At 34.1% G+C, this 60,948-nt stretch overlaps 1 protein-coding gene across 2 annotated transcripts; it reads left to right on the forward strand.

Moving 5' to 3' along the window:
- The first annotated feature begins 3,708 nt into the window (after positions 1 to 3,708).
- LOC146750382 (diacylglycerol kinase eta-like) lies at positions 3,709 to 60,717 on the forward strand. 2 transcript variants are annotated; one of them, XM_085499472.1, is made up of 4 exons: positions 3,709 to 3,885; positions 57,375 to 57,422; positions 58,638 to 58,655; positions 60,435 to 60,717. In XM_085499472.1, exons 1-4 carry the CDS (start codon positions 3,712 to 3,714, stop codon positions 60,552 to 60,554), a joined length of 360 nt encoding a protein of 119 aa, XP_085355598.1. In that variant the 5' UTR covers positions 3,709 to 3,711; the 3' UTR covers positions 60,555 to 60,717. The 2 variants fall into 2 exon arrangements, with proteins under 2 accessions (XP_085355598.1, XP_085355604.1); XM_085499478.1 differs by lacking the exon at positions 58,638 to 58,655.
- The last annotated feature ends 231 nt before the right edge of the window (positions 60,718 to 60,948 follow it).

Below are 60,948 nucleotides of genomic sequence, written 5' to 3' on the forward strand. Positions count from 1 at the left end.
GTGGATACCACGTATTTTATTATTTGATCGTGTATTAAATATATACAAGTTAAAATTGTTATCGCAAGGAGCATGAAGCACGTCTTCACTGACTGAACCATGCAGCACCTCTACCTTATCGATTAAATATTGAACCCGGGCATGAATAAAGTAAAGTTTTTTTTTCTTCTGATATACAAGTTATCTTGTAAGGATACTCAGATAGTTATACGGAAACAGTTATCTGAGGAATACGTAACCTCAGGTATGACATCTTGAACGTTCAAGGAATAATGTTGCAGTTGTTTGCGGAGAGAGGGGTGAACAGATACGAAACCACGCGAGTGGTGCATGCGACGATGTAGTTTTGATACTTCAGGTTGAGCTCCCTGGTTGGATGAACGGAACGGTGTTTTATGGCCCCAAGCATCAACGTTGCTGACTAGTTCTGATAAACACACGTTTGATTCAGGCAATCCCTACGATTGACTATTTGAAAATCCTAAAAAAAAAAACGAACTAGAAAACCTAGTTTTTGCTTGACTCAAATTGCATACTAGTATATTTTGAACAGCTAGGGTCACAAACAGTTGTATAGGGGGGGGGGGTGAGGATTTTGATGGGAGTGTAAAAAATACGGTTCTTGATGGGGTAACTGAAAGTTATTGAGTGTTACAGAGAAGGGGGTATGCTAATTTGTATGACCTGCGTACAGATGGTAAAAACTATAAACAAAAACAGTTATGTATGTTATGAGTTCTGGCTATTTGGTTAAGATATTGAAAGTCGTTGAAAATGTTGGTGGAAAACCCCCTTGTGTATTAGACTCGGATCTGGATTCCTGCCACTTCAAATGAACGTGAAAGTTTACCTATACTTCATTGTAAATAAATGACAGTTTTAATATACAATACTTGGCATTCTCTCAATTTGAGAAAGAATTAGCTAAATAAATAAATAAACAAATAAACAAAAAATAAACAATAAACAAACAAAGAAACAAACAAACAAATAAATAAATAAATAAATAAATAAATGAATGAATAAACAAACAAACAAATAAATAAATAAATAAATAAATAAATAAATAAATAAATAAATAAATAAATAAATAAATAAATAAATAAATAAATAAATAAATAAATAAATAAATAAATAAATAAATAAATAAATAAATAAATAAATAAATAAATAAATAAATAAATAACGTTAAAACAAACGGCTTAGAAAAACCGACTACATCCACGTAAACAAAAGATTCGGTGTACACTGTTTGTTAATGTAATAGACAACAATAAAACATATTTTAAAATATATATTAAAAATAAACAATTCAAATGCATAATGCTATGGCTGTTCCATGTTTGCACATTCTGATGTACTTTAATATTAATATGGAATGAGGTAGAATTGAGTACTAATATATTGTTAAACTGGATTTAATTATTGTTTAATCACACATACATATACTGTATCAGTACCGTTTTCAGAAACGTAACAAATTAAAGTAACTTTCAAATCAACTAACTGTCACTGTAAGTTGTCATTGACATTCGTGTTTGTGGCCTGTTTTGTCAGCGTGTTTGTCGTGTTGATAGTTCTAATATAACAGTTTGTAATAGTGAGCTGATACCAGTATTGCAACTTTGTTAGTGAAACAATGAGCTACTATTATATCGCATTTCTGCAGTTTGGGTGGATTTTTCGTTCACAGTAACTCTGCCAATGGCGTACATATTCATGTCACCAGTGTTGTCACTGTCATCCATGCCATCCATGTACATATCATTAATCTTTTCATTGCCATACATGTGTCACACTTGTCACAAACTTATTCACAAGTATATTTTCATCACTGGACTTACTTAGAATAATGACACAAAATTGCTAAAATCTGATTAGCATAGTGAATCTGAAAGTGAATGAGCTGAACAAATATACGTACAAATATGGTGTTCCTGCAAAAAGCAAAAGTAGAAACAATTACTAGTATGTAGTGACATTATTACCAAGACATGGAGCGATGACAGTGAAATATCTAGTGATGAAAGTGGCTGTGCGGACAGTGCTTCAGATTCACTGGATCATCTGCAATAGAGGATGAAGTAAGTCGATGATTCACTCAGGCTGGTGACTATCTGTGACACGATCTGGACGGACAACTACGACGTTGAAAACTCACATGTTTTATGATTTAATCCGACTTTTTAATTAAAACTTGTTTCTTGTTGCATTTAAAAAAATCAAATAAATATCAGATAGAAATTCAAAAACATTAAACTAGAAAAATTCTATAAAACGCATTGTTGCATTTTTATATGGCACTCGTATGATGTCATATTGTATTAGGACAGTGGTGGGCTGGGGTGTGTCTAAATATAGGTCCACGGTTACTAAAAAAGATAGATCAAACTCCCCTTCCCACAGATGTTTATGCTCGCAACCTACCGCAGTGGGAAGATCACAAATGAGTTGTTTACAAGAACAATTTCGGGTACCCCTAATTTATGTTTGACATTACATTGACTTATATCGCATTACATTACATTACATTACATTACATTACATTACATTACATTACATTACATTACATTACATCTGTTCAGTGGAATTGGTCTTATACACATTTAAATCCTAATCACACTCTAACACCCTGCTAACTCCATGCTCCAATAAATACTGAATATATTTCAACTGTTTTGGATACGTATAGATACATATATAAGTTACTTCTTACCGATAGACACCCGCTGCGTTATAACTCGGTGTACTGCTTAGTTAACAACTATTTGCTCACATGACCCATGCGGTAATCGGCGTCGGTGACCTAGGGTTAATTCCCGTTAATTATTTCCTACTAAGACATTTGTAATATGCACCGAATAAAGAACTCTCAGAACGATATAAATACATAGTTACTTAGGACAACGATTGCCAAATATTACTTACTACTGTAAAACATGTTTATTATAAATAGCTACATGCTATTTTAGCAAATTTTACTCCATGCATGAATTAACTGAATCTTAATTTAGCTAAAGTGTCAACAATCTCCTTGTGAGAATATACTTTATTTTGAATTAGTGACATCCTGAATTAGCGTAATTACAGATTAGCTAAATTAGCTAAAATAACACGCTGAATACGGGATATGTATATAGTTTTATTTTATGGACGATTTATTTGACATATACCTAAACGCTTTTCCATTGTCGTTATTTTTTACGTGACGGGTGATATCGCCCAGTCTGAGAATTATTTGTTGTCTAAGATTACGTGAACTACTCCCCTCGTTTTGTCCCATCTGACATGAGCCACGAGTCGTCGAATGCACCCGACACTGTGTCGAGCAGTATACAATGTTTCTTGTCATATACAATTGTGTTTTTGCATAAGTTTGACTTTTATTGTTTTTTGTCAAATCGCATTTGCAGCGGAGGGCCCGGGTGGGCTTGGTAGGGTTAATTTTATAATTTAATGCCTTGTTCATTTCACGATATTAATATACCTCAAGGATATATAAATCCTTGTTTACATATAATCATGGAGCTCTGTGATATAATTTATACCTAATGTCGTGTACAAGTTCGTTGTTTCACAAGACTATTCACCGAACATCTACGAGAAATTGTGAGCGGGCCGTCGCACATGTTTGTGCATTTAACCCCGGCATTTTACAAACTTCCCGATCTTCCCTGTGAACTCTTAAACTTGGTACATTCCATAATCAAGATGGCGGCCTCACGGAAAGTACGTATGCAAGGTCTTCCCGGTACACCGACACACATGGACAAACTCACTACACAAGGTGCATCTATGGAGGACTCGTCGGACAGCGAGGGCGAGGTGGAGCCTTCTAAGCAGTTTACGAGGCGAGTGTCCACATCGAAGCAATTACAAAATAAGGTAAGACCACGGAGTTGTAGCCGCCAGCAGCGACTGAGTACTGAGCGTTTGTTTTGAAACACACAATTGAGTCGCAGCGTACGTACGTTTGTACTCGAAGCTACAGTCTCACAAGAGTTTTTTAACGGGTGAAATATACTGCCTTGTTCAATTAAAACATTGAACCTATTCATTTATTTAAATCCGTGATCTGTATATTTTTTCATGGTTTGATGAAATCACTCTTCCTCGTTGCTTCGTCGTATCAGCCGCTGAAACTAGCATCGAGTGATCTATTAACTTCTCTATCGGACGCACATCCTTGTTTCAGGTGGACTTGCGTTCAACAACTGTCATCCTTTGTACACAAATGTTTATAGATAAATAAAATAATAAAAAAAAATGGAACGAACATGATCATCAGCTGTAGAAAATATCAAGTGTATTCTCTTGGTCGATGGGTTTGCCGGGAGGGAATATAAATAGCCGCTTAGTGAGTGAAGATCGTCTTTCAACGTACGTATCGAATTTACCGCCGAATGATATTAGCTTTTCAGTGCTACGAATTTACACAGTGAAAGCACGCTGTGAATGATATAATATCTAATTATTCTTATATAACACAACTCTCTCTCTGATGACTTTAATTTAGAATTGTGGGAATAAATAACAGTTTACACTGGAACAGTGATGCCTATATATAGACTTAATATTTACCGACCTGATATTGGTGGCCGATAGTCTGTGATCCTGAATGAGCGAGTTTGTTTATTTACTCTGAGCTTCATCACATTGATCACCGTCCCTCACGGTGTTGAGGGACGGTGCATTGATCTATGACGTTGGTGTTGACAGACAGTGGGGGGACTGTAGAATTATAAAGGGACTGTGATTACACCAATATAGTATACTGTAAAACACTTTATTTTTGCTATTTTCGCTGAAGGAGTGATTCAGTGAAAATAACATCAAGTGAATATTCTTCTTTTTCTGTATTTTACATTTAACTCGTCAAAAAATCAGTGAAAATAAAATCCATACAAAACACCCAAAAAGTCTTTTCAGCGAAAATTGATTCCAGCTAAAATAAAGTATTTTACAGTAATAGACTAGAATAGGATAGAATATTCAACTCAAAAAAATGCAATGATAATGTAGCGTCTAGGGTGAAAAAAACAATACAACTCACATGGATTAATTAATTGTCTATTGTAATGAAGCTAGAAAAAAAAAATATAATGTATAGAAATATAACATTATAGTTTGTTGGATTATAAAATTGTATCCATAAACTTTACCAGACTAACAATGAATCCAGTATTATTTTATCAAACATTTCCTGTTTCACTACTTGTGAAATTTTTGTTTACGTCTAAGCACTTACATTTAAATTGCATTAATTTCATTGCCTGCAAGTGTGGTCAGTATAAGAAGTACATAATTCTGTGATCTGGAGATATTCTTTGATAGCGTAACCTTAAAATTAGTGGTGTATTGGCAGAAATTCTGAATTTGGTGATTTGGTGGTTTTATGAGTGGTATTTACATGTGTATCATCAGATTCAAATATGGTTCATTTTTGTATGTTGCTTTAAATTTAATATACATATATATATTTAATTTATTGTTTTTCTTTTTCTTTTTGAAGGGTTGGACGATAGATATTATTAGTGGATATTTTAAGTTTTGAAATTTACTGCATCAAATACAGTAATATAGTAAGCTAAGTTTTTTCGGATTAAATACTTTTTTTCAAATCTCTGCTTAAATTTGATCATCTTCGCAAAATTTCAATAATACATGTAATTGGGTGACTTCCTAGTTAGGTTTTCTTGCAATTGTTTCACCTGTTAATTATGATTATGAAATACTTTGTTTATGGACATTTTTTTAAATCTCACCACATTGATTTGTGCAACTTGAAAGTACTAGCATCTTGTACGTTGCAATTGGCAAAACTGTACTCCAACATGGTTAATTACTATCCCCTTTTGTAACAAATTGCTGAGTCAGCATTGAGTGGTGCGATCTTAGTATCAACATTTTTAGGAGTGATGCAAGTTTATTTAACTTGCACCTCCACTTGCAACTGATATATCTGCATTATATGAGTTCAATCTTTGTAAGGTCTGTGTTTAGATGGGAATAATAGTTTATTTTTTAGGAGGTCCAAAAGTTCACAAAGTTCTTCAGATTTGTATGGACAGGATCAGCAGTAAACAGAATTCAAATAACACAAATAATTTTCTATATGAATGAATGCAAAGAGCAATCCACTGTCACAAGATGTCTAATTTCCACTCTGATTCACTGATGTTCTAAATATAGCAATCCACTGTCACTATATGTCTAATTTCCACTCAGATTTACTGATGTCTAAATGTAGCAATCCACTGTCACAAGATGTCTAATTTCCACTCTGATTCACTGATGTTCTAAATATAGCAATCCACTGTCACTATATGTCTAATTTCCACTCAGATTTACTGATGTCTAAATGTAGCACTCCACTGTCACTATATGTCTAATTTCTACTCAGATTCACTGATGTTCTAAATATAGCAATCCACTGTCACTAAATGTTTAATTTCTACTCAGATTCACTGATGTCTAAATGTAGCACTCCACTGTCACTAGATGTCCAATTTCTACTCATCACTGATGTTCTAAATATAACAATCCACTGTCATTAGATGTCCAATTTCTACTCAGATTCACTGATGTTCTAAATATAGCAATCCACTGTCACTAGATGTTCAATTTCTACTCAGATTCACTGATGTTCTAAATATAGCAATCCACTGTCACTAGATGTCTAATTTCTACTCGGATTCACTGATGTTCTAAATATAGCAATCCACTGCCACTAAACGTCTAATTTCTACTCAGATTCACTGATGTCTAAATATAGCAATCCACTGTCACTAGATGTCCAATTTCTACTCAGATTCACTGATGTTCTAAATATAGCAATCCACTGTCACTAGATGTCTAATTTCCATTCAGATTCACTGATGTTCTAAATATAGCAATCCACTGTCACTAGATGTCTAATTTCTACTCAGATTCACTGATGTTCTAAATATAGCAATCCACTGTCACTAAATGTCTAATTTCTACTCAGATTCACTGATGTTCTAAATATAGCAATCCACTGTCAGTAGATGTCTAATTTCTACTCAGATTCACTGATATTCTAAATATAGCAATCCACTGTCACTAAATGTCTAATTTCTACTCAGATTCACTGATGTTCTAAATATAGCAATCCACTGTCACTAGATGTCTAATTTCTACTCAGATTCACTGATGTTCTAAATATACATGTACCAATCCACTGTCACTAGATGTCTAATTTCTACTCAGATTCACTGATGTTCTAAATATAGCAATCCACTGTCACTAGATGTCTAATTTCTACTCAGATTCACTGATGTTCTAAATATAGCAATCCACTGTCACTAGATGTCTAATTTCTACTCAGATTCACTGATGTTCTAAATATACATGTACCAATCCACTGTCACTAGATGTCTAATTTCCACTCAGATTTACTGATGTTCTAAATATACCAATCCACTGTCACTAGATGTCTAATTTCTACTCAGATTCACTGATGTTCTAAATATACATGTACCAATCCACTGTCACTAGATGTCTAATTTCTACTCAGATTCACTGATGTTCTAAATATACCAATCCACTGTCACTAGATGTCTAATTTCTACTCAGATTCACTGATGTTCTAAATATAGCAATCCACTGTCACGAGATGTCCAATTTCTACTCAGATTCACTGATGTTCTAAATATAGCAATCCACTGTCACTAGATGTCTAATTTCTACTCAGATTCACTGATGTTCTAATGTGAAGAGTAGGAAGATGCCCACAGATTGAAGTATATATGGTTTGCATACATAATGGGACCATCATTTTAATTAAAGGTGTGGGGTTATTGAATAATTGTACACATAATGCCTGTTCTATGCTTGGCTGCTTGAATAATTATGGAGATTGATAATTAGGCTGATGTGGATGTTGAGACAATTCAAATGCCTTTTTTACTATCCACATCTTAGAAACGTCATTCATTTTTACACATCAAAAAAAAAACTTTCATGAATGTACATTCAAGCTCAACAAAATGAAAATTTGCTTCTTTGTAACTTTTTATGCCCTGCTCTAAGTATATATCTAACTTCCTCCACTTGAAACTTGTACATACAAGTACAGTTTCATCATATAACCAGGGGTGTTGATGGTGATGAATATTGGATGGAATTGAGCTGTTATGGGTTTCGGCATCACCTCTTACTTTAACGGAATTGATTCCTTTATGGTTACATTTGTTTACTGACTGAGTCTAAATGATACACCGCACAAGAATGGTTAAATGTTCTCTTCTCTTTTTCAACAATTCTGCTCTCTTCTCTGCATTACCTAAACTATTTCGGTAAGCTATTTCAAAATGGTTTTACGGTTATGGGGTTAAAGGCCCAGGTATACTATAAATACGCTTCTAAACAATAGGAATTATTTCCTTGCTTGTCACGCTGTAGTAAACAGCTCCAGCCAAGCTCCGGTAAAGACATGTTTTCAAACTTACTGGTCGATTATGTTGTGCCAAAGTGGATGCATGTGACTATGAATACCACAGCAGTGACTGTGTGTAGTATTTATGACAATAAATAGTGTACGAGCTAAGATTTTGGCGAATAAAAGTCAAAAACATGAACCGTGATGCAAGTGATTAACAACACTCATTAGCATAGCCATACCTCCAATTCACACTTGCCCAAGGCAAGTGAATTGGGCCTTTAAGAGAGAATGATAGACAGTAGTTAGATTAAAATCAGATCTTATTTGGCTTTCCTAAATACTTTTTAGGAATACTATTTTTTTTTCTATTTATATGTACATGTATTTTTAAAATGACTGGGCTTTTTCTATAAAAACATGAAAAAAAAAAATAATAATAATACTACCGGTAAAGTACTTTATCAGTGGAAATAAAATCCAGTGAAAATGCTTGTTTTCCTTTGTTTTCCATTCAACTCACCAAAATTCAGTGTAAATAAATGGCATTCAAAACTGCCTAAATGTCATTTTAGCAAAAATGAATTCAAGCTAATATAAATTATTTTACACTACTTAAATAATAACAGAATAATAATAATAATAATAATAATAATAATAATAATAATAATAATAATAATAATAATAATAATAATAATAATAATAAAAAAAAAGAAAATCCCCAAAAGATCTGATTCCAATCAAATTGGATGGAGAAGAAATAAGATATATATTGTTCATAGAAATGAAATCAGCTCTTTGTGAGAGTAAGAATTCTGGGTAATATACTCGTATATTTCACTGATATCTCAAAAATCTTGCATCACATTGGGGACACCATAGAGTGTGTTTATTTTATTTTTATTGGGTATTGTACACTGTAAAAATAGGTCAACAGCAAAAACATGCTCCCATTTACCTATTTATTCCAGCTAGATATGGCTGGTTTTTAAAAATTGACTTTTTGCTCTAAATTGCAGTTTATATTCTGTTTTTTTCTGGTTTTTACTGGAAAAAAGGGAACACTAGAAATAAACACACACTTCTGCATTGATTTTGCTCCCGGCTATCAATCTTGTTTGCGTTGCCAGTACGGTCCAACAGCTGTGAACAATACCTTGTCTGGTAGTAGTAATCAGCAGGTTTTATAGTTTATTAGTTCATTGAAAAAACCTGTACATGCGTCTTAGAAATTCTACCATATCACTCATTGGGATCTATCCCGTCTGAATCGTAATGAAACCGAAATCTTGTATCTTGTAAGTGCAAGTGCGATTATGATAAGTCACGCTCCAGGCTCCATTTTCCAAAAAAAGGAATGAATACTGAAAACTGCGTTAATTTTGAGCGAGACATATTTAAACAAATTGTGAAATTTCTTGCAGTGAAGATTTCTCTATGGTAATAAGATTGTCTGCAACTTTCACAAAATTTTGTCTTCCTAAATCATATGTAAATGCCATAAAATTAACAAATTCCTACATGCGACAGTTAGGGAATTTTACAGTATTACATTGCCTAATATTAGAAATAGTTTTAATTACTGTAAAAGTATTAATTATTCGCTGGGTTTTAATTTTGCTTATTTCACTGACTGGAAAATGCGCTAAATTAAAATCCAGTGAATATGTAAAATTTAGCATAGAACACATTATCTAAATGATAAAACTGTGAATTTAAAACCCACTGAATATGCCTGAAATGGTAAATCAGCTAAATTTAAGCCCAGTGAAAATTAGTCATTTTACAGTATGTGAAAAATATGCCCTATTTCACTCATAATATTTAAAAAGAAAAATTCAGCTATTTCATATATATTCATAAATTGCAAAATAATTAATAATTAATGACTGATAGCTGTTGCCGATTTCATGTATATCCTTACATATTAAACAACGCTACATAATTAATAACATATTTATTTAATCCTAACTACACAGAATGCTGTCTACGCAGAGAAAATTTTGAATCCATATTATGTCAATTAAACTTGTTGGCAGTATTGTGATATATATCAGTGACAGTCCCTTGGATGGATGACGGACGTGTTGTCCCTCTATGTGTTTGCACAGTTTACTAACTACTGTTGCTTTTACAGCTTTGGCTCACTACTAACATTCTCAGGTCATCCAGGGTATTGTGACCCAAATATCCAGGGTATTTTGACCCAAATGATATGATGTCATACCTACCCTGTATCTCGGCATTATAATTGGCTGCTCAATTTTAGTGCAGAATTTAGGAAAGTGGGGGGGGGGGGTGTTGTTCGGGGATAAGGTATCTAAGTTCAATACTGATGATGTGATTACCCGAGTGTAGTTGGTGGGGAACTTTGGAGATGAAAATAGTTTTTCAGAAGTCAGTTTAATAGTACTCAACTGTTACTATATGTTTGGTGCCCCCTCTCTCATGCTTTCGTGAGATGATTCTTGGTTGCCATTGAATTTATAATATTAAACATAGAAATTACAGATAATTATTGAAAAAGTAAAAAAAAAAATGGTGCTTTCAATGAAAAGTCTACAAAAATTTGAAATAAATTGACGAAAGAATAGTGAAGTGAGTGTAGTTAATGTACACTGCAATGATGAGTGATTGTACATTTATTGCAGTTATCCTTGGGAATATTTGTAACTTGAAATGATTAATTATCTCAAAGATGACTGTCTGTCTCGCAGTTTTTAGCCTTGTTGTCATTAAAGATGACAGAACATAACTCATCACCAAATGATTATATTGTATTATGGTTATTAGGTTCCAGTGCCCCACTTCTCATTCATGCCTGTGTCCCACTTCGCATCGATATCTGTGTTCCACATCTCATCTGTCCCTGTGTCCCACATGTCATGTATTGTTATACTAGCCAAATTGTATTCACCTTCAGGAAATTATTTTGTTCGTTTGGGTTGATAGTTTTATTCCTCAAATTTAGTGAATATTTTTGGTATTGCAGTTTAAAAAGTCTAATTAATTTGATATTATAAATGTCATTGACCTCTACTAACTGTGCACTAGTTAGGGAGCTTGTGTGTGCATCATGTGACCTTATTAATATGCATAAATATGATTGTAAACTATGTGAGTTCATTCTGCCTTGGGTACATTTTTTTTGCATTGTGATATCATGTGTCTACAATTCTATTTTTAGTCTTAATATTTATTTAAACATTAATATTTTTGTCTTTTTACAGTGCACGACTTAAAGTCGCGTGGATGTTTTTTAATTATAACACTTTCACAATTATAACAAATTCAAAATTAGAACTCTAATTGACTCATCTGGCTTCTTTGCTATGACATCATATAGCGAGTTTGTTTTACGTCAGCCAATCAGAAAACATTTTACTGCGGTAATATTATTGGGGCAGCAAGTTTGCAAACTAGCTTGTGAATTGGCTTGTAGCCTGGGATTCAAATATAAACAGTTGGCTTATTTTAGACTTGATGGCGCCAGTTGGTTGCCATGCACACCATGCCTGAGATTCACCATATCAAGTGTGGTTTGAATGTAAGACCATTCAGCAGTGGATCAATTGGCCAAGATATTTTTATTATTTTATTGTGTACATAGAAAAATGTATAGATTTCACAGATTTCCGTAATACAGATACAGACATCGAGTCCCTATTCTTTTGTGGAATGTTGTCCAAATTTAGCTAATTACTTGCTTAAACCAGTAAACAAAAAGTTTCCTAATTATGAAAAAATTCCAGTAATTTGTACTCATTGACAACTAACCTAATCATTTCAAAAAAAATTCCCTTTAAATTTGGGTGGTACTTTAATGTGGATCAGTATTACTTATTTCATGTATATATCTTGCATAATTTGATGGTCGAATTATTATATAGTAACGCAGTAAATATATATGTACCCGGTATGTGTAAACCAATGAACAACTTTAATTATCATCATGCAATCTTGAACTCCAAAGATGTTGGGGAGAATGAATTTGATTACATCTAATTACTTTACTGCGGTAGGTACTTTCCCTTCCATCATTCCCACCAAATATGCCTTTTCATATTACCGCGATTTGACAATAGACTAGAAATTGCGGCAGGGATGTGAAGTGAAGGTTAATGGGAAGATTCATCGGTGATGTATGGTTCATCAATCCATAACTAATAACTGCTTATTTGAGGACAAAGGTCTTGTTGTATTGCTTGTTGTATGCTGGTATGGAGTCACTGTGTCTCTGTTCAACACAATTTACAACATGTACAAGACTGAAACAGAAAACATGCTGTTACTGCGAGCTCACAAAGGAATCTGACATATGGTGTTTCACAACAGAGGCGATTTTTCACAATTTCATGCGCTTTCGTGACAAATGAGGCTTATTATGTATCCTGTTTTAATATTTCGAAAACGATATGATGAAATTAAATTTCATGCCTGGGTGAGTTCTATTCAAAGATACACATGCCCGAATAGTTCTCAGTGCCGTTATGTTTAACACTGTGCCAGTGCAATGGTGATTGTTATTATACGTATGTATTAGAAAATAAAGAACCGTGGAAGACGGATTGTTTGGCGACTGGGGGAGAATTCTTCAGTGAGAGTGATATTTGTCTGTGATATACCGGCATATTAATTAGATTCATCCGGCCAAAAATTAGGTGTTAGATTTTGCACGTTTTTGTGTGTTTTTTTTCTATAATTTCGTTCTTAATTTTGGATCAAATTTCCTATTGCCTTCAGGTCATGATCAAAATTTTGAAGAAAAAATTTGAAAATATTCATGCAGACTGGTTTGTGAAAAGGCTAAATGACAAACATTAAATTTGTGCTCAAAAAGTTATAGTTGATACTTTTAGATTTATTTGTAAGGTATGAGGTAAATTCATATTGAACAAAAATGAATTATGGGTAAATCTTGAATTCATGGGTTACATGATAATAATCATGAGTAATGTAAATTGAATTTGAACACCATGGTAAACTTATCCTGGTATATTGCTTGAGTTTGCACTCAAGCAGTCAAACACAAATACTTATACCCCGGTAGTTGTGGCTTTCTAATCCAATAAGATTTATAGAAACAAGAGTTTAATACAATGTGGTGCTTTTTTCACTCTTGTTTCTGTGTTTGGTGCATGCAAAAGAAAACAGACTTTGCTAATGCCAGAATTTTAATAGTCCAGAGTAACAGGTGAGTTGACCTTACGATATATATCTGTGGTCAGTGGAAAGGAATATTGAACAATATTTAAAGGGAAAACACATTTCGCGTAATTCTCTCTCTCTCTCTCTCTCTCCCTCTAAACGAGAACTCGACGGTCATTTGCATAATACATGTGTAAGTTGACAAACAAGACAATATAAGTTTCAGATTGAATTCATGTGCATTTAAAATAAAAACTGTAAAAATCCCGGACAATCTTAATGATAATCTTCATGCATTTGAAAAGATTATTAGATACACTCAAATACCCTTTTAATTGGCAACGTGTTTGTTCAGTACACGGTCTGTTTCTAAATCACTTGCTTCTAGTAAAAAAAAAAATTGGGGAAATTCCGGTTGAAACTCCAAAGTCATAAATTCATGTATTTCTTTCATCATCATGCATTTACAGTGTAAAGTGGGGTTAAAATCACTTTGAAAAAGGAAAAACTGGGGGAAATGCCAAATGGAGCTTGACAGTCTTCATCGAATGATAATCATTATGTATTTGAAAAGATTAACTAAAATGCTCTTTTTATTGGCAAATTGTTTGTTTAATGTTAAGTCTTTAATGAATCACCAAACAGTTAAGTAGAGTAAAATCTGTGTAAACCATCCTGATATAAAGTTAACTGGAAGTCTGTCTAAACCAAATCCTGTGTGAATTGAAAACCTGTTTAAACTGGACACCGTTTCCCATTTCTATCTCCGTAGATTTGCTCATGCGTTAAGTGTGTTAGCCAGACCCTTTGTAGAGTATGGAATTGTGTTGGTCAGTTTTGCTACTGTCCCCAAATACTAGTGCAGAAAAAAAAGTCATTCTCATTTAAACAGTGTTGGATGAATAAATTAAAACAGAAGACCAAAATAGTCTACTTACCCGGTAATTCTTTGCGCAATTGCTGGGAATGCAGATGCAAATATCATTGAAAAACTGTTGGGAAATTGTCCAAAATAAAGAATCAAAGATGTTTAATAAAAGTCTAATTATACACAATTTCTGGCATTAAATCTTTCACGTTACCAATCATTGTACTATAGATGATGTATTTGTTTGTATAAATGTGTGTGTGTGTATGAATAAATGGCTGTGTTTTAATTGTGTGTATTTATGTATAATTTTAAATGCCAAGAGAATGCTAAGAAGGTGAAATTTCTATAAACGTGAATTTGACAAGTTTCTTTTCAAATGTGAATTAGGCAGTTTTTTCTAGGAGTGATGGGTGAGAAGTTTACGATGATAATGAGCAAAATACAAAATGCCGTAAATCAATCTCTGTATGCAGAGCAAAGCAATGTAAAACAAAGTTAGCTTGACCCTAGCGATGTCTGTCAATACCAGGTAATTGAGTATCGTACAGCTGCAGGTCTGTATACTGATGAGTATCCTGAGTTTATAATGACCTGGTTTTAACTTGTGATTATCATACAGGTTATAGTTGTGGTGTAATGCATGGTTCCTTTGATTCTACAGTAAAGTACCCGGTACTACCCCAAATTTGAAGACTCATCAAATATAGAAAATATTTTTAACTGTGTGGCCTGAACTATTATGTTAAAAATCAACCATGGTGTGTTACAATATTGTTCTTACAACTTGGCGTTGTCTGGTTAACAGTCCACACTCGACTAAGAACAAGTAATTAAACAGAAAACAGGACAGTCTGAGAAAATTAAATACGGTAGCACAAACTACTGTGTCATATTTGGAACATTATGTTATAATATACAGTTATTTAGTTTGAGACCAAATTAACTTTGCAAAATTATTACATCATTAGCAATCATGATCAACAAAACTGCATGGCTAGTTTCAAATTGAGCGTATACAATATCGCAGTTACCCCATCAACTGTTTCAAGCAAGAGCTCGCGTGTCTGTCATTCACAGTAACTTTTCAGTGCATGCATAAAGCGGGGCACCGCTCGAAAACTGCATTTGTCCCATAGCACATATAATTTGTGAAATTAACCCCCTCCCCCGTATCACATGACAACCCTATAATGTCGCTCTGATCTACTCGCGATCTTGGTATCTTGACTTGCCGTTTCCCCATCTTGGATATATATATATATGTATTACAATTGAATCGTTGTGAAATCACCTCTAATTATTTCAGTGAAAGTAATTTTTGATCAAGTTGATACTGTTGAATATATCAATAAATCCCTAGCTATTGTTGCCCGTAGTCGATGTGTCTAATTTTAGCGGTTATTTATGAGGGTATTATGTTTGTATATTTCTTGCTAAACATAAAGCCAAGATTGATGAGTCGCATCAATCACTATTATTAGTTTATTTTTATGGGTTTTTTTAAAATAGGTTTTCTTGAAATTCATCCTGAGTACTTCTTTCTACATAATGTATATGTATCTCTCTGTAATTATTAAATAATATATGAAATAATCCTTGAGGGAAGGGTCATGAAAATCAATTTTCCTGCTGATTAACGACGAGTTGCATTTCAGATTTATTTTTCTTCTTATCATCTGCCGATCAGTCGCCAATTAGAATTCTTTCTGGTACTCATCATCACTTTATGAATATTTGAATATTACAGGTGTAGTATATTTATATATACTGAACAGGCTGTTATATTTGTAATAAGCTAATTTGCATATTAATCATCTCATTTCAGCTTGTGTTTGTAAAATCTCAAAAAAATTAACCAAAAAAGCGGATTTTGATCCAATTTGGAGTTTCTTGGAATATTGTACAAACATAAATAGTTTTGGGGTCATATCCCATGCATATTAAGTAGCTAATCTGCATATATCTCATTTCAGCGTGTGTTTGCAAAATATCAAAAACTTTAACATGGATTTTGATCAAATTTGGTACTAAATCTCTTAACTTCTAATGCCCTTGTTCCTTCACTGACTGTTTGGAATTTTTGTTTCCGAGATATTCTTTATAAGACAACAATGATTGCGTATATGTATTCACACAGGAGCTTTGCAAAGTTTATCTTTGATTTGTTTTGTTTGTCATTTACTGTATATAGTGCTTTGACAGTGCTTTTTACTACCTTATACTAAAATATGTTTGGATATTTAGAGTAGTAACAAATCCCCACTTTCTGTCTGGTCGGACTTAAAATACACCACGAATATTACCTTTTGAGGTATTGTTCAACACAATATATTGATACATATATGCTTCAAATAATCAATGTACATTTATGGAACTTGTTCTGCGTGAATGCCTTCTGTTTTCAAGACAGTTTTAGAAAGAATGATAAAAAAATTGACCAGAATCTTAACTGGGCCTTACAGTGTATCTGGGGGGGGGGATATGTATGACTGTTATGCCTACTTTGAAACTTACACATCTTTGTGGATAATACAATGAAGCATATAAACCTCTCCAGGATTACCTACTTATTTTTTGCATGTGATGTTGAACATGGAGTGAAATAACTCTGCTTGACTCTGATATATAGTACTAGTAGTGGTATGGTTTGATGCCTACCATATGATAACTTCACAACAAATTGCATTCATTTGATGAGTAAGGTCAACCATTAAAATTCTTCAAGACCAATACAGCTGGCCACATTATTCATGTTAAATAACCTGACAGGGGGCGATTCAGTTACTGCTCCACAGGCGCATCCACAAAATGTGTCCCAGCTGTTTTCAGTTATACTGACTATAGTTTATTTATTCCCTTTTAACTGTGTTGGTGATTTTAAGTGTTCATTACCATTGAAGGAATATAGATTACTTTTGATCTGAACATAAATCATAAGAAGGTGCAAGTCATCAGCTCTCCAAACTCATCTGAAAGTAGATTTCTCGATATCACAAGTCATCGGAAGGTATTACAAGGTTCTCAAAGCCATTTGAAGGTATCAGAAGGTTCCTATATAAAATGACCAGAAGGTTCCCAAAGCCACCAGAAGTTATTGCAAGGTTTCTAAAATGATCATAGGTTCTTAAAGTCATCAGATGGTTCCTTAAACCATCAGAAGTTATCACAAGGATCCGAAGTGATCAGAAAGTTTTCAAACCATCAAAATATTCCTAAAGCCATCAGAAGTTATTGCAGGTTTTCTAAAGTGATCATAGGCTCTCAAAGTCATCAGACGGTTCCTTAAACCATCAGAAGTTATCACAAGGTTTCTAAAGTGATCAGAAGGTTTTCAAACCATCAAAATATTCCTAAAGCCATCAGAAGTTATTGCAGGTTTTCTAAAGTGATCATAGGCTCTCAAAGTCATCAGACGGTTCCTTAAACCATCAGAAGTTATCACAAGGTTTCTAAAGTGATCAGAAGGTTTTCAAACCATCAAAATGTTCCTAAAGGTATCAAAAGTTATTGCTAGTTTTCTAAAGTGATCATAGGTTCTCAAGGTCATCAGACGGTTACTTAAACCATCAGAAGTTATCACAAGGATCCAAAGTGATCAGGTTTTCAAACCATCAAAATATTCCTAAAACCATCAGAAGTTATTGCAGGTTTTCTAAAGTGATCATAGGTTCTCAAGGTCATCAGATGGTTCCTAAATCCATCAGAAGTTATCACAAGGATCCAAAGTGATCAGGTTTTCAAACCATCAAAATATTCCTAAAGCCATCAGAAGTTATTGCAGGTTTTCTAAAGTGATCATAAGTTCTCAAAGTCATCAGGTCGTTCTTAAAGCCATCAGAAGTTTCAGAAGGTTTCTAAAGGGATCAGACGGTTCTCAAACCATCAAAATGTTTCTAAAACCATCAGAAGTTATTGCAAGGTTTCTACGGTGATCATAGGCTATCAAAGTCATCAGACGGTTCCTAAAGCCATCAGAAGTTATTGCAAGGTTTCTAAAGTGATCATAGGTTCTCAAGGTTATCAGACGGTTCCTTAAACCATCAGAAGTTATCACAAGGATCCAAAGTGATCAGGTTTTCAAATCATCAAAATATTCCTAAAGCCATCAGAAGTTATTGCAGGTTTTCTAAAGTGATCATAGGTTCTCAAGGTCATCAGACGGTTCCTAAATCCATCAGAAGTTATCACAAGGATCCAAAGTGATCAGGTTTTCAAACCATCAAAATATTCCTAAAGCCATCAGAAGTTATTGCAGGTTTTCTAAAGTGATCATAAGTTCTCAAAGTCATCAGACGGTTCCTAAAGCCATCAGAAGTTTCAGAAGGTTTCTAAAGGGATCAGATGGTTCTCAAACCATCAAAATGTTCCTAAAACCATCAGAAGTTATTGCAAGGTTTCTAAAGGGATCATAGGCTATCAAAGTCACAAGACGGTTCATAAAGCCATCAGCAGTTATCACAAGGTTTCTAAAGTGATCAGACGGTTCTCAAACCATCAAAATGTTCCTAAAGCCTTCAGGAGGTATTACAAGGTTCATAAAGCAAACAGAAGGTTCTCAAAGCCATCAGAAGGTATCACAAGATTCCTTAAATCACCAGAAGTTATTACAAGGTACCTAAAAAGATCTCAAGGCTCCCAAAGTCATCAGAAGTTTCCTAAAGTCAATAAAGGCATCACAAGTCATTTGAAGGTATCAAAATTAGGCTTCCTAAAGTCACCAAAGCGATATCAAAGTCATCAGAAGGTATTTCAAGGTTCTTAAATTCATTAGAATGTATCACATAAAGTTGTCAGAAGGTCACAGAAGCCTAATGCCAGCAGATACAGTATCAGCATGTACCTGGAAATATCAGACGGCACATCCATTCATTAATATTAAAAGTTCTGAAAATATTTAAGATGGTAACTGAAACCATCAGAAGATATCAAAAATCTTAAAGTTGTCAGAAGGACCCAAAAGTTATCAGATTGAGGTACCAGAATTCATTACATTATTAAATACCAAAACTGGATTATATTTATTTCGTAAATCCATCAGATGTATAGACTTGAACACAATAGTAGCACCTCCAGCGATCAGCGTATCTAAGGTAATGCACTCCTGGGAAATCATCGCGTTTTTGAACTGTCAACTGTTACATATATCTCATTAATTATTCACAAACTGTATTTTACTAAATTGGTTAATAATTACTACAAGACATTTGCCAAGGTCAGTATCAACATGTACATGCTGTAATATTGATTTACTATTGAGAGCTACGACGTCCAGTATGACAAATTATATTTATTTAAGGTTTGACCCATCATTTCATCCCTTTGATTACTAAAGAACCTGTTAGAGCAACCTATTTCCATTGCTTATTAATGTTCTACATTATATGTTTGGTTCAAGGCAATCCGCTAACAATTGTAATTTATTTCACTTGGTGTGTCCCTGAATTTTGAACACACAGATGTCCAAGTTTTAATTGGCTGTACTTTTTTTTTATCAAATACTAGACTTAATATCCTTGAAGAGTCTGTTTTCTGTTACTGTTTATTGTGTGTCTAAATATAGTGTTGTTTCTGACCATGAGATGTTGATTTAGCTGGTACTGTTATGATATTTGATCGGGGACATCTTTTCACTGTAGTGTCATGCTGTTTTTACATTAAAACTCTGTGGAAACAAGTCAGCTGCTGTAGATTTGACCATTTTGAACTTAATAATGATAAATACTTGCAGGATCCATTCCTTATGCCAACTTCTAGTTGAGGTCACAATGGTCTAGCTTTTAACAATTTGTTTTTTCGCGAAATTAATGTCGCTAATATGTTGTCTTCAGTATGATATACAATGTATTTTTAATTTTGTAACCAAATTTTGTTAATTTTTTGTAAAGGGGATTTCAATGTTTCTTTATTTTGAATATATTAACTTCAAGTGAAAATAGTAGTGATAAGTATACAGCTGTTGAAATGCATACAAATGTACTTTTTACCCATTTAGTTTTGAACAATTTATTTCTGTTTTTTTTGTGTGTGTGTGTATAATAAATGTGTTTCGCAATAAAATGTGAAAAAGCAAGGTACCATTTGATTCTAGTTTGTTTGTTGATACAACACTGACTTGGTAATGTTCAGAGTAAGGTCACAACAAACTACAGAACTAAAAGTAAATTGAATAACAGTGATAACAAGTTTACACAAGCATATAGTTACTGTGAAATATATATACCTCTGAGGTGTCGTTTTATTTTTAGGTAAATTTAATAATTATTTCATATCATGTACTAATTGCAATTTTTTGTATATGTGTGCTTGGTATTAGGGATGCGCTTCTAATAGAGGAAATACGATATATGTGCATTAATAATAATACTAGCTTTTTTTCATTTTGTCTAGTTGAGAATGTACTTTAAAAATGCCATTTTTTGGGCTACCAGAAATGACCTTAAACTCCACTTCTAGTACTATTAATTTAAGATTCTTGATGGGGAAAGAAATCTGGCTTCTGACTTGATCAGGACCACCTCTTAGACTGTCTACAGGTTTATCAATTATTTTGGTATGTCTAATGTAATACCTCAAATTAAAAATGTGCTGAATCCATTCTGAAATGCCATAGACATTTCTAGCAATGACTGCAGCGTTAATTGCATACCTATGTCTTTCACTAAACCCGCCATTGGCATTTTAATTTGCGAGTTTAATCATTGGATTTGAAACAAATTAGGCCCAAAAACTGTTGACATTGGAGACCACCTTAGTGAAAATAGATATACTATACTGGCCACCCTTAATTAGTAAATAAACATACTATACTAAAACATAAATAATCTATGCATTTGGGGGTGGGTTATCTACCTAATTAACTTTTTGAACCCAAAAATGTTTGTGCCAAAATTTCAGTGCAGGAAATGTTTGCAAATTTTAATGTATGTTTCCAGAATTGCTTTTTTATTTTTGATGAATTGGACATACAATGTATTTCCTTATTGGCTACATGTCTTTGAAGTTTTGGAACAATTTACTACATGCACCGTATGTGACTATAGGGTTTGCGCTAGTCTCTCGGCAAGACCAGTCCCACTTACAAAATTTTAAGAAATTGAAATTTGACCCTGGATAACTTTATTAGAGATTGGACCCCAGCTTGCCTAAAAAACTGGGTCCCTCTTCAATAATTGGAGTCCGGGAAACAAAATATGGGGTTAACGCAATTCCTGTATCTATTATTTGTGAATTGTGGCAAAAGTTGACATTGGTATTGTATGCTAATATCACTGTTAGGATTTTAGGCACGCCTCTTGTCATTTACATAAGCGCATATACTACTGGTAATAAGGGTAAATTAAGGTCTGATACCCAAGGAAGTGAAGGAGGATTCTGGGAATATTCATCTCTTGTCTTATTTTAGACACTCATGACAAGTAGTTTTTAATCAGTCTAGTAATCTATTTTTTTTTACGCAGAAATAATTGTGTATGTGTACTGGATGTAATTAAAGTGTATGTTATATTATGCATATTTAGTAATTGCATTAGTTTGTAAATGAAAAATTGCTATGAACATTGCACACAAATTTGAATGATTTCCAAGTGATATATTATCACTGTAAAAACAAAAAAATCCACAAATAAGTTGTAAAAATGTGTTGTTTATCGTCAATATCAATGAAATGTCGTACACCAGCTTGATGACTAAAATATAATATTTTAAACCGATTATTGAGATCCGAAGCACACAGCCTGAGTTCAAACACATGTTGCATCTGAAAAAGCAATGGCTTCTGAACCCAAAATGAATGCATGTTGTTATGACCTGGACAAAACAAAACAAAACAAAACAAAAAAACACTTGTTGACTGACTACATAGTGAATCTAATTTATAAGGAAGCGTTTTAGTGGAAGTTAATTTGTGACCTTCGAACTGGGAAAATAACTACCTGTGAAATCATACAATGTAAAAAAAGAAAAAAAGAAAAAAAGCTGACATGAAATTAACATCGATGAGTGACTTTTTATAATAGTTCTCATGTATTGATCCTCGCCAGATTGACCTCTTGAAATCTAGACAAATGGTCGATCTATTTGACTTGTGGCCTTAGCAGCCCTCCACACATTGTATGGTATATGTATATCTATCTGAAGATATACTGTTGTCACAGTTCGTTACACTGCGAGTGCACAGTTTGCAAAGCACACAGACTTAGAGCAGCTTTATTGAACCTTAATCTAGGCTTCTATTCATCATGGTGTGTAGATCTATGGGGATCAAGGATCAATGCAGATGATCATATCTTGGCCTATACCTCGCTGAAAACAATGAAACGTTATACGCATAACAGATGTTATTGATTAGGTGTTTGGAGAAGAATTTTCACTTTCATGTGTGTTTTTTTATCAATATTTAGTCTTCTCTAATTAATTTTTCAGTTATTCAGTCTGCAGAGGTTTTACAGCTTGGGGACTTAAATTTTTAACGTATTTGATTAGTAAGAATTTTGAAACTCATTTCTGGTAGTCTGTCTGTTGTCCATGTATCAATTTTATAAATTTAGACTCGTCTATTGAAAAAATGATTTACTCCGCTTGTGTTATGTATGAAGGAACGCCAGCTTTCAGAAACGAGAAAATTCATTACAAACTGGTCTTGATTATCAAATTTAAGTTATTTTACCACTAACATATCACTAGCAAGATAAAAATCTCAGCATGCCATTGTTTTCCATATTAAAATGACTAATAATTTATTACCGAATATACCCACCTTTTATCTTGCTTTGACATTTTGTAGGTACCTTGGGTATCTACCCAGATTTGTTCATTTGTTCATAAATTCTATTCTTTAATTTTTGTAAATATTTTTTTTTGTTCATACTACTTATTGATTGTCCTTCGCTGTCTGTCAAAATCAACTTTTTGAAATAGCATGTCTTCAAGTTTCTAATTTTGATGAATATTTTTTGTAATTTTTGGTAAAAAGTGCTATTTTCAACTCTTTCTTGAAAATGGCTACCTCGATTACTTTGATATTTTACATGCAGAAGCCTGTCTGATTGTTTTCATATGTCCCGTTATCAGATTGACTCTTTTGGTGTTGATAAGTTCAATTTTCTGTTTTTAACCAAATTTCCTTGTTTTTATAACCAACAGACATCGAGTTTAGTGATATGATCCTTCAATATATTCAAAGCGAGAGGGTCGTCACATGTGCACACGTAGGAATTGAGTCCCAAGCGACAATAACAACACATGCTAAAAACGCAAAGGCTCATGGGTAGACGCTTGTTTATAAACAATGACACGCTATGGCCATCTGACACATGCGCAGGTGACGACTCTCCCGCTTTAACAGTACAAGGATTTTGTCCTGTAATACTAATACAGTTCTACATATACATGTATGTAGTATACAACTTACATGTAGTCATCCATCATTACTGCTATATATAAGTGATATTATTCACAAAAGTATTATTATTAGGTTCTCATTATTTTTGTTGTTGGATGCATTTGAAGAATTTGTAATATGATACTGACATTCATGGCTAGTACATATATAGAAGCATACTGCTGTTTTTTGGGGATAATTCTATTTTTGAAGGTCCAGTGCATTTGTAAATATATCGGCACAGCTTTTGAAATAACTAGCGATGTTTTAAATTACAGCAGTTCTTCTATTTCAACCGTTGCACTTTGATTATTAGGCAACAAAAACATTTACCTGAATTTTTATGACAAAAAATTTCTGTAATTGCTTATTAAATATGCGGAAAATATGTGTAAATAACAAAAGAATTTATTCCCCTCACTAAAAATGATAAAGAAATTCTTTAAAATATAGTGTATAATTCATTTCGATATTGTATATTGAATACGCGGTATGTTAATACAGTTGAAATATCAGTTTTTTAATCCATTTTGAAATTATCGATTCGTATATTCTCATAGAAATGAAGTGATGAGCAAAAAGGTCAACTGTCATTGCTCTTTTCTACTGCACTCTCTGCCTCTGCCACCCCCCCCCCCCCCCCCCACAGCAGTAACTGTTTAGTCAGCTGTGCCTCCTCCAAAAGCAATAACTCATAGGCACTGTGGAAATATTGGATTTCTATGTTTATATTTGATTTCCCACTTTAAACTTACCTAGTACTTGTGTTGCCTTTTTGTGATGAGTGTCACTCAAATAATAATCCTGTTTGCATGCTTGAGTTTACTGGGTTTTGATTGTATTTGCACATTTGAACACTCATTTTAGGTGTGTAATAAAAACAAGTTTTATAGTGGTAAATATTATATTAAATTCTGACAAATACATGTAAATGAAAAATCATTAAATTAACATAAAGTTCAAGTGCAAATCGTGGAAATGTCATGACATGATGAAGTGATTTATTTAATAGGCAGTGTGCATAGTTTCATTTCCACCTCCTACATAATTTGGAACAGGGAACACAATTGGAAAAAAAAAATATAATGGGAGGTATGTTGCACCAATAATTTCATTGGAAAAAAAAATAGCATTCTAAAGTTAAATTCTAATTTACCAAATTTACGCTGTTTGTAGCTTATGTAAATGATAATTCTGTAGTCAAAATTTGTATTACCGGTATAATGAAAAATTAATAAATTACAATAAAGGAAAGTTTTGATTTTTATGCGAACTTCAATTAACGATATGCTTCCGTGGAGTAAATTTGGTATAGCTCTATTAGAAGCGTTCTTATAGAATTCTCTTTCGGGATACTTTTTTTTTCAGATCTGCTTCTCTAATGTGCATGTTAAAACTGAATAAATTGGCCCAGGCTTTTTATAGAATAGTATTTTTATTTTATAATAAATATAGAGTTGAATAATTTTTTTCTTTCCCTCATTGAAAGTATATCAATACTCTGCTCATGAAAATTTAAGTGTGTTACAAGTACTGACTTTGAAACACTGTAAATAAATCATTCTGTTATTCCTCATCTGGCTTATCTATGGCTTACTGTTTATCTTGTCAACTATATGGGATATAAATCCAATTATTCCATCATCCCAGGTCAAGTGGTGCTCATAAAAGTTAAGAGAACATTATGATCGTGCCATATCTCTAGACTGTCAAGCCCTTGTCAATTATCCCATTTTTAACTTTGATAACAAGTTTGTGACTTGGCGGCCAGTCTATTCATAAAGCCTGTAAATTTTTATTGTTGATCTTCGTTCGGACTTAGTATAAAAACTCGGACTTATAATTTCGCCTCTGTGCGCGTACATCTGTTTTGTTTATGCATGTATGTGCATCTGTATCTTGGATGTGCCAGGGCCAATCACGTTCAAACTTTAGGCATATTGACATAAATATTGGAAACATACATGTTCAGCATGAATGCCATTTTAGTGGTAAAAATTCATCAAGCACTTATGTCATTCCAGAACCAGATGTTGATTGGGTGTCTGTCAGATTTCATTCAAACTTGGCACATGTTTGGGATCTTGATGCATGTCACTTTGTTTTTCAGATTGGATTCAAAATGGCCTACAGGTGGCCATTAATGTTTTGAATGAATACTGTTCCAGAGCCATATTTATTTCAGACAAGCGAATCCTTTTTGAATTGACACATGCATTGACCAGAAACAAAAATTTGTTTACCCATAGCTTATCTAATAATAATTTAATGGTCAAACTCACACAGCAATTTTAAAATTCCAGTACGTACACTAGTTAGTGCATGTTCTTATGGGAAACATGTTCAGTGAATATAATATGAATTTTAATTTTCGTAACACATGGTGAAATGACGTGACCTGCTTAACCAAATTCCACTTTAAATTAGGTCAGACTGCAAATTGAATTTATGTGGTTGTCCAAATCGTTTTAAATGGTTGTAAAATGTGTACACACACACATATGTACTTAAAAACCAGATCTGTGATAGATTGAAGTGATTTTAAGGTTTTTATATTTCAATGTAATGGCGACTGTATATCTTAATATGAAAATTAAGAGGTCTAGCCTCAAGCCACTGCCCATTGTGATTACTAATGTGGGGGTTGGAAAGGGGGGGGGCACTACAAAGCAGTTGCTTGTACTGGTTTATGTTGAATAGCCTGGCAGTGATTTCTTTTAAATCGAGATTGGTTAAACAGATCCTAAACAGAGTAATATTATATATCTAGAATTGAATAATTTTTTGAGCTCCAACAGGATGTTGGCCCTGCAGGATGTTTTCCTGTTTTCTGCCCAGGCTGTGCAATAACTGTTACTTCTGTTTGACATTAAGTGTGACTGCTACTGTTTTGTTTTATGACCTACTTTAAGTAATTATAAAATCACAACGTGTGACTAGCTTTCCATATTGCCGAACTTTTATTCATGTGGATTTTGCTGATAATTGAAATCATACCTTGGAACCAATTAAATAATGGACTATTTGCACTCTGCTCGCTAAACACTGGTTACTGTAAAATCTGTATTAGAAGCCGCTGCTTCTATCAAAATGATACAAAGCAACAGACGGGATGCGGCTTCTGTTAGAGCATCTACATATATGAGAAATGATAAATTTTTGGCTCTCAATTGTACAAAAAGATTGGGTGTGACTTCTATTAGGGATGCGGCTTCTAATACAGATTTTACGGTACTTTATACTTGTACTTTACTACATAACTTCAACTAAAAATTTCCATCGCTTCTGTTTAGTGTACGAAATTTACCACCCTGAGCTTATGATATAAACATGTGGAATTGACCGTCCTTCACATACAATGTGTGGAACATCTGTCATCCTATGATGTATGAAATTGACCGTCCTTCACATGTGATGCATGTCCTTCCCCTATATGATATTGTCACCATGGCAATACTTCTTAAAGATGATGAATGTCATGTATCACCAATGGATTATCTATTATGAATGAGATAACCGTTTTGTGCTTTCAGGCATTTATGAACAGGCTTCACCACGCATCTTATTGGGAACGTCTTCTAAGACATGTGATTTTATTAGCATCAAGATGTTCGACAGATCAACAGTGAAAATTAGAGGTTGATCTTTAGAACTTTACAGACTGTGAAATTGAAATACTGTAAAATACTTTATTTTAGCTGGAATTAATTGTCGCTGAACAGACATTTTGGGTGTTTTATATGGAATTTATTTTCACTGATTTTTGATGAGTTTAATGTGAAATATAGAAAAAAACGTATATAAGCTGGATTTTATTTTCACTGAATCATCCCTTCAGTGAAAATTAAATTCCAAGTGAAAATAAAGTATTCTACAGTACTTGCCTTATCTAAGTTTGGTTTCTATAGTAAACTTGGGTGGGAACATGCATGGAAAAAAAGTATGGCCTTAGTAACAATAAAGAATAATTTTTTAAAATTCACATAGAAGTGCGTCACCATCCTTCATATAGATATATAAATTTATAAACTTGCACTATTATTAAATATATTTACAGTTTTTAAAAACTCTTTGGTATATAAATTTTCTTTCCATATTCAATCACTTTAATATAACCTCAGCTTGCACCACCAAAGTCTTACTTCTGCCAAGTTGAGGTTGGGAGAAATAGAAATGTTAAAGCCATACAAGTTACTTTGAGACAAAAGCACTGCATGGTGGATTTTCTGAAACTATTGGTATATATCACAAACATTCCGTTACTTGCATTTGTGGCATGACATTGACAATATCACTATAATAATTGGTCACATGATTAAAGTGAGTTTTAATTTAGGTGAGGGATTCGTCTGTTATCACAAGGTTGCAGCACTTGTTTGGTTTGGTTTGATTTGCATATTGCGTAAATTTCATAATGTGATGTAATGTGACCTGAATCAAACTAAACATTGTAATGGCAACTTTAAGGATTGCTGGAAAAACGTTTTTTTTTTTTTTAAATGAGTTCATTCAAGAGTTGCTTTCTTTATCCCGATGCTGTCGGAAACCACCATCAAAGCCTGTCATAAACTCAACTTTACGTTAGGACTGTTTTTACAGCACCGTTCACACTTCATTTCGTCAAGCCAAATTAAAACTGACGAATATCCATCACAAACCTAAACGGGGACAAAAATGCTATTAAAAAAATGACAAGTATGCTGCAGCTTTATGAGTAAAATATATGCTTAGTAATTTTGACACACGGTATAAAATTTCCAGTTAAATTTATTCCTAGTGTTTCTAAATACTAAAAATCACATGATTTATTCTGAACATAAATTCGTCTTTGAAAGCATAATTTAGCAATACATAATAGTCAACTGCATAATTGTATGATTTTTGATTATGTATTGGGTTCAATCAAAATTTACCATCTTTTCTTACATTTGAAAATACCTCTTTTTAGCCACTGACACAGTTGATTATTTAGTATTTTTTCTTCTGATGTAAAAAAAAAAAGACGATTCCATGGGATGTGAATTGAGCGTTATTAGGGATTGATCCATAATACTGTATGAGTGGAGATGGTAGAACTGCTTAATTATTATTCTTTCTTTTGCTTTTTTTCATGTACATGATGACTGCTGTTTTTTTTCCCTTTAATAAAATTTTGTCTGTGCATTTTTTTCCAAAAATTCACCCCCAGATTTTTTAATGATCAATTCTTTAACATATGAAAAAATTCTTCAGGTTTGCTTGAGATTTCCTGCTCATTATCATCCCAGAGATTATACTAATCTCCATGGCAACTACCAGTAGTCATCAAGATACTATACACCTGCTGAACCGCTTCCATGTCCAACTGTGTTTTGGGGTGCACATATGTCTGAACTGGTTTTATTTTTAGAATTTGTTGCTAATTTTAGAATTTACAAAGTCAAACCCAGTATGGGGCTTTCACTCCCCCCACCTTGCAGAGGTTGTAATACACTAAAATGTAATAATCAGAAAGAGCACCAGAGCGCCAACATTGTTAACATTCCAGTCTAGTACTCGGCTGTTGTTACATTAGGTTACAGTTTTCTGCTTATTAATGATAATTAGTAAATTAATTATCTATTGATGGGGCATGCATTGTGGCAGAATTAATTTTCTGTGATTTTTTTTTTTTTTTAAATATGTACTACACACACTTCAAAAAAAATATGTACACTTGACAGCCTGAAAATAATTCTGTTTGAAAACTCCACCCGCAAGAGTTTTAAATGGTCAACCCATTAGTAGCCTAAATGTATAATGGTGTCTAGAGATTTATTCCAACCTGTCTGGTGTACCTATATATATATATATATATTTACAGAATAGCTTACACATGTGTCTGAAATTAAAAGTAGTTTCTGCCCAACCATATATGTGCAGTTGTTAAAATGATCATTATTGTTTTTGCTATCGCTGTTTTTTGTCCACACGACTACTAGTACTAGTCAGTATTTTTAGTCCCCGTTCGGACGAAGTCCAAAAACGGGGACTTATAATTCGGTCTCCGTCTGTGCGTCCGTGCGTTTGTGTGTCCGTTCAAAGTCGTATCTCAGAATCCTTTGGACTGATTCCGTTCATTCTTTGCATGTGCCTAGTACTTTATGTGGGACATATGCACATGCAGTGGTTTAGCGATTCGATTCAAAATGGCCGACTGGCAGCCATCTTGTTTTTTGAAAATGTTATATTTTGGACATGCTTTGTCAGTTTTCATTCAAACTTGGTACATAGATTATACATGTTAGGATACATGTCCATGACGATTTATTTCACAATTGGATCAAAGATGGCTGACTGGCAACCATCTTATTTTTGAAAATGTTGTATTTTGGACATGCTTTGTCAGTTTTCATTCAAATTTAGTACATAGATCATAAATGTTAGGATACATGTCCCCGACCATCCGTGAGTTCCTGAGTCCTGAGTCCTGAGTCCGTCCGTGTGTTTCTGCCCAACCGTACATGTGCAGTTGTTAAAATGATCATTATTGTTTTTGCTATCGCTGTTTTTTGTCCACATGACTACTAGTACTAGTCAGTATTTTTAGTCCCCGTTCGGACGAAGTCCGAAAACGGGGACTTATAATTCGGTCTTCGTCTGTGCGTCTGTGCGTTTGTGTGTCCGTTCGAAGTCGTATCTCAGAATCCCTTGGACTGATTCCGTTCATTCTTTGCATGTGCCTAGTACCTTATGTGGGACATATGCACATGCAGTGGTTTAGGTGATTTGATTCAAAATGGCCGACTGGCAGCCATCTTCTTTTTTGAAAATGTTGTATTTTGGACATTCTTTGTCAGTTGTCATTCAAACTTAGTACATAAATTATACATGTTAGGATACATGTCCATGACAATTTATTTCGCAATTGAATCAAAGATGGTCGACTGGCAGGCATCTTGTTTTTTTGTTTTTTTATGTGGTATCTTGGACGTGCTCTGTCAGTTTTCATTCAAATTTGGCACATACATGTACTTTATACATGTTAGGATGCATGTCCATGACAATTTGTTTCAAAATCTGGTCAAGGATGGCCGATTGACAGCCATCTGACTTTTTGGCCTTACTGCTATATTTCCACAATTTATGTTCCATTTTCATTCATATCTGGCACATACATCATACATATCAGTGTGTTTCATAATCAGATCAAAGATGGCCGAATAACGGCTGTTTTTATCTTTGGCCATATTACTGCTACAAGGAACACAATCTGTTGTAAACGCTACTTGGAACTCAAGTTTCAAGGACATGCTCGCGACAACCCCTCTGCTTTAATATGATGAGCACAAAGAGAACTTTTAAAAATTTAACGGGGACTTTATCATTTTCAATGACTTGTCTATCTAAATATTTAAAAATATCTTCATGTGTCTCGCTTGTTTTTGTTCGAATTCTGATGGCATTGATGAACCGTGCTATGACAGACGTAGAGCTGAATCTTTAATAAACACATGAAAATTTTAATATTAATATTTAATATTAAACTTGAAAATGAGTTTATATGATAAATACATCTCACACAGTTATGACAAGTATTCACTGTATTCAACTATCTGCGCAAGATTTGCAGCTTTCTGAAATTCATCCCATTCTTGATTAATTATCATCATAAGAATTACACATGTACATGTAGGAGCATACTGTAGAATACTTTATTTTCGCTATTTTCGCTATTTTCGCTGAAGGAATGATTCTGTGAAAATGAAATCCAGCGAAAATACATTTTTTCCTATATTTTACATTAATCTCATCAAAAATCAGTGAAAATAAATTCCAAGCAAAACGCCCAAAATACCTTTTCAGCGAAAATTAATTTCAGCGAAAATAAAGTATTCCACAGTATCACCTTTATAGGATTTATAATCACAACACGCAGGGATATGAAGCGACAGGCTCTGATATCTACATGTTTCACTGTGACACATAGTACATGTGAACTATGTTCGCTTGTCAACCTGAGTCTCTCATCAACATTCACCGAGTATTAAATTATCAGCTCCTGCATGAAATAGACATGCTAGTACGTTGGAGAGTTCAGTTGATAATGAGAAGAGAAAGATTTGTTCCACAAGTATATCGGGTTCAAAAAGTCGGTACAGTAACCGAAACTATAACAATATTATGGGAAATACACATACATGTGTAGTTTGGAATAATTATTTATCAAATAAAACAAGATTTACTAGTATTACATTTATTTCACATATCTTGGCAGTTTATTTACTTTTTAATACCCATTTCAGATATTACGACTGTGCCATAAAGTCTGACACACTTTAAAATTTCATAGTTGTAAAACCAATTGATGCCAACTTATGGTTGAATTTATGAACTGTTTTATGAAAATAAATATATATTAAAATGCCGATTTGATATTCTGGATTAAGAGGTAATTTAAATATGTACATATTTCAGCACCCACTAATGGCTTTGTGTTCTCTTAATAACCATGCTGGTAATACATGATTATAATATCTGTAGAAGGTCTTTGATAATTGCTTTGAAACGAGCACAAGGATATGTAAAAATGCTTAATGCTAGCCTCCCCCTGATCACCATTGCTTCATTACTTTCTGGTTTCGAGTCTAGTTTATAGGCATGCAAGAAAATTGAGTATTTAATTGGAAATTAGCCATTTAGCTGCTGGGTTATCCATTTAGCAGTAAATTCTAGTCACTTATAAATTGAATCCATCACAAACCAGGCCCTACTGTTAAAGTGATTGATAGTGCAACAGCTGTTGAGGGGAAAAAAAATGCATTATCAGCACTTTTTTCTCTTGTTTATTCTCATCCTCAATATTTTTTTTTTTTTAAGTTCATATATGGTTCGTTAGATGTTACATTGTCAGTTGATTTTCTGCATTCAATTTGTCTGCCTGCACAGACTAAAGAATTTTGCCACATTCAATTAGACTTTAATCTGTTACATTACCTTTCTCTGGATTATAACAACTTGATATGTGTAATCTGTGTATTGCTTGTGTTAGCATGTAGTATCATTCCGGTTTGAACCAGTTATTTTAATACATGCTTAAACCCCTTGTAATGACATAATTTTAATTGGCACATTTTGAACCCTTTTATGTATTTTTCTATCAGGTCTTTGTTAATTTTGGATTTGATAGTCACAATGTCTTGTTAGCTGCAGGTTTAAATTAAACATTTAAAAAAAAAAATATGAAAAAAAAATTGTACTTGTATATTTTGTGAATGGTGGTAAAAGTGGACTTTAGCACTCGAAAATTTAAAGGACCACAAACTTCATGCAGTGTCCCATGGGATGTATAAAATATGTATGAAAATACAATTGTTTGTTTCCATGACATTCAAAGGTGCGTTGGGTGGTGAAGATGGTGATTTAAACTGACAAAGGTAACGAAAATCGAGAGTGATATGATCAATTGTGTCATTTCCTAAACTACCAGTATAGTCAAAACCAAAATTTGTGCAAACTGGAAAACTGAACTCTTTTCATAAATTGACATTATACATGTACCATAAAAATTTGACTTTTTTTGCATGGTCTCTTCAGTGTTTGGTTAATTTCTTATTTCTGTCAATCTGTAGATGTAACTTCTTCAAAAGAAGTGTATACAGACGAAAAATTGCATTTATGGTATTCATTGCATTTATCATTTACGTAAGCTGATGCGCTTCTAATGGTTTACTGTATTTGCTCTATTATAAGCGCATAAATTGAAAAACGCACTAACCATTTATAATTAAAATGTCATTCACGTATAACACGCTTGCATTACTAATAGAGTAAATACAGTTAGTTGCATTTTGTCGAAAATATTTTAAACCAAATCTTATCGCTTTCTAAAATTATGCATTGCCATGAAAATAATGATATTACACTTTAGTAGAATTATTAAAATACAACATGATACAAGTAACCTGTAGAATACTGTGTGGGTAATATTTTTTATATTGATTTTTGTTGCATTTGCAGCAAATAGTTACCAAACAATGAGAAATCTATAGGATTGAATATACCCCACAGCTGGCTTCACATACATTGTTCATAGTTCATATGGTGCTTACACCAGGATTTAATTACAGCACCTAGGCGGTATGTGGTTACAGCTTAATGTTCGATTAATCGCAAGAAATTGACATGACAATAGAAATTCATTAAAGACTGCCACTCCCATGCAATTAACAGCGAGTGAAATTCCTGGGATTGAAACATATATTTTGAAGTCACTGGTGTAGGCAACGAATAACTGCAAGTTGACATAAAGACGAGGTAGTTTCTTTAATCAGTGGTCAACTAGAGGCTGAAATTATAATTAATTTGTTTATTTCAATTTCTCCTGACGTCAAATAGAATACACTGGTGAAACACGGTAGTAACTGTGAGTGAAAGGATGTTTTGGGGTGTAGTTTACATTGTATATAGAGTGGTAGGGTCGGGTGTAATGTGTTCATTTCCAACTATTATGAAGTCACGTAGAATTTCACTTAATTTATTTTTTCTGACATGTTTTCAAGCATTACATGTGAATCCAATTTTCACTGCGCTGTGTCTCAATAGAGTATGAGGGAAATGGCATATTCACTGGAATTTATTTCAGGGGAAAAATGTTTTCAGTGATAATGAAGTATTATGACAGATACCCTCCCCGTGGCTTTCATTGCGTATGGAAGTTATTTTCACGAGTGATGCGGTGTATCCTGCTGCCGTACTTTCACGAGCGAAGCCACGGGGAGGGTGTGGGGTTCTGTTATTATACACATGTCCCATATTTGATTATTTCATATTAAAAAAAGAACGTGCAACAAACCGGGATAGAAATTTAGATCGGGGAACCCAATTGCCCATTAATATGCTCCAAGACAGTGCTGCGACCTAGCAACGCTTGTCAGTGTAGAACGCGTGTCGCTGTACATGTGAAAATAAAATAATCAGACGTCTAATTTAAGTCATTGTCCGAATAAGTAACTCGTGGATGTTTAAGCGCGGTGGTCGTAGCGCAGCGCGTGTTCGAATTTCATGTAAATAAACAATGTATTTTACACGCGTTGTATACGTCGCTATGAGTCCCATATTGAACAGGACGCGACACGACGACTGTCGCCCTTTAGTTGGGACCACGACAGAACCAGAACTTAAACTGGGCGACTACGATACACGGTTGATGTTGAAGTTAAAAGTTCCTCCACAGATCTGTGCATTGGCAAACATGCCGTGCAACTGCAGTACTCCACTGACGGAATGACTTTCGTTGAAATCGGTCGTCGCTGACTCGTGAACTGCACACTACAACCTCGTTTGTGATGTTGCTTGCTTGTCGTGGATGGACTGAGTCTTGGTCGATGTTGATGGTTGCGGCTCCATATTAATCGGAGATTTCACTGCGGGTCCAGGCAGCGGGTGGATCTTCCGAGAGCCCTTCAAGATTTATAAAACTCAGATTCCAGGTGGTCAACAAACATTAAGTTCTCCCAATCCTAGTATTCTATGTGATGTACATCTAACATGCCAAAAATGCTGGTGAACGATTTGAACCTGACAAAAATACTTGAAATAGATACCAGGAAGGGGAGGGGGGTAAAAGAAAAGTTATATAACATTTTATTATTCAATAATTTATTAAAATACATAAGTTTGTCCAACTCCCTGTGATACAACACCTCAGACATAGCTCATTGTACTCGGCTTGAGTGTGGGCAAAAAGTTACTATTTGAATTTTTGATATCTGTTTTCATTAATGAGAAAGTTGACCCCGAAGTTAGAGTAACTGTTCAGCAGGAATGGCTTTTTAACTCTTCTGTGATTTTTTTTGGCTGGGCTGATTTTGTCACGTTTCATACTTGACAGGCAGGTCGTACCATCACTAATTGGAAAAACAATCCTGACCCACCGCTACCATGGCAACAGCCAAAGTCTTGTAATAGCAGTGCCCAAATGATCATGCCTTTTATTGTGGCTACGTTGCGCACTGGTAAGAGATCACCGGCGCCGACATTGTTACCACTGTCAACGGAATCCCAACGCAGCTTTGAACTTTGAATAAAATGTAAATGCTGCCTCCAATCTAGAAAATACTATCGCAAAACGGTTGGAAATAATACATTTAACGGCTGAATACGTCCTAACAATAAAATAAAGTGACATCTAATGACTGCCATGTTATTTTGCGAACCTCGTATAAGGTGCCCGGTTTTAGTTATAAACAGACGTTAGCTTCACGTTCATGTCCCTTCCATGATAACAGCCGAAAACATATTGCTTGTTTTTTACCGGTTTTCATTGGCAACCGAAGTATTTTTATTTTGTAAACAAATTTTCGTCTGCTATTTTTATTCAGTTCAAATCGTTCAGCAACATTTTTGGCATATTAGGTGTACATCACATGGAATACTACGATTGAGAGAACTTGATGTATGTTGACTGATTTTTATCATAGTACGAAGTACCAGGAAGTTACTCAGTTCCAAATAAAGATTACCAACGTCAAATGAGCAACATTTGACTGGTAATCAAGATTCATGTAATCCATGGTTAACAAGCAACATCACAAGCGAAGTTGTAGCATGCAGTACCAGTAAGTCATCCCGTCAGTGCAGTAGTGCAGTAACACGGCATGTTTGCCATCAGCATTGTATTCAAACGAATCACGTGGTGTGCCGTTCTCGTTCAAACCCGGGATTCGATCAATAGGGGAGTCCCAATTAAAAAAACACATTGCAAATCATGCAAGTTCAACATTTTCAAACCAATATACTAAAACAGAAATGCTCAGAGATTCAAATGAAGGATAGATATTACTTTTCACTATACACATCTCTGTTGATACTATCCCTCACATTTTCTACTCCCAATTACTCCTGCGTAAAATGGACTAGCCTCTTCATGTTGACATTCAGACTAAAATCACGTGACAGGCTGTTAAAATTGGCTGTTGTATACTCTTTCGCCGGTCTGGAAAAGGTGTTTAATTAACTCACATTCAAGCAACAATGCAGATTTCCCAGTGGGAGTGAGACTATTCGACTCTGCCACTAAAAAAATAGGGGTGTTTTTAGCAAAAAACGAATAACCCTGGAATACACACAATATACTGAATTTCGGAACAAATCGTGCATTACTTACAGCAGCAGAATACCACAGAAATATCAGACGAAACATGAAAACACTATATATTGTATTTCAGCTTGAACCCTCTATATTGCAATTCAAGGAATTAACCCCATATGTGCATCCATTTCCCACCTTGGTATCACCCACCCCTGAAAACAAACTCTTAATACCACGCTGAAGCGTTTGGTAATAATGTACATGTCCGTGGGTCTATGTTTGTTTAATAAATAATGTACTCTGAATTAATTAACTTTGACTCATTATGGTTACCTCCTAGAGAGTGTCGCAGGTTTTATTGCTGTGCTGAGTTTCTGATCGCTTTGCTTGGTGTTGATTTAATTTAGTTTGGAATTTTACAAACCATTTTCAGTTCGTGTTGTGTAGAGCCCAACCAAGGTGACCATTTATATAAACACCAGGTACTACATGTAAGAAAGGCAATTTAGCAACAAAACAAGGCGGCAATAAACGAAATAAAATGCATACGTTATAAAAATAATTATACTGGTGCTATCAAAAAAACACAATGAAAAAATTTCCAAACTCCCCCTGGTGTCTCATTGCGCAAAGGTGTTCAGAAATTGCCAAGCTATTTGTATAGGGATTGCCATACAGTGGGTGTTGACCTTGTAATGAGGGACAAGGGACCATGAATTTAATGAGTGGAATTCAGTAGAAACCCCCAGCCCCTCCCAGTGAAAAGTGGGGAGAGATGGTAAAATAGATGCTGAGTAAAACAACATGGGGAGACAAGTTGGTGGTGATACCAGTCAGGAGAGGTGCAACCTCATAATCTGAGAATGTTGGTATGCATAAAAGGACCCAGAGGACATGGAAGATTAAATCTTGCAGTCTGAGGGCATAAAAAACGACCTCAGAGTGCAATGAAAGGCAGTACCCAGGGGACAGATATGGCCTACATGACTTGACATGGTGTCCATGGGATATAATGCATGCCTAGAGCGGTGGTGAATCTTGAGTCTTGGTGAATCATGAATGTGTTAAAATAAAAATAATGTAATTGGCTAATGGAATTACCGCGATTTGCTCAAAAAGAAAGTGTTAATGGTCACATTTAATAATGCAATCTGGCTAAATCTAGGGGGTGTGATCCTATAAATATATCAAGCTCAGTGGTTGTGCCTTTACCAACTAGGCCTCTAGTAGTGCCAACACAAATCTGCAATTATAAACATTTTCAACAATCAGTACATGTCAGTCATTTATAGTCTAATTTCACTTGTATCTTGCTATATATGTTAAAATAATTTTAATCTGTTTATTAAATACTGATTTGCTCTGTTTGAAGCGCTTATGTAAATAACAGCAGTAATGTTTGAATGACCCAGTGAAAAATTAAAACACTTGATTCTATGCATATTAATTGACTGATTTGCATAAGTAGGGCAATTTGATAATATTGTAAATGTACAATAAAATTTATTCCTGCTGTTTTCTGTTAGTATTGTAAACTTCAGTACTTTTCATGTACATCAGATTACTTTTACATAATACACCTCAAAGTTATACTATTCAACTAGCATCTTGTTTAAGAGGCTAATCTTAAATCCACATTACATTTTAAATATTTCTTTATACTTTTTATTTTATACTCTAAGCATATGGGGAAATTCTGAAAGTTTTTTTAATTACATTCTGGCAGAGCTGAATGTCCAGATGCCAAGACCACCTGAATGTCCACATGTCCCGGCCACCTGAATGTCCACATGTCCCGGCCTCCTGAATGTCCACATGTCCCGGCCACCTGAATGTCTACATGTCCCGGCCACCTGAATGTCCAGATGCCCTGGCCACCTGAATGTCCACATACCCCCGGCCACCTGAATGTCCAGATGGTCCCGGCCGCCTGAATGTCCAGATGCCCCGGCCACCTGAATGTCCAGATGGTCCTGGCCGCCTGAATGTCCAGATGCCCCGGCCATCTGAATGTCCAGATGGTCCCGGCCACCTGAATATCCAGATGGTCCCGGCCACCTGAATATCCAGATGGTCTCGGCCACCTGAATATCCAGATGCTCAACCACCTGAATGTCCAGATGCCTTCCCTTGATGCCCTTCAAAATTTTCAAATACATGTATATACTCTCCGTTTTTTCTCCAATTTTGAATTAATTTTAATGCATCTTCAATACTCTCAGCACACAGGGGTCCTTTCTGAGCTTTCTTTGATTTTCTTTTTGGATTTGCATACATCTGTTGTGTATTTAGTTATTACAGTTTAATTAGTACAGTTTCTCAGTTCATATTCTGAATACCGTACATCTATGGCATCCTAGTACATTATATGGTACATGGAAGCAGAGTGTGATAAAAGTTGAATAGTAAATAGTAAAAATATTACCCCTTGAGGGCCATGTTGTTTTATAATTATTTTATAATAACTATCTGAATGCCTACCTGGGAGTTGTTTAATAGCAATTCACCTGCTCCGCTCCTTCTATCAATCCAAGACTGCATGCCTGGCATTCAGAACCTGAGTGCAGTTGTAAATGTGTTGTTAAATTTGCTTTTCAAAAACCATAAATTTCAAGCTAAAGTTTGCTGCAACATTACCCATTGGCTGAAACAGTAAAGGATAAATTCTACCAGGTTCAAAAAGTTAAAATGATTTTTTTTTGTTATCATTTTTACTTTATTTATCTTTTTATATTGATTAAAATCTGACAGATTATTTTAAACTTAATCTGATATGATAAAAATGCTGAGTTCAGGAAAACACCAGCTGGGGTGGAGTGAAATATGAAAACAATAGAATTATAGTGTCAATAATGTATGCATCATTAACAATAATGATCTGATCAGCATGTCATGGCTGACCAAAAAATAACTCTTGTGTGTGCTAAAATTTGACTCATTTGAGTTACAGCGATTGCTTCAATAAACATTGGACACAAATGGCTGCCAGGAACATGTGTTGACACTGAGAGAAACCCTGTGACACCCCCCCTCCCAATAGTCATTTGAAAATAATTCAGTGTTTATCAATCAACCAATAGAAACCTCTTGTTTCAGGTGAATTGTGAAATTTATGCATATTTATGAAAATGAAGAGAATTGGTTCGTTTTGTTATAATAATATCTTCAAAAAATGTTTGTTTTGTTTCTCATCCAGAGTAACACAAATAACACAAAAAATGTACTGATGTCAGATATCTCACATTTTTGTGTGTGTTGTTTTCATTTTAGACTCAATTTATTGAACAAATCTGAACAGCGTGTCGTGTAAGCAAATCTGTTTTTACTTTCATGAACTTGTTCAAAATTATTGAATTTTTTTTACAGTAACAATTTGCAAGGACCAGTTTAATTGTTAGACTGCTAACATAATGTGTCTCATGTTTTATATATTGGTTAATAAGGTAATTAGTATATTGAATAGCCAAGATATGTTTGTAAGATTTAATCGACAGCACTACTCTTTATTCCTTTTAAAATTTTTTGTATGCTTTATTCAAACTGTTGAATGCTTATTGTTCAAATTTATGTGGTTCGTTATTGGGGCTTTCCATATGCCCTTTTTTTTTAATGATGCAGTTTATCTTTTTGTGTGAAAAATAGAAATGTTGTTATGGCAGCCATTGTGGAGGACACAATGCACTTGTAGCTTGCATGCATATAGGGTAGCAACATGTATTTTATGAGCTACTGCCTTGCATATGGAATAGCAAAATATATCATATGTGTTACTGCTGTGCATATAGAGTAGCAAAATATATCATGTGTGTTACTGCTGTGCATATAGAGTAGCAAAATGTATCATGTGTTACCACTGTGCATATAGAGTAGCAAAATATGTCATATGTGTTACTACTGTGCATATACAGTAGCAAAATATATCATATGTGTTACTACTGTGCATATAGAGTAGCAAAATATATCATATGTGTTACTGCTGTGCATATAGAGTAGCAAAATATATCATATGTGTTACTGCTGTGCATATAGAGTAGCAAAATATATCATATGTTACTACTGTGCATATACAGTAGCAAAATATATCATATGTTACTACTGTGCATAATAGAGTAGCAAAATATATCATGTGTTACTGCTGTGCATATAGAGTAGCAAAATATATCATGTGTTACCACTGTGCATATAGAGTAGCAAAATATATCACATGTTACTACTGTGCATATAGAGTGGCAAAATATATCATATGTTACTGCTGTGCATATAGAGTCGCAAAATATATCATGTGTTACCACTGTGCATATAGAGTAGCAAAATATATCATATGTTACTACTGTGCATATAGAGTAGCAAAATATATCATATGTTACTGCTGTGCATGTAGAGTAGCAAAATAAAAGTAGTAAAAAATGCCATCATCAGTATTCAGAAATTTCTGGAAAAGTTTGTCAGTATGATCAGCATTCTGATTGGTTAACAACATACTTGACCATAATAGGCGTAGTTGCTGGTACATGCATTTGTCTGCAATAGGTGGATTGTACATTTTTAGAGCACTGCAGGGCAAGGAACACCACTCCAATGGACAGGCTTGATTTATAGATTGTGAGAAAAAAAAAAGAGAAATTCATAGGACAACCACATCAATTCTTTAGATTCTATATATACATTTTAATCACGTCATTGCCATCTGTCTAGCATTATTTAAAATGTATATAATAATAAACCACTTCACTCAAATTACAAATGATATTTTTACTGGGGCTCATTAGAAATAAGTAATATTTTAACAACCCAGTAATTTTGGTTTTTTTTTATGTGTTTCATTTTTGATGTTGCATGATTTGTATAAAAGTCCTAGGAAATTTATGACTACAAAAGAGATTTGACAGAAAACAGGACTATGATTGATTTCATGTATGTAATGTTGAATTGCAGAAACTGTTCTCTTCCTTAATAATACAGAAAAATGTCTAAGGCAGGTTGATTGTTCAATTCATTCACTGCCAAGGAGCTACAGCGTCAAGAGGACGTAATGGTTGTACATGTCACTATAAGAAGTTGAGAAAGTTGAATTCAGTGAAAGTGAAACAAAATGTGCCGTGTGTGTATGTCACTGCTATTGTCCACTCATCATTCAACATCAATCAAAAAGGTAGATGCTAGAAAAACATCGATCTCTGTAACTTTTCTTTTCTCCTCGACACCTGAATGTGAGATGGTAAATGGAACAATCCGATTGTGTTTGACGCGGCTCTATACATACTTGAAAAACTTGAAAAGATGACACTCTTGTGTTTTCTTGATGTGTGGGAGCCTTTCACTATATTCAGTCTCCACTGAATTCAATTTGTCCTCTTTCTAGTGACAGAACAACATGAAATATTGTATGCAGTTTGTGTATATTCAAACGTCACCATGTCTCACCATTTTTTGTTCCTTCACCACCACCATCTCTTCCTCTCCCTCCTCCCCTCTTCCTCTTCCTCTTCCTCTCCTCTCCTCTTCTCTCCTCCTCTTGCTCTCCTCTTCTTTTCTTTTCTCACCTCTCTTCCTACACCCTTCCCATCTTATTCCTCCTCCTTTTCTCCTTCTTTTCTCCCTTCTCACCCTCTCCTTTCCCTCTCCTTCTCTCCTAATCCCCTACTCCCTTCACCCCTCCCCTTTCCCTCCCTTCTCCCCTTTCCCTCTCCATCCCTCCTCCTCTTCCTCCCCTCTCCATCCCTCCTCCTCTTCCTCCTCCTCCTTCCCCTCTTTCTCCTCCTCCCCTCCCTCCTCCTTCACCTCCTCCTCCTCTCCCTCTTCTTCCACCTCCTCCCCCTCTTCTTCCACCTCCTCCAACTCTGTCCCTAAATCAGAACCTATGTATTCATGCACCCAGATGTGTGGTAAAATAATCACATAATATACAGGATTTCACCCATTCTAATCCATTAGCACTATATACACCAGTACTGGGCATAAAACTTGACATGTATAGACTGAGACTTGCCAGGTAACCCACTTAAACAAGTTTAGTGTAGATGTCTTCTGTGTCCAGGCAAACAAATTAGTGCAGTATATTAGATTTGTATGAGTTCTGTCCTTTGATGATGGTGCGTCACATCAATCTGTACTTTAATTGCCATAGCGCTGGCATATCTCAATATGAACATTTGCATGGGTGAATTGAAGTTCATTCATCTGATGTGTAACAAAATAGAGTTGTCTTTTTGGCTAATTTGCTCCTAGGTTATAATTAACTTGCACAATTATTCTGACATTAGAATGTTCATTGCAATGCTTGACGGTCTGTGTTTAATTTCTAACAATAAATTTTCATTTATTAACGTTTTTCTTGCCTGCCATTATGTCCTGGATTATGTTCTAGAATTTTTTGGTCTGTAAATATGTTTATTGGTTTTCAAGTTGCGTAGTACCCTTCTCTTGCCATATTCCCTTCAATGATTAAAATGCTTATTACAATAGTGTGTCTGCCAGGTGTTGGGGTGTTTTTGTAACAATTATATATGAATTTAAGCCAAAACACATGCACATCGCTTGTCCAATACAAGTTTGGGCATTTTTTAAAAACAATTCTGAGGGTAGATAAAAATGAAAACAAATTAGTAAGTGATTGTGCCATTTTTTTGTTGCACCTCACAAACTCTGTATTCTATTTACTGGATAAATTTAAACATGTTAAACATATATGTACTGTATCTGCCCTTATATTTGAGTAATGGTATTGATAGTACATTGAAATGAAAGTACCACACTTGCACAAGCTTCACATTTTTTGTAGATACCCTGGGTAAGATTTGTGTGACCTTTTAAATAATAAAATTACCATAGACCACTTTTCCGAAAGCAAAATTACTGCTGCTTTTTTATGGCGGAAAATACAAACATGTCAGTTTGCTGATAGTCGATAGAAGGGAATTTTATTTTGTTGCCGTTAATTGGTACACCCAGAAATACAATAACACGCGTGCAAGTTTACGTTACACCTCAAAACGGTATGTGCACGCATGCGAAGGGCTATATCTTTGACTTTTATTGAGTTTCCATAGAGGGCATAGTTTTATTGAGTTGCCATAGAGGGCATAGTTTTATTGAGTTGCCATAGAGGGCATAGTTTTATTGAGTTGCCATAGAGGGCATAGTTTTATTGAGTTGGCATAGAGGGCGTACTTTTCTGTTCAAATAGAAATAAGGGTTGATTTTGCCAAATTGTTTTTAGCTGAAATCTTGATTTGGTTTCATGTGGTGGCTATAAAAATGTTTGTTGATTGAATTCCACAATTTGATTTCTGTTGTTCATTGTTATTTTTGGCATTTTTTTTGTTTGCAGAATAAATATTGGTAACTCATAACTGTTTTGAGAAGGTTATTTCAACTTATTGTACAGATTGATGATCAGGTTTTCTAATACAAAATATTGGCTTCTTGTCATATTTCATTGTCCAAAGTTGACTCTGATTTGTAAATAATTGCTCAACATACTGTAGCAACATAGAAATTTGAAGAAAATATAATTTAACAATAATTTTTAGAGTTGAATAAATAGTAAGGAATGTTTCAACTAGTCTGATATGAGTTAAAAGCACTTTTTACCTTGTATTGTAACTTTAATGTCATGATTTAGTTCATTTATTTAGTCTGTCAAGTTAAATGTGTGCAACTCTAAGCTACTTTATAAAATGTATGTCTTAATTTTCACAGACTTTAACGCTTTCCGACGTTAGCTTCTCAAGCGTGAATACAATTTTCGTTGCAATAAGTGATGCTTTGTTCACTTTAACTTATTACATATTGCGATGAGACTGAGCATCTGCCACAAAATCGATTTGATTTTAAATTCTTTTTTTTTATATCTCTATATCGAAATGTCAATCTTTAAAAAAGAAAATTTCATTGAAATACTCTTCCTATAACAAATTTGTATAGGACATTTAAATCAAATCCCACGTGATGTTCGAATGCCACTACAACAGTTCAACCATTGCTTATCCTGGTTTTTTCGTCGATTAAATCATGTGGGATCTGGCATTGAACAGAAAATGGTCTATTCCTTTCGTTTATGAACTGCACTGTACATGTGTGAAGTTTATCAACTATGAGAAATTAATTGTATGGTTTTACAAACTAATAAATATATTCAGAATAAATTCACCTGGTGATCGAGTTGCTACTTTTGTGGCTGTTCCATCTACCATTACTAATCCCTGTTGATTTGCAGCTCCTATACATACATACATGGCTGTTCAATTTAATATCAGAATCCACAGGTTTACCCCCATTTGAAACTTTGTGATTGTAGTGGTGCTTTGTTGTAGTAATTTTGAGCATGTATACAATCAAATTCATGCTGTAGCCGGCACCCACTGCATGACCCCTATAGGCATCACACATCCTCGTACTTTTGATCGTGCTGACATATAACAGCAATAATTTCCATTATTATACATCTGACACTGAAAATAATACAAGTTACCCATTCGAAAACACCGTAAGGACATTTTTGAAAGTGTTATGATTGCGTTTGAATATCTTATTTAGAAATTATGTCTTGCGTTGACATCACATTTGAACACTTTACTTAATTATTTAAGACCCAGAATCGCTATCAGCGAAATATGGAAATAAAATCCGTCCGCTGAACGCAAATGTTCGCAAAAAACAAATGTTCTTTGTTGCCATTTTGGGCTGTTATCCCTCATTAAATTATTGCTACAAGCAGTGAAAAGATGGTTATCATGAGAATACCGCAAAGTATGCACTCAGGCTGTACAGTAATGCATCAATCTTCGGTTCAAGTCGGACGATCAACATACTGTCTTCGTGCATACTTTGTGGTATTTTTGCAATACTGGTAACTTCATAATATTCCACCTCAGTTGTCATATATTTAATGGTTTTAACTTAATGACAACTGCTTGCATATGGGGAGGGTGTATGTGTGTGGAAGGGGACAGGGCATAATTGTAAATTTGTCTTTAATAGTAAATTTTAATTACCAGGATTTATGACCTTTTGAGGTCAAATATATGAGGCATATTATTATTAGATGTGTTGAAGTTTGTAAATTCAAATGTTTGTTATTAATTATATGTAAATGTTATTTTTATTTTAGTATATTTTAGTTATTATATTCAGCCAATATTGACATGTACTTATATCTAGATGTTACTTAATATTTTATAAAAAAACAGGTTGTAAAGATGCCTACATGTATTGTGCAGGCCAATTAACTGCCTGAACCATGGTGCCATTCGGTGCATGAAATATGATGCTGTCCATACTGTTGGCGTATCTCATACATCAATGTAAAATGTAGCGCTATAGGTACACTCATGGCTGATTTGTGATGACACGGTTGAGGTGAAATAAACATATATAATAATATATATATGACACTGTGTGTATAAGCACTCTCATATCATGCTCACATATGTTAAGTATTAGAATAGATGACCTGTCATTGATAGAATAGCAACTAGGTTCCCGCTAACTTTTTGTTTTGTCCGCAATAGCCAAGTTGTTTTACCACAGATTGTGTTACCAATGGTTAGGAGGAATTTCAAACCCAATATTATTCTTAGAATTGGTCATCACCTACAGAAAGTTACTAAATATGCCTATGCCCTGATGGCTGTGGATTTGTATTCTGTGGTAGAATACTCAACAGTATAAATTACTGTAGAATCTGCCCTGCCTTCCAGTGATGTGGTATTAGGTTTTGGAGACTGAGCGTGCACTTTCAGTGATCAAACAAAAATTACTGAAGATATAACAGTGACTTAAAAGTCTGGAGATATTGTCAAGCACAAAAAATGTTAATTTTATAAAATAAGTTATTCATAGGTAGGTAAAAATATTGAAAATTAAATTTTGAATAAGAGTATCCATGAAAAGAATAAAATATGGAGTTTAAGTCTGCATGAATACAGTACAACGACCGATGGATTGCGGTGGATGGATACGAGTTGATACTTTGCAGTATAACCTTGTGATATTATACAACATACAATATGCGTCCAATGAGATGTCCACAATGAGTGTAAAATACTTGGTTTGAATAAAATTTTAATGTGGCTTGATGACTGCGGTTTAAGAACGTTCGCACAAACATCTCATGACACTTTCTGTATGGTTTTAAACTTCAGTGCATTTCCGGACACAACCAATTGTTTTCTCTTGAAATTAAGGCGCTTTATAATGTAAAACAAATATTTGATGTTTAACCGTCGTTCATACATGTTCTGCAGGTAAAAGCGTAGGCGATTGAAGCATACCATGCAAAATGTGACATTTGTGTCCATTTAGGAGCTCAGCTGCTATACAAGCCCATTGAATTTATAGAACAGCTGTGACTTCATTTATTGATTGTGTCGTGTAACTTTCACAGAACATCAAATATATCCCTGCTAGATACCTGTTAAGTGTCTTTATTGCCTACACGTTAAAGCGTCACAGTCCGCTCACGTAGTGCATGTTCGAATTTCATGTAAACAAAGAATGTATTTTACCATGTGTTGTATATGTTGCATGGAACTTGTATTGAACACGACATATGGCAAAACTATGGTAAAATTGCCTAAAAATGTACATGTAGAAGTATAATACAGGAAATGTTTACAGTCAACAGAAATCGTGGCAAACTCATTGGTCATCAAGGCAGTTGACTTTAAAGCCTCTGTGAATTTCAAGCCCTACATATAATTAGCAATCAGCTTTTTACCCCCCCCCCCTCCCCCCGTGATATATTTATTTAATAGTCAATCATGAAAAACACATACAGGTATAATATGCATTGTAATTTTAAAAGAAAGTTTTTTTTTTAATTTCTGTAATTTGGATTATTATAGCGCCTACGTACTGTGAAAAAAACTGAGGGGCCTCAGATAAATAATGGCACCCTTTTGTATTTCAATATGATGTCAAGATGGCCATGTTATAATGTCCAATTTCGAGTGGAATTCCAATATGTGTACGTGTATGAAAATAGCACCTGTTATGTGCATTGGCATGACAAAGTGAGTTTAAGTTACTGAATCAGCCTCAACGCCAAAGTCAACTTTGTCACAAAATAAAACATTTTGATCAAACTTGCAGCCATTTGTTGATTACATCCATTTATTCCAAGATAGTAAACTGTCATGTTAGCTTCGTTACATAAATGACACATCTGTGTCTATGGTAACAAAAAAGTTGTATTTTCATGACCGAGTGAGTATTAAATAAAATCTTTGATTTATGTGTCCTTCTATGGTACATATATTTTCAGTAGTTATTATTGTTTGTTTTCTTTGACTCAAATCACGGTGCTTTGCCCTGATCCGACCCTTCCCATTTGTGTTGTTTAATAAATTTCTTTATCGGATACGAAAAGGAGACACATGGGACACAAGTTGTTCAAGACTCATCTGGCTGTAGAGTTCGCTGCAGTTTTATTTTCTCTCTCTCTTTCTCGTGTTTATCTTCCGTTTGTAATGCGAACATGTTTCATGTGAGCATAGATTCTGCAAAGGAAAATGTAGATTAAATATGCTGATTTTATCTATCATTTGTAAATGCATGTCAGTGCTATAAAATAACCTCTTCAAACTTTAACTGTCAAGCTTTTCGTTAGGTTTAAATTAACCTTTAACAGGAAGCGTTGTCAATTTTTATGCAAGTCCGGCAGCTGATGACTTCCAAAATTAATGATAGATGGGGATTCCATGCTTCTTCTGTGCCTGCAGTATAATATTTGCTAACTATTCAAGCAGAGACGCAGTGATTTTTCAGTTATCTAAATTCGTCATTCGTAACGAGACCAGTTTTATCACATCTAATGAACACGAGAAGTTATTATGATCGTAGTGCTGAAATCCTTTCTATACATGCCCCTCCTTGTTATTGGTTCTAGACTATGATCTGAGGGTCTATATTGTGACAGGTTCAGCTCATTGATTCAAAACTCAATGATCTTAAGAGTCAGGATTTAGAGAGATCTTTGTTCTGATTACAGTATTCAATCAACTTATTGATCAGATGACTCATTGATTCAAACACTCAATGATCTTAGAGTCCGGATTCATAGAGATCATTGTTCTGATCACAGTTTTCTATCAGTTCATTGATCTGATGACTCATTAATCAAAACACTCAATGATCTTAGAGTCCGGATTCAGAGAGATCATTGTTCTGATCACAGTATTCTGACAGTTCAATGATCTGATGACTCATTGATCCATCACTCAATGATCTTAGAGTCAGGATCCAGAGAGATCATTGTTTTGATCACAGTATTCTGACAGTTCAATGATCTGATGACTAATTGATCCATCACTCAATGATCTTAGAGTCCGGATTCAGAGAGATCATTGTTCTGATCACAGTATTCTGACAGTTCAATGATCTGATGACTCATTGATCCATCACTCAATGATCTTAGAGTCCGGATTCAGAGAGATCATTGTTCTGATCACAGTATTCTGACAGTTCAATGATCTGATGACTCATTGATCCATCACTCAATGATCTTAGAGTCAGGATCCAGAGAGATCATTGTTCTGATCACAGTATTCTGACAGTTCAATGATCGGATGATTCATTGATCTATCGCTCAATAATCTTAGAGTCAGGATCCAGAGAGATTGTTCTGATCACAGTATTCTGACAGTTCAATGATCTGATGACTCATTGATCCATCACTCAATGATCTTAGAGTCAGGATCCAGAGAGATCTTTGTTCTGATCACAGTATTCTGACAGTTCAATGATCTGATGACTCATTGATCCATCACTCAATGATCTTAGATTCAGGATTCACAGAGATCAGTGTTCTGATCACAGTATTCCATTAGTTCATTGATCTGATTGTGAGGGCATCAATTGTCAAGGCAACAATGGGTTTATCGGCTATAATGCTCTGACAGGACATTGTTCTGATCACACAGTATTCTGTCAAAATTTATATCTGATGACTCATTGGTCCAAACCATTGATGTCATCACCATGACGCTTTCCCAGCATGCTGTACATGTACGTGATCATACAATTATCCTGCAAAATATCTCAATTTATTGCTGTTTACTTTTCGTTCTTCTGAATTAAACGACATATTAACTATAAAATCGTTTATATAAAAAGAATCTTTTATAGCGAAAAATATCGATGTCATCAATCGGTTACAATATTTTGGCTGGTCTTTCATCAAATTCAATAATCAGTTGTGTAACCTGAAGAAAGTTTCTCAGAATTGTACATTTAATTGTTCTCTGAAATAAACACGCTGACATTCTGCAATTAATTACGGCCGTAAAGTTGATCACTGAATCTGCCCTGTGGGATTACTCAGTCCTTTTCCTGCACTTAATGGCACTGTAGTATACTATGGCCTACTCCAGAACAACTTAAAGTTGATGTGACGGAAACTCTTATGAAAAATGTACTGTTTTATTGATCACATGCCTTCACTTGCACAAATTCGATACCTGGTTTGTGTTAATATTTACAGGGAGGGAGTACTTAGCTGGTCCAACTTATTCAATATATACCTGTACCTGCATGACTGGTTGAATCTGTTTCAATTGGCGACCTCAGTGATGATAGTGTATACTATATGATTTTTAAAACTAGGCAGACTACACTCTTTTAAACCATCCCTATTCGCATTGACCTCAGCACGTGTGTGCATGGGTTTATTCGTATCAAGGTGTATCTCACACTTACTTAAACCAATCAAGTTCATACACATACATCAGTCATCATTTCTAACAAACGCACATGCATTTTTGTCACCATCCAATCCAAAATGGCTGACTGGCGGTCATCTTGTTTAAACGAATGCAGTTCCTTGGAGCCATCCTCTCATACATGCCTGGATCGATCAAGATAAAACTTATAACACAGGTTATATATCTCACGTCTATAATACTAACCGGGACTATGTCATTGATAATAACTTTACTCGTTGGCTCTATATGGTAATTTAGAGATCTACTGTTAAATCTGTATTAGAAGCCCCATCCTTCTTAAAAGCCACACCCACTTTTTTTGAACAATTGACATACAATAATTGCTCATATGTGTAGATGCTGCAATAGAAGTTGCATTTCATCTGTTGCATTGCAACATTTTAATAATAGAAATCTGCATCTTTTAATACAGATTTTACACTGTGTCCACATTTGGCATCAGAATGCATGGTTATGTAGTTGTCAGAGTAAAAAACCATCCTTGAAAAGATTCTGATTTTAGTGACAGTGAAAAATCATTGGTTACCATAGCAACACATGCTGGTAACACAAACATCTACAAAAAGGATGAAAACAATTAACTTTCCATTGTCATATATCAATTAATTTGAATGTCTTGTTTAAAATTGACAGTTGCCAAGATTCACTGGTCCTTGTTATTAAAAAGTGAAGATCCTTTTGTTTTGGGATTTGGATTTTTAAAAGCATATTGAGAAAATTCATATTGATAATAAAAAAACAGACAGAGCAAAGTATTGCACTACAGCTGTTGCATACTAGATTGGAATATCCTGAAAAATGACTCTGTGAGGAATAACCATAGTTACCAGGTATACTTGAATCAAACTTCATATACCTAATTTTACAGCAGTAAAAAATAAGTACTGATAGTTGCCACAGTGAATTGGGAGATAGGTTTAATCATGAATCAAGAATTGCATGTACAGCCAAAGGGCTACCGAAGCCAGAATCAACTCAATAGGAAAGTTGTACGTGTTATGTATGGCTGACCATGTCTAGGATGTCACTATAGTATGATATGAAGTTTCTTGCACACAGTATGTTGATGACTATCCATGGCTACATAATGGCGCTATGTTTATATTGTCCACCATGTTGACTTGGTGTATTGCGTAGATCCCTAGTGCTGAATAGAGGGCGCATCACTCTATATAGGATCACAATATCAAATCTTTGCAGCTGACATACATGTACTTGAAGGGAGACCTTGCACATCACAGGGAAAAATACCCAACACAAAAAATTTACTTCATATACAAACTTGTGTACGCAGAGCTGAATATGCAGTATATTGGGCATGTAGAACTCTGGTATGAGCTTAGTCAGACATGTGGTCTATAATATGCAATGATAATTAAGAAATTTCCTATATGTCTATGCCTTAATTAGTGTTTCCCCTCGAACGATTATTTGTTTTGTACATTCATTTCCAGAAGTATATTATTCCATTAAAATATAGTTAAAAAACCCAGCTTGAATGCTTGCTATTACAATGGGAGTACGTACTTTAGGTGAAATAACTGTGTATATTGCTACAAAAAAAAATATGCCGAGCAGAGTGATCGTATAAATGGATTTTCACAGTGTGTGCTTATGCAATTGGGACAAGTCAAATTAATGGAGCCTCCGTGATTTACATGTTGCGGCATCTACATCCTTTGTGCATTAAGCGTGGAAGGGATATCACAGCTCTGGGAATTAGGTGATTTCTCAGCGGGGAGCTGTGACTGTCCAAACTAGCCATTGTCGTGTTTGTTTTACTGATCTGTTCAGGGTTCTGTCGATTATATGGAGCAGCGCGACGCTAAAGTCACTATTGAAATAAGAGTTTTAGGCTATGTGAGACAGATTAGTTGAATTATTCATGTTTGTTAGGTTTCCCATGAGGGCTGTTTGTGAACTGATTCAATCCGAGGTGTTGCCGAGTATCATCAGGAAGAAGGTTGCTAGTATTGTCATTTGTGATGTTATTGAGCCTTTCAAACGGCGCTAGGTGAGGTGGAGGAGGGGGTGGGTCACTTGTTGCTATTTTTTAAAAAAAAGGGCTATATTTGAAGATAATGAATGGTACATGTCCATGATGAATCGTAGTCATTGTTTTTTTTTACCTTTTTTTCATTTTTACCATTATTCAAAGAATTTTTATTTTATTTATATTTAACACATTGGATGAATGAATAACATAGATTTATAAACAATTCCTATCTAAATGGTTGCCATAGTAATGCATCTCCTGCTGATGGCATTCTTTTCCATTAATTTCGGTTTTCAGCGGATAATGAGTTGAAATAACAAAACTTCCAAAGTCATTCTATTATGCGTTAAACAACTTTCACTGCTGTTTGTCATAGCCAAGAAAATAAATAAAAATAAATACAATATTGTAGATGTTGTATTATGAAATACACTTAAACTCAATTTTTAGGACAGTAGTAAAGCATAGTTTATTTCCAAAATTTAGAAGAATTCAGTAAAAATTATATTATTATGTATAATGTATATAAAACTATTGTTATACTGAAAACTGACTAAATTATATGTCATCTTTTTTAAAATGTTTTAACAATATTGAATATTAGAATTTGTATCCATAGTAATATACGACTTTTTCATGTTACCAAGCGACTTTTTGAGATATAAAAGAATAGTCTTACCATAGAAACCATATTTAATGACATTTCAGACTTTTGTATCTTAAATAATAGTCAAATGACCAACATTTTTTTATTTAATTTTGAGTATCCTGATGCATGAATCTTTAAAAATGAAGGTATGAAGACCATAACATATAAATTTTAATTTGGCTGGAATTGGGTGATAGTTTTCTTTTTGGCCATTTTATTTTGTCTTTAATAGACATGAATAACATTTCCTTCTCATTGCAACGGGGACTGTGTCATTATCGACGACTTGTTTCTTTTCAGAGAGGTTATAAAGATGTAGGGCTGTCATTTACATATAACCAAATAAGTTCATACTAATAGAATTTAGGTTCTTTCTGAGGTATCCAAGATCTCTGAAGTTACACATCGACACAATGGTCAGTGAAAGCAAGCACAATAAATATGATTATTTATAAAACTATTATTCGTTCAACCAGGGTGTCAACAATATGAAGATTTTAGGGATTTCCCTGGTGTAGCATTCAAACTGAAGAATTTAAAAAAAAAAAAAAAAAATCCTTGGCTTCACATCAGCTAGAAAGCTAGTGTAACTTGCACGCAAAAAGTCACTGTGATCCAGGGAAATGTTAACTCACACAAATTTCACAATTTTCTTTGAAAATTTGTTTCTTGTGAAATCCATTAACCGCTTTTTATTATTATCACTAAATTGCAATTTATGATCACAATTATGCTTTTAATTAGTTGTATAAAAAAAAAATTGTCTCATTTTAATTTGAAAACAATTTTTATTATGACTCCCAATTCATTCTTAATATCTTAAGGTACCTTGTCAGACTTCTTTGTTCATATATATATATTACCTGTATCTCTCGATTTTGTCTTCAAAACAACATGATAATCTAGATCAAATTACATGAAAAGTCAGTAATAGGGTGATCCGGGGATTGATTGTATGTTAAACTACTCCAAGCATTTATTTTCATTCTCAAGTGGCCGACATAGTATTTACTGCGTAGGTTATGGCCTCTGGAAGAGTAAACAAAATTCTACATGTCTAAATATTTGTGTAGCATATCAGCTAATTATTTGAGGTGACCGCCTTCCAGTTGGTATTCTTCACTAAATCTGTTGGGCAGATGGAATCCCTGAAGGCATATGCTTGTCTGCGGTTTTCTTTTGACAGTCAAAAGAATGCTACCAGTTCTGAACTTTGGATGACGATAGGGGGCACTGGGATGCACGCATAATTGCATAATTTTTTTTTTCTTTACGCAGAATGCCAGAGCAAAATGAGATCACCATTTGTAAACTATATACAGTATATACTAGCAATTACATAATAAATCATACTTTTACGTGTATGTCTTTGTTTTTACTATGAAGCAAAATATAATTAATCCCTTGCTAACTAACATCATGAAGTAACAATGAACTGCATGGCTTTAGCACATGAGTGAGATTATAGCTATTAATTTTCTCATCATGAGTTCATACCTGACCCCCCCCCCCCCCTTCTTGTTAACTCAAATTAGATAACTTTATTTTTTCTTTGAGGAGTACATATAGGAGTACATATAGAGGTGTGCATAAACCAAAAATTGCATATGACTTTCTGTAAAATACTTTATTTTAGCTGGAATTAATTTTCACTGAAAAGACATGTTTGGTGTTTTTGTATGGAATTTATTTTCACTGATTTTTGACAACTTGAATATAAAATATAGGAAAAACGGTATATCCGTTGGATTTTATTTTCACTGAATCATTCCTTCAGCAAAAATAGCAAAAATTAATTCCAAGTGAAAATAAAAAGTATTTTACAGTAATTATTTGACCATTAAGCCATCTACTAATGAAGAAAATATGGTATATAATAATCCCATTGTTCATATTTAGATATTAAGTGACATTATTATCATTACCTGTATTATGATACTAAGATACCATTTCAGTCATTCCAAAAAATTCTGTTGTTAAACTAAAAAAAAAAAAATATTAAAATAAAATAAAAAACATAGGAATGTTAAAACAAACCATTTCAACTATAATATGTCAATTTTGCATTCTTTTGTTTTTACGAAACCTCTCAGTGTGGTGATACATATATGCACATGTTCCAGTGCTGCACAGAGCATTCATGCTATGACTGGAGTGTGTCGAGCTGATTCCATACTTGCCAGTGTCCTTGCCTGTGGTTAGCATGCTACTGTTTCTTCAATACAGTGAATCCCATATTCGATGTCTTGTTGTAATAAATGATAGCGGCATATATTAATTATGTTAGAGAATTTACCTCAAAACAGAGTGATGCAAAATAACGGTGATTGGTTACGTCTGACAGATACACACTAAAATTCATAGCATTCAAAGTCTCCATAAAAAAAAACAACACCTTCCCAATTGAATTTTGACTTGATTAAAAAAAATACATCTTATAAAACACCCTTAATCTGTGAACTCACTTACATCATCTTCTTAATATATGAAATGTTGGCCAATTATAAATTGAAAATAACTGACATGTTCTTTGGAAATAAACTTTTAATAATAAGCTAGTGTATGTACCGGTAATATGAGTGTATAGTTTCAGGGGCCAAGCAGTTACATACATTGACATGCATTTCTTTTTATCAGTACCCAATTACATGTAGAGAGATCTTCACTGAGTTCTCTCCCATACAAGTTTAGAGGTTCTTTGCTGTTATAGCTCTAGCAGTACGTGCAGTTTATGTAAAAACGTACGTGTACACACTGTGTGTACACTACATAGCATTGTTGAAGAGTTGCAGTGCATTGTGAGATGAAAGCCAACTGAATCTTGTGTGATGTCCTTTTTGCGTTTCAGAGTAATTCAAGCCAGTGTTATGTAAACATGCAGTTGTTTTATCGCTCATTGCCGTGTGCTGGCATATTTCCCAAACTGGTTGTGTGCACGGACTCTATATAATTTATGTAATTCTTTACGCGGATCGACATTTGTGGTGCAGAACTAAAACTTGAAAAAATCTAACACTTCAGGGTGGTCTGTGGGGATAATGGTGGTCGACTCGAAATCGGTGGTCGACGCGAAATCTGTTTATGCATATTTGCTGCATTATATAAATTTAGATTAATTCAACTACTATTTCCTGATTAAATGTGTGATGGTTGTCTTACAATTGTGTGCATTTGAATGTATATGAATTTTGTGTATAAAATAAACAACAATAAATAACCATATATATAAATGACTATGCATACCAGTAGGTTTGAAACCCATAGAGATCACGCTTGCAGCAACCAACGCCATTAACTGTGTACTTTTCACAATACTAGTATAAAATTTACATCTGCATGTATGTAAATGTAGTTGTCTAAATTTCTTTTTTTGGTTTAAATTGTTCAATAAATTAAAAATAATTTTTGACAATTAAGCGAACACAAATAAATCATATGACAGTCATTTCTTCTCTTGCATTTTTAATCAAGAATTACAATGAATCGTTTAATTGTTGTTGCTCTCAATGTACTATTCATGTTCTTCTCAAGAAATAGAAGCACGTTTCAAGGCGCTGTCTCTGCATTGAAGGCAGGAATCAGAGATTATAAATAGTGATATCTATTATTGGGGCAAAATCAGTAATTCTCATTGCTAATTCTATGTTTTCAGAATTTGAGGGTATTCGGGAAAACAAAATTACTGGCACTGAATGTTTACATATTGATAGTTTTTTTTTTCTAGAGATCAGCTACGTACCACATTCTTATTTTAATTGTGCGTCATACTCATTTATAATTTAAGGTTTTCTGTGAAGTATGATAAAGTATGATAGTCATGACTATGAACAATGTTTTATACCGTGTAAAACTCGTAATGCAGTATTATCAGAGAACGTCAGAATGCGACAAGCACAGTTTTGATGACTTTCTATTTAACCGTGTGAATGCCACAATTGTTCTTAACGACATTCTGGTGCAAGATTTTTTCACATATTTAATATTGCATCAAATAGAAATAATTTTCCATCTGCTACATTTCCTGATCAAGATTAAAAAAAAAATGTAGGAAAAGATGACAAAAAAGGATTTTGGCTTTCAAGTTAAGTTAGCCATCATCATTGTTTTGTCACTCATAAATATATTAATATATTTCACTTTCTGTTTGCCTTGCAGCCGTGCATCAAGGAAGGTTATCTACAAAAACAGACCAGTTCCTTCCAGGTATGTCTATATTTTATTTACATGTACACAGCTCCAATTGTAAAAAATAATTACAATGAATAGATTCAGATCACGTATATGCGGTCCAAGCTTTCTGACAACCCTGGATTCGTGTATCTTTCCTTTCTATTTATTTTGGATATTTTGTTTCGTTGTTTGTCTCAAAGCCTGCCTGCACCGTCCTTTTTATCATGCGTTTAATGAGCAGTCTGTGTTTTTGCTCGGTATAGCCAATCATCATGCTGGTGTTGTCGTCCGAATTGTAAGACTAAAGAATTTGTACTAGATAATTTTGTTTTTATTCTCCATTCTATGATTTTTGCTTAAATTAAAAAAAAAAGTCTATCTACTCATGCATTGACTATATCCTGCTTAAGTTTAAAGCTGTATCAGTTGTAATCTTTAAACCTGCCAAATATTGCATGTAAGTATTGTTTCCTGCCTTGCATTGCCACGATGAGCTCTTCCATCAAGCATACACCCCCCCTCCATTTTTATTCCCATATTCATTTATTTACATCATATAGTCTGAAAGGCTAATAGCAACATGTTGCATATCAGAACCTGCTTGGGATTTTTATGAAAACGAAATAAGCTTTATCAGTTAGTTTCTGACATTGGCCTGAGGCTTCCCACATTCATTTCTCGCCCCATATTATGATTGATAACCCAAAGTAATTTTCTCCTCTCAACTGGTGATGATTACGAATTTTATCATTACCTCAGGCTCTGTGCATGGGGTAGGCTCTTCCACTAATTGTCTCCCCTGCTCAGAATTTTAACATTTCTCAATTGTTCTGTTTATAACCCAGTACATGTTTGCTGCTTTCAAAATATTGGCTCTTTCTCACCCATTACTCATGCCTTTCCAATGAAACTCCCTAAACTTTGCATGTTAATATGGTATATATATTAGATACATATGTGCATTTACTTAATTTTATTAGGTTTAACCCCCCCCCCCCCCCCTGTTTTACAGCACTATTACCAGCATATGCTTCAATGCGCTGTGTTGGATGATCTTGACCTCTATAACAGAAGTCAAGTTCACACCATAATAATTAATTTTTCATATTTCCCAATTTTTATGCTTGTTTTGGCCTTCTCCAAAAAAAAATTGCAATGAAAAGTTGATCACGATGCCGGGTGAAACGGTTGAGTTTGTGATTTTATTAACTTTGTCTTCTTTTTTACCTTATGTGTTGTGATTGGCAGCTGAACAGGAAAGCCAAGGTTAGACCTATAAATTGTTTTCCTGTAAAATGTGACGGAAAAAAAAATATTTTTTAAAAATATTGATATACTAGTGTTTATTTTTTGTTGTTCTTAAATTGTGATCAGAATTTAGATACCGTTTCACTTGCATGGCCAAGCATGTATATACACTACACCGTATTTGCTGAATTTGAAATGCACCTCCAATACAGGCGCTTACATTGTTCTTCAAGCCAAAATATGTTTGTAACTTTACTCCCATTACTTGTATTAAAGACACTGATTTTAATGGGATGCTTGAATAGAGCAAATACAGTATTATTTTATGTTTTTAAACCCTCCCAACCTCTTGCTGCTCAATATATTTTTAAGCCCCTTTTACCCTGCCTATCTGCTTGATTTTTAGCATGTGTGCTAAATGAATGAGAAAATATGATATTGATATTTATTCTAATGTCTTCATCAGTTTCACAACTCCATCTTCAAGTTTGAAATGCATTACATTTGCTATTTTGACCTTTAGGGTTTGTTGCTCACTAAATTATTAACATAGAAAAATTAATTAAATTTATAAATGATTAATTTATGAATTATATTTAAACAAAGTATTAATTTCTGTATTATATGCATCTGCTTTTTGTTGTCTGCTCGTGATATACTGTAATTTATAAAAATAAAAAAAAAAATTCATGTTGTCCTCCCCCTCTCTCCCAAGCCGCTGCTTGTTGGTGTTCTCAGAATAAGACTCATAATAAATAGGTTGAGAGAAATGTGTTGCAATCACTTTGCTCCCTCCTGTATCCATGGCAATGTTATTGTAATGATAAAAATGATAAATCATCCAAGTAATATTTAACCCCCCCCCCCCAAAAAAAAAAAACAAACAAAAAAAAAACAAAAAAATGTGTAGATAAGCAACTTTTTGTATCTCATGTTTTGGCTATAACTGAGGCACTTTTTGAAGGTGATATTATCAACATCATTACCACAGGGAGATTATTTATTCGATAACAACACAATGTGTGATTTAGTTGGATAACGACCAAGTCACGATAAAAAAAAAAAAAAAATGAAAATGCTTTGTAAAGCTACATTAGATTATAAATATGATTGCGTGTCGTGTCGTAATGAATTGCGTTCATGAATGTGTGTAGAGTAATTTATTATAGTTATTTAGTTTTTTCAACAATCTGTGATTTTCAAATTGCTAAAATAATTTAAAATGGTAGGACTATTTCCTATGTCCAGTGCCTGGTAATGTAACCACTCTTACAGTTACAGTTCAATAATGAGGGAAATTTGTTAATTACATTTGAAAAATAGAAATAATTTGATGAAACCGAAACAAAGATGGCTCAGGTAGTCAATGATATGCATATAAAGGGCGCCACCACAGGTCAAAGAATTTAAAATCTATTTTAAAGCTGTAGGTTACTGGCATTTCAGCGCTGGTGGGGCTACATAATATTAGTATGAAATTATGAAACCGGCCACACAAAAACATCACATTTACACATTTGAAAGCGAAACTAAAATTTTTTTCAAAACCTATGCAGGAATAAAAGGTACATTGTACTCTCATCAAAATCAAACCTTCAATCCTAATATTTTGGATTATTTACAATTTTTTTCTATTGGTCGATGATTTGCAGTAAACTGGGGACATGTATATGCTGAAATTTGCATAATTGACACACCCTCTTGTTAACCAATAATTGCACAATTACTGTTCACAGTGATAATTTTCTAACCACCATCTTGACACTGCTTTTGTTTTTATCCCATTTTTATATACAGAGATGGCAACGGAGGTATTTCAAGCTGAGAGGACGAAAACTTTACTATGCCAAATTAGAAGCGGTAAGATGTTTTTTTTTTGTTTGTTTTTTTAAACGCTGCAGTCCTTGTGGCTTCTGAAATTTCATTGAAATCTGCATTCAATACAAACTGATGAAGGGACAATTGTTTCCAATTGTGAACTGTTGGGGGCGCTATAACAATAACAAGGTATCAGTCTACATTATATGTATACCACCTTAGTAGTTTATGGTTTGACTTGAATTAAAAATTACATGATATCTTCATTATTATAGGTTACCGCCAAAGACATCCTAAAAACTAAAAAAATTTAAATTGAAGTCATTTTTGATCTTGTTTCTATGGTGTAATTATTGTTTTAATATCTTTGCTTGGTGACATAGGATAAAAAAAGACATTAATGCTATTATTAATATCAATCCTAATATTGTTGACTATTTTATACTACCGCCTTGGATATTGGATATAATCACAAGTGAGTTTTATCAGCCGT

This window comes from Saccoglossus kowalevskii, chromosome 1, assembly GCF_978046115.1.
Source record: "Saccoglossus kowalevskii chromosome 1, keSacKowa6.1, whole genome shotgun sequence".
Taxonomy (NCBI): Eukaryota; Metazoa; Hemichordata; class Enteropneusta; family Harrimaniidae; genus Saccoglossus; species Saccoglossus kowalevskii.

Coding starts and splice junctions, on each gene's coding strand:
- LOC146750382 (XM_085499472.1), top strand. CDS start 3,712: ATGGCGGCCTCACGGAAAGTACGTATGCAAGGTCTTCCCGGTACACCG. Junction 3,886..57,374: donor CGAAGCAATTACAAAATAAG/GTAAGACCACGG, acceptor TTTGCCTTGCAG/CCGTGCATCAAGGAAGGTTA.